General features: G+C 34.2%; 2 protein-coding genes across 2 annotated transcripts; one reads left to right on the forward strand and one right to left on the reverse strand.

Moving 5' to 3' along the window:
• Positions 1-23404: 23404 nt before the first annotated feature.
• Positions 23405-23857, forward strand: LOC139890267 (uncharacterized). The gene has a single exon (XM_071873160.1). It carries the CDS (start codon positions 23405-23407, stop codon positions 23855-23857), a length of 453 nt encoding a protein of 150 aa, XP_071729261.1.
• Positions 23858-41027: 17170 nt separating this feature from the next.
• Positions 41028-41597, reverse strand: LOC139890268 (uncharacterized). The gene has a single exon (XM_071873161.1). It carries the CDS (start codon positions 41595-41597, stop codon positions 41028-41030), a length of 570 nt encoding a protein of 189 aa, XP_071729262.1.
• Positions 41598-72089: the final 30492 nt, after the last annotated feature.

Raw genomic sequence — 72089 nt, forward strand, 5'->3', positions numbered from 1 at the left:
CCTATTCGCAAGAAGCTTAGCCAAAATTTTATACTGAATGCCGATGAGACTAATAGGATGATAATCTTGAACGTGAATGAGGTTATCTTTCTTCGGGATAAGAGAGAAAAATGACGAATTACAACCTCTTGGAATATAACATTTCGCTTCGATCTCATGAACCATACAGTTAATGTCATCTTTTACCATGTCCCAAAAATGTTTGACGAATCGAAAGGAAAACCCGTCTGGCCCTGGGGCTTTATCACATCCGCACGACCACATTTCCTCTTTGATCTCTGAATCAGAAAAAGTGGAACCCATAAAAGTAGCTTTAGACACATTTAACTGTTTCAAATGGCTACTAGGAGAGAAAACAGAAGCACTCTCCAAAATTTTGAACTTATTCGAGAAGAAATCAAAGAACATCTGCTTAACCCTCGAACGCGAAGTTTCCCAAATACCATTAGACATGATACCATTAACCTGCATTTTATTTCGTTTCCTATTGATTGAAGTATGGAAAAAGGAAGAGTTCTCGTCCCCAAGACTGATTGCGAGCTTGCAATTTTTCTGAGCCACATTTGAAGCTTCAATAGATTCTAACATAGCCAAATCTTTAAGGATCCGAGATCTAGAAGCTGCTAGAGTACTTGGTTCGGAGGCAACAAGTAACTGGTCATCTATATCTTTAAGACGATTTGAGAGGGAAGCACGATCTAACACAGCTTGAGATTGTTTATTTTTATTCCACTCTTTTAAGGCAGTCTTTACCCTTTTGAGTTTGTCCTTAAAACGAATTTGGGGATTGAAACTTATGTAAACATCAGTCTTGTTCCAGGAGGATAAAACCGTCTCTTCAAAACCTTTCAGATCAAACCAGCTTTTAAAAAGCTTAAAAGGAGTGGGTCCATAGTCGATCGTCTCGTTACGGATAATAATAGGGCAATGATCCGATCAAAGATTAGTGAGGATACGACCCACCAAGCTTGGAAACGAATTGATAAACCCATTAGAAGCAATGTATTGATCCAATTTAGCTCTCCGGGAAAAAGATTTATTAACACGCGTAAACGCCCTACCGCCAAGGGGGATGTCAACGAGATTTCCATGATCTATAAAGTTATTAAATGCCTCTGAGGATCTATGACAAAAGGCAGTACCAATTCGCTCGCTCGATGTTCTAACATAATTAAAATCACCGAAAATTAGGTATTCAGCTCTGTTCGTATCCATAAAAGAAAGAAAGAATGACCAAAGACGTTTCTTCAACACAAGCGACTGCGGAGCATACACGTTAACTAAGTAGACAATAGAAGAGCAGTTGTTGAATTTTCCTTGCACAAAGAGCACGTTATTAAAAGAGATAACACAGGAACTTGTAAAAATCCGAGGGTCCCAAATGGTTACAATTCCACCGAAACGACCATGAGAGCTAGAAGATGCAACCTTGAATTGAAAATTTCCCCAAAAAGCCTTAATAGCAAAGTGATCAAGTTTCGTCATCTTTGTTTCTTGAATACCAAGCACCGAAATTGAATATTCATTACATAACCTTCTGATCCAGTTTTAATGTTTATAGATAAACAATTCATAAAATCGTGTTAAATCCTCCCATACTTAAGATCACAGATTGATGCGCTTTATTTATGTTGCTCAAGTCAAAGCCAAGAACCTTTCCAATGTTTACATGTTTATTAATAACTTGTTCCTTTACAGCATCCGAAGAAAGTGAACTTGTGCTCAAGTTTTGAGAACTGTGTCTAACATTATTGGTGCTAGTAGTAGGCGAATGAAACCTCTCTCCAATGAACCCCGGCGGTTTAGAAATAGAAGAGGACTTATTAGAATCTTCATTAATGTCAGGCATCGGTTCATCAATCTTACGCGAAGAGTTTGACTTCTCTTCAATTAACACTTGTTCATGAAATTCCTTATCAAGTTGTTCCTCATGCTTACTAGTGCAGAACCATTTTCCTCCTTTTCAAGTTTCTCGTCTTTCTTATTCGGTACTTGAATATTTTCTTCTTTATCCAATTGTTTAGCATTCAAATTAGGAACAATGTTCAACGTATCGTCCACAAAACTACCCGAAGAAGAAACAAAAATATATTTTGCTCTGATCCAAATAATTCTGACTCATCAGAGGAATCATCATCGATATCTAAAATAGTTGGATTCCAATCCGTTGTCTCACGCACCAACATCTAAAATATTCTTTTTTTGACCTTGACACAAATGACATCATGAATGTAATCAAAACGATCCGTGATGATACATAATTTTCCTCGACCAGATTTATCATAGGCGTTTACAATGAAAGATTTATATCCAAAATTTAGAACCACCTTCTTAAAAATATCATGAATCCATGCACAAACAGGAAGCCCACCGATATCAATCCATACCGCACGTTCTTTTACCACAAAGAATTCATCAAATTCTTTCAATTCATCAATGTAGGACAAAATTTTATCATGCTTCTTAAAGTTTGAAAATGAGTTCTTGTTTGGGAAGACAACGTCAATCTAGGACCCTCCCAAGTGGCTAAGAACCAAGTCAAAAAAAAAAAAAAACCTTCAGCATCCCAAACTCGCTTAATAACAGGAATAAGTTCAGGGTCTTTTTACAAAGAGAAGCAAAGGTGCTTCTTCGGACTTAATGAGATCCACATCAGGAATTTCAATGGACTGCATAATCTTAACATGTTGATTAATATTCGATCCATGTAACACAGAAGCATACGAATTCCCATTCAAAGAAGGGAATTCTTCAAAATTAGGAATTCTAGTTGGATGATGACAAGCTTACCATCATGTTTCGGGCCGTTGGAGGATCGAGCAGCAATAACATCCCGATTAAACCTAGCAAGTTTTGCGTAAATGTGGAAACTTCCAATCCACGTTGCAGATAAGCTAGATTCCAGAGAACTAATTGATTCAACATTTAGAAAATGAGCGAAAGCAAATCTACAACCTACTTTCGACAATTTCCTCGCGATGTAAATGTCTAAAACAGTACCATGTTCCCTGCAAAGATTCTGAAGATCATTGATGCCGAACGTGCGAGGAAAATTGGAGACATAGATTGTTGTTGCCAATTTTTGTGTGTCGATGTGATCCTTGCGAGACATGTTGCTGAAGAGATCGATGACGACGATGATCTCCGGAGTTTGGTCCCGCCGGAGTGATTCACAGTGAAATAAAATTAAATACGTTAAAGAGAATTAAGAATCCTACGAATTATGTTTTTTGGCAAAAAAAAAAAAAAAAAAAAAAAAAAAAAAAAAAAAAAACCAAAGAGCTTGTATAACAAAAGAAGATTTATTAAAAAGATAAAACTTCCTAACGACTTACAACCCGAACTACCGACCAAACTAAAAAAAATGAACAACCAACTCAGAACTACCACCACTAAAACGAAACAATCCTAAAATACAACAAACGAGACCAATCTTCAAGCGTCTTTAATAAAAACGCCAAAGAACTCCATTTTCGCGGCTTAAACTAATTTTTTCTTTCTTCCCTTCGTCGTCTATTTTTGCTTTTCGGATTGCTCTGGTTGGAAGTTGAGGTACTCGAATTAACATCACAACCTTTTTGAGCACCTTCCATATTATCCATAACATCACAAAAAGCCGCAAGTGGATCACCAACGGCCGTTTCGCTTGATGTCGAAACAAAAGGCTTTTTTACATTAGATTTATTGACCTTGGACGCAACCAAATCAAATCCGATTGGGCCTGTAAAAGCCTGCAAACCTGGGCCAGGAGAGTCATTTAAACATGGATTCACCCCAAATGGGACGAGGCGGAATGTATAACAAAGTTTGACCCAGATGGATGAGACAACTTATCATCCAAATCACCACCCGATTGAAACTTATTATCCGTAGCCTCAGACGACGACGGAGCAGATTTGGGATTTAAATCAGTATCCAAATCGACAGATACTTCTACAAGTTCTTCAACTGAATCAAAAGCCGGAAGCATAAAGTTAATATAAGAAACCTTATAATGGTTAACGACGTTCGGTCCCGACAGTAAAGCAACCAGAGAGGAGATCAGAACACTTCCCACGAAGAATTCCTTGATCGGTGAGTTATTGACACACGTATTCGCAGTCGAATTGGTTGGAACAAAAACATTAACATCGGTAACACGATCACTCTATTTTCGAGATAAACATTCAAACACTATGTTATTCCTCCTACAAAACTTCTACGCAACGACACAATGTTATTGATACAGGGTCAAGAAGTGGAGACAACATTTGAATCTAAACCAATGGAAGGAGCATCATTCGTGATCACGAGATCAAGAACGACAGTCCCAGACACAACATCAGGAAGAATGCCAGGTAAATCCATATCCGAAGATGGAACCTTGACATGTAAAGGAGACACAACACTAGGAGTCATCTGCCTTTTCACCTTCGCAGCCACATCATCCAGATTAATGGGATAATCTGACCCGAATCTCCTATTATTCGACAACATGCCATGAATCCTAGGAATCAGATAACCGCTTCCTATGTATATTTATTTCTTATATACATAATTAAAGATGTATATGTATATATATGATTTAAAACTAAATAAGAGTTTCTCCATTCAATTTTTTTTTCTTTGTAAATTTCGTTACATTAGAAATATGTAGTATGGATGCCAATATAATTTGTACATATATTTAAGATAGTTTGAGTAACAACTTTATTTTTATATAAAATAATAAAATAAATAATAAAGATTAAGAGTAATAAATGAGTATAATTAAAATACTTAAATAATTTTTATTAGTTTTTAAATGCAGATAACTTTTCTGAAAGAAACGAAAATATTAGTGAAACAATGGGCAATAAAAATTAAAAAAAAAAGGAAGTACTTAAAAAACGTTTTTTTTTTTTTTACCGATATAAGTAGCTTCTAGTTTTTTCTTTTCTTTAACACTGCTCCCGTAACGCGATGTGCGGAAGGCACCCTTGCGTAGAATTCAAGGGTTAAGAGGTAACCTTGTGTGCAATGTTGCACCTCACGGGAGTTGAACTCCTGACCTCTCGCTGAGAGAGACATGTTAATACCACATGAGTTACAACACAATATTATAAATAGTCTCTAGTTGATTTGGATCTTAAGTTTATATGCTTCGTATATGTTAATTCGACGTTTTTGGAGCAAACCATTTTTAGCTTGGAATTAATAGATTAAGTTATATTTTAATTATTAAGTAAAGAAACAAATAGCTCATATTGCACAACAGAAGAAAAACAACAAGCACCTCCTATTGCAAAACACTTTTTTATGTGTATAGTACACACATATACCCACAGTTGTAAACGGCGTCCGTTGCAACCGTTGCAACGCCCGTTGCGGCGTTTTGGTGGCAAAACCGTTTCGACCCCGTCCCGTTTTCTTATAAGTTGGTCAGCGGTCAAAAGTCAGGTCAAATGCAGGAAAAATTGGGTCAACGCCGGTGAAAAGTTAGAAATTCTGTTAAAATCGGTCATAAGTCGGTCAAATCAATCAAAATTGACTTAGTTTAGTATTTCATTTTGTATTATATTAACGCTAATAGCAATTATAGATACAAACTTGTCAACGAAGGTTTTTTAGCTCTAAAATATGTGTAAATATATATTTATATATATAAAAGTCAACATTAGTCAACATCCGTTTCGACCCCGTCTCGGCCCCGTTTTTTCCGTTGCGACGTTTTGAGGTCGCTAACGTTTCGGCCCCGTCTCGCGTCTTTTTCAACCTTGCATATACCTAAATTGTTAAGTTGTATATTAATGTAATAATTGATGTGTATACATAAAAAAAAAAATACGTATGATTGAATTAGTTTAAGTTATTTTAGTTGCAAATAAAACTTAGAATCTAGCCGACTAAGTATGAAGAAAGATGGGGACAAAATCACCAAATCAAGAAGTGGTCAAAGTGGTTCCAAGTGGTCAAAGTGGTCCCAACTCATTTAGTTTGTTAAGGAGCAACTTTTTACATTTTATGTTTGTTGTGGAACAAGTTCTTATTTCCCAAGTGGTCAAAGTGGTCTCGCTTTTATTTTGTTTTGTCTAGGATATAGAAGAGTCTAGAACTTGCAATCCTTTATAAAAGAGTTGGTTGTAATGTTTTGAAGGGAGAATTGATGTATATGAAATTTTAATGGAGTATAAGCTTTATTTGCCCTAAATGATATACGGAGTATAATATAGGATGAACTACAATGAACCAAACCATCAACCGTTCCCATTTTTGCATTTTCGGCTTTCATGAACTGACTGACACTTTATCATTCGTTCTCATAAAAGACTTATCACTACTAGAATCATAGCATTGAACAAGCAAAGATATGTAAAACTATTAAAACTTATTACCGGCCACTAGAATCATATTCAACAAGCCAGTGACAATATAGGTAGTGGTAAATTAATATTTAACAACTTACAAACAAACATCTGTGTCGGATTGGTATCCGAAGCTGCCTTCATTCCCCGCCATCACAGCCGCCACTGTTGCCGAGGCCGCTGCTGAGCCGCCCCCGCTGACAATGGAAATTCTCGGAAGTTGAACTATCATCCTACGAATTTCTATCGTCGGCCGAAACGGTGGGAATGACCGTGAGCAGCGCCGGCGGGAGCAACAACGGCAACAACGACGATGATGGAAAACATTCCATGAATAGAAAACATACTGTGAAATTGATGTGGGTGATTCAAAAATGGTGATTTTAAAGACACAAACTCAGTTTGAAAAACCAAGTTGGTTAAAGTGAATGGGTAATAATCCAGTGTGTCGTACACACATTTACCATCCAAGACCTTTTAATCACAAATAACTTCTTTAGAGGACACCTCCGCTTCCTTATAACTAGAAATATTTTTACGAACCAAACCAAACAAATATTTTTTTTTATATTTTTTTGTTGCAAAGCTCGGCGTTGGAATTTCTGTTCTCCTGCAACTTGTCCACACCACCTTTACCGGCAACGGTCAAGTTAAACGTCGGCAAAAAACGAGAAGCGGACTAAGCAGCGGTGTGCCGGAGGACAGAACCTGGCAAGAAAGGAATGGTTGTGATCGTAAAAAGATAACGGTTTTAACGGAGAAGGTGGTGAGATCTAATATTGATATCATACATGGCAACATGGGTCGATCAGGCAGTTTGGTTAACGAGTCTAGTTGCAGTCGCTCTTTTTTTAAATAGTATAATCAAAGAGCCTACAAATAAAAACTTCAATTTCATACTATGCAGGAATCTGTTGGTCAAATAACATATACTATATTTAAATTTAAACTTAAATTCAAATTCAAATTTTAAATGAGAACGAAGGAAACACAGAAAAGATGCACTTACAAGTAGTATCCCTCATCTGGCCAAATGGTTACTTCAAAATGCACGAGGTCATCTTTTCCATTTGCAAACAATATTCTACATGTCTTGGGTAGGTTTAACTCACTAATATCTACACATAATACGATGTAAGTAACATAGTTAAACAAAAGTCATTGGCATGTAAAAAGTATGAATCTTCAGTAACATTAGTGAATATCACCAACAATTTGGGAACTTTTAAACACGGATACTGAATTTAATCGCAGTGTACCTTTGTTAAGACTCAACTCCCCCGCAATTTGCTTTTTACCTGGAGGCTTCCCATTGGAATTTTCAGAAAGCTCCCGATGCTTCTCCTTTACTATGAATAGTCTAATCATTTTGCCTATACAAATTAACTCTTCAATATTATTACAATCAAATACGGAGTAGTTTCTGTAAATTTCACAATTTTTTAAAAAAGAAGGAAAAAAGTACTTTCAAAAGAACAGAATATTATACATATATATATTCAAATAGAAAACACAAAAAGACAAAAAGACAAAAAATGACACTATTCATTTAATTTTTTTTTGCAATTTTGTCACCTTACACTTCCAGTTTTTACATTATGTTAAATTTCACCAATTTTGACTTTTTTGCAATTTTGTCACCTTACATCCCAGTTTTTACATTATGTTAAATTTCACCCCTTTTGACTACTTTTTTAACTTTAACCAACCCTCTAATTTTAAGGGATATATATCTTAAACAAACTATAAATATATTAGAATGAATATGTAGATTAGTTGGTAAAGATGTTTGTTGAAATTTGAAGAGACGCAGATTCGAAACTTGAAGTTGGCTTTTTTTTTTTTTTTTTTCAGGCTAGCGATCTTGGGCCCAGCGAAGCGGACCGACCCCAATACTTGTTATTATGAAAAGAAAATATCAACAGTTAGAGAACAAATAGTGTGTTTTCCATATTATCTGTATGTTAACATTGTAACATTTACTGGTGATTAGAGATGGGTTGGAAACAGCCAGGAAGTAATCCTGATGTGCGCGCACATCAGAGTATGAGGTCGAATTATTCGCCCTCCCTGGTAGCTTGAACAGAGAAAATCTTCAACCTTTATTTTCAACATAACTAAGCAGATCCGAATCAGCAAAAATTCATTCACATTAGTGATGGAAAACCGTGTGTACTTTTCAATGAGATTAACGCAGCGGATAGTTAAAATAAACTTATTTTACATTACAAAACATACACACGATTAACGGTTCCATTATATCCAGTTACACCACTAATAATTGTCAAAATATATAAATTCACAAAGTGAGTAAACGATATACCTTTCCTGAAAAACGGATTGTAGGAGAGAAACTTACGATCAATAGTATGACCGTCTCTTTGGATAGTCCACACTACACTTCAAACGACTGTCAATGGATGCTAGCCCAAAACCCAAGTAACAATTAATCAACTCTTGATTAATTGTCTAAAACTTTCAAAGACAATAATACTTCGTATGAATGAATGATATTGAAAAAGAATAAAAGGAAGTGATGCTTTTTTTTTCTTCTTGTGCCAAAATATCACCAGAGAGTTTTTTTGGGTCAAATTCCCTTTTGAATGAAGTATATTTATTTTTCTGTTTCGTTACCCTATGTGTTTTTCTCTGCACATATTTAAGGACATATGTATATAATATAGTATATAGAAAATAGATATAATAATAATAGTTAACCACTCCATGAACCAACTTCATAAAACCAATTCCATTTTAATCATGCACAACCACTACATCACTAGTTGGTATTTGTTGACTCTCTCTTTTTAATCATGTACAACCACTACATCACTAGTTGCCATAATAATGATTCATTTTACTTTATCCTTTTTTTTTTTTTTTTTTGCTTTCACTTTTCCTTATTTAAAAGAAGTATTTGTTCCGTTACTTGAGTAATATATATACATTATATATATTGTATTTGACGTCTAGGTGTATATGTGTGTGACCCCGAATGCTCAAATAGATTTAGCCATATAGTTATATGTTGTACCTTGCACATTAATCCTACAGACTCCCACTTGTGTATGGTACAACAACAAGTAACTATACAAACAATGGATACCGTCTAGCAACAGGTCATTGTCCCTAAATTCATGTGAGGGTAGTTTCTCAGAACTGCTTGTAGTAAGTGTTAAATGTCATTGGTCATTTTGTTTCAGATACCTTAGTTAAACTTGAAATATGGATCATCGGTCATTCTCATTTGTTTAACAATTTTATTTCTCGATCTTAGAATTGAATTAGATCACCAAATTAATTAAGTATCATCTTAATTACATCTGGGTGCGGCCACACAAATATCTTATTCATTCATCGAGGAGCTCAAAAGTATCTAACTCCAAATATTTTGGAGGAACAAATCCTATATTGTATACACGTGTCTCTCACGAGCTTTACATTATACCAATAATGGCCTTTATTACAGCCTTATTCAGGACAGCATTTAACCATATCAATGTACAATATTTCACACATCAAAACCGGCGTGCATCTCAAGTCTAAGGACATAAAAACATAATCACTAAAAGATTCACTACTGATAACCATCCATGTAGTGATATCTCGGTTGGGTCATTCCAATATTCATCATCAATGAATACATATGAATTTTGGTCTCTACAAGTTAACTATTTATCATCAATAAATATAAACCAAAACTTCATATTAATCTTAATTCATGTTATTCCCATAACATGATCGATTATGGAGATTTTGAATAATCAACAATTACTCATGGATTAAACATGCTAATATAGAACATAGTGATATAAATGAAAATGATCATACCATCAATATATCAATTCATTATGATAAAACTGTTTAATGTTCCAAAAATATCCAAATACTAAATTACAAATTAAAAAGATCAGCAGCATAACGAAGTCCAATACTACTGGCATGATCATCATGCTTGTTGTGTGTCATGAGCTTCGTGAACGGGTCAGCCACATTATCATCTGTATGAACCTTAAGAATACTAATATCATTCCTCTCAACGACTTCTTGAATGTAGTCAAACTTTCGAAGAATGTGTCTGCTACCTTTACGTACACGTGATTCTTTCGCAAGTATAATAGCACTTGAATTATCACAGTACATTTCCATAGGGGATTCAATGCTGGGAACTACTCCGAGTTCAGCAATAAACTTCCTAATCCAGACAGCTTCTTGAGCAGCTTCTGAGGCAGCAATGTATTCTGCTTCCGTTGTAGACTGTGCAACTGTAGTCTGCTTTGAGCTTCTCCAATCAACTGCCCCGCCATTCATGACAAAGACATACCCTGACTGGGATCGGGAATCATCTCGATCAGTTTGGAAGCTAGCATCTGTATAACATCTAATACTCAACTCTTCTTCCAAACCACCGTAAACCAAGAACATATCTTTAGTTCTCCGCAAATACTTAAGAATGCTCTTAACATCAATCCAATGTTCTTCACCTGGATTCTGTTGATAACGACTCGTCAAACTCAAAGCTAACGAGACATCAGGTCTAGTACATAACATAGCATACATAATGGATCCTATAGCCGAAGCATAAGGAACACATTTCATTCGTCTTATCTCATCAGGTGTGATAGGACTTTGAGACTTGCTCAAGGTTATGCCCTTTTGCATGGGCAATGCTCCGCGCTTGGAGTTTTGCATGTTAAATCTTCGTAAGATTTTGTCAATGTATGTACTTTGACTCAAACCAATAAGCCTTTTGGATCTATTTCTATAGATCCCGATTCCTAAAATATACTTAGCTTCTCCAAGATCTTTCATGGTAAAACATTTTCCAAGCCAAGATTTGACATCTTGCAAAGTTGGAATGTCATTTCCAATAAGTAGTATGTCATCAACATACAAGATCAAGAAGACAACTTTGCTCCCACTAGCTCTAATGTAAACACAGGGCTCATCTTGGTTTTGAGAAAAACCAAACTCTTTGATTTTCTGATCAAACTTAAGATTCCAGCTCCTGGATGCTTGCTTTAATCCATAAATGGATTTTAGAAGCTTGCATACTTTATTAGGATGCTTTGGATTTACAAACCCTTCCGGCTGAACCATATATACGTCCTCACTTAGGTCGCCATTTAGGAAAGCGGTTTTCACATCCATTTGCCATATTTCATAATTATGAAAAGCAGCTATGGCAATAAGTATCCTAATTGACTTAATGCTCGCGACTGGTGAATAAGTTTCCTCATAATCAATTCCTTGAGTTTGAGTATAACCTTTTGCCACCAATCGAGCCTTAAAAGTGTTTACATTACCGTCCATGTCAGCCTTCTTCTTGTAGACCCATTTACACCCAACTGGTTTACAATTGGGTGGAAGATCAATCAAGTCCCATACTTGATTTTCTTTCATGGACTGCATCTCTGTATTCATAGCATCTCCCCATTTTTTAGATTCTAAACCTGATATGGCCTCACGGTAGCTAGAGGGTTCATCATAATCCCCTAGATGAGATTCATCTGAATTAATCAGAAGATTTAACTTCTCAGGTCGATGAGGAGTTCTACTAGATCTACGAATTATAGGTGCAACACGTTCTGGCTCATCAACAATGTGCTCAGCATCAACGTGTGGATAACTAGTGCCTTCAAAAGGTATGTTACCTTGTGATTCTTGAATTTCTTCAAGATCTAATTTACTCCCACTGACTTCTTGTAAGAGAAGATCTCTTTCAAAGAATTCAGCAAACCGAGCAGTAAACACTTTGTTTTCAGCTTGGTAGTAAAAGTAGTAACCCATTGTTTCCTTTGGGTATCCCACAAAGTGACATTTGATACCTCTGGGTTCTAACTTGTGTGAAGTGTCACGTTTCACATACGCTTCACAACCCCAGACTTTCAAATAAGACAACTTAGGACTCTTTCCATGCCATAACTCATATGGTGTCTTATCTACCTTCTTGGTTGGAACCATATTGAGTATGCGTGCAGCAGACTCTAATGCATAACCCCAAAAAGACATCGGTAGAGTAGTTAGACTCATCATAGATCGAACCATATCAAGTAAAGTTCGATTCCTCCGCTCCGACACACCATTGTGCTGTGGTGTATAAGGTGGAGTGAATTGTGAGACAATCCCACAATTCTTCAGGTGGTCCAAAAACTCTTGACTCATATATTCCCCTCCCCGATCAGAACAAAGGGCTTTAATGGTCTTTCCAAGTTGATTCTCTACTTCATTTTGGAAGATTTTGAACGTTTCAAAAACTTCATGTTTATGTTTCAGCAAGTAAACATAACCATATCTACTATAATCATCAGTAAATGTAACGAAGTATGTTTCACCATTTCTAGACATAGTTCTAAAAGGGCCACATACATCAGTATGTATTAGTCCTAAAAGATCTTTAGCTCTTTCACCTAAACCGGAGAAAGGAGCCTTTGTCATCTTTCCACATAAACATGACTCGCATACATCAAATGACTCAGAGCCAGTTGATTCCAAAATCCCATCAGATTGGAGTTTTAAAATGCGTTGTTTGTTTATATGACCAAGACGACAATGCCATAGATAGGTATTATTCAAGTCTTTCTTGACTCGTTTGGCAGTACATGTATATACAGAATTATTATTTGAAATTACACCATGCATATCAATTTCAAAAATACCATCACGTGGAATAGCATTAAAATAAAATACATTATTCTTAGAAACTGAAATACCAAAGTGCGTAAATGTAAGTTCAAAACCAACATTTTTCAAAAGAGAAACTGAAATTACATTGCTCGTAATACTAGGAGCATAATGACATTGTTCCAAAAAAACAATAAGACCACTAGGTAGAGTAAGCTCATAGGTGCCAATAGCTTCGACTGCAGCTCGAGCCCCATTGCTCACTCTTAAGTCTAGTGTGTTGTTCTTCAGTCTCTTAATTCTTCTCATTCCCTGCATATTGTTACAGATGTGAGTACCACAACCAGTATCAAAAATCCAGGAATCACTAGAAAAAGTATATAACTGTATATGAAATATACCTGATTTGCTAGTCTGGCCAGCTTTGCCTTTTCTCAACTCAGATAGGTAGGAAGGACAGTTCCTCCTCCAGTGGCCAACTTTTCCACAGTGGAAACATTCGGCGTCTTTCGCTGGGTTTTCTTTCTTGGGAGGTGGTGGAATCTTTTTCTTAGCAATTGACTTGCCTTTTCCTTTTCCCCAAGTTTTTGGCTTATTCTTTCTCACTCTACCTTCCCTAATCATAAGGACACCTGGATTGGAAACCTTATATGGAATATCCTGTTCAGCAGTTTTGAGCATCAAGTGCACCTCTGCCAGAGATTTCTCCCAACCTTGCATATTGTAATTCATCACAAATTGGTGATACGATTTTGGTAGTGAAACCAAAACCGTGTTCACGGCCAAGTTAGGCGGCAAGGTAGTTCCAAGTTTTTCCAATCGGTCAATGTAGCTTTTCATTTTTAAGACATGAGAACTCACTGATTGACCCTCCTCCATTTTACATGTTTGAAGAAGCTTATAAGTTTCATATAACTCTTGACTAGCCTGTTTCTGAAACATATTTTTCAGCTCAGTCATCATATCATATGCTGTACGATCTTCCATTTCCTTTTGGAGGTCAGAAGTCATACTAGCAAGCATGATTAAAGCTATCTTCTCTTGCTCATCAAACAACTTCTGATAAGCATTCTTTTGAGCAGCAGTAGCTGTCTCAGGAGGAGCTTCGGGTAAGGGTTCTTCAATTTTGTTCAACTTCCCTTCAAATTTGAGAACAATTCTCAGGTTGCGGTGCCAATCGAGAAAGTTTGAACCATTAAGTTTCTCCTTCTCCAACAAAGAACGGAGGTTGATTTGGTTTACGTTTTGATTGTTTGACATCTACAAGAGAACAAGATTCAATTTTAGTATTTTCGATATTGTACTTTAATAAATTAATTACCCAAGTTTTAATATATTTAAAAACAATTAATTTACGAAAGCCTAAGATCCACATAGAGGTTCCATAACTACATCTGTTGATCAGCTAGCAGTTATAGAGTCTACTGGTAGGTAGCGAGTACCAATTGCATCACAGATGCAACTCTTAGATCTTTATGGGACCCTGAGATATGTGTAGTCTAACAAACCACTATTATCTTTTGGCATGTTTGTCCCATCCTTGCCTCGATCTCAGGTCTCACCGTGAATACGATTAAGTCGTCCAATTTGAAAACAGTGGAAATTCAGCCTAGTCTCACTCGTAACTGAAAATCCACCTCGTGGCTATAATTCGATTAGGTCTCACCGTAATCAAAAAATAATGAGGAGTGTTTGCAAGCTCATTGGATGGCATGACTTAAATTTGACGGGTATTTTAAAAATGTTTGTGTTAACGAATAATGCATGCACACAAGATTCGCTACAATTTGTTAAAAAAACATTTTAACCAATTTTATATATGTCGATCGTGTTTATGCGTCACGTTTGTTATTTTATTTTATATAAAAAAAATAACAAATACACACTGTGTATCATTTTAAAACATTTTTAAAAGATGTTGCTCATATATATTATTTGAGTTTCAAAAAAAAATATTTAACTTTAAACTCGTTAGAGTTTAACTTTTTAAAATCATCAATTTTAACCTTTGAAACTCGTTAGTAGTTTTATTTGATGTTTTCATCAAAAAACATTTAGCATATATTATAATCAACAATTAAATATAAATGCGTAAAAATAAAACACAACCATACCATGCATCACACACACATAGCCTAGCCCAAAAATCCTATGCTTGATCCCATGAGCCGACATGGGATCAAGAGGTCAAACTAAGGGTAATATCGTAGCTCCCACTTGATTCAAGAATCAAGTGAAAACTTGACAAACGTCATTGTTGTCAACTTGACCTGTTCGCCATCTTCTAAGCCAAAAGCATGTTGTATTTTATCTTCAATCTTCATCTTGTTACATTTATTTAAATTTGAAAATACAACTAAACTAGTACTTTTACAAATTGAAATAAACTTAAATACAATACTATGAAAATGGAAAATAAATATAATACAATTTTGGCTTCAAAATGGTCTTATAATATAAATAATTAACATGACACAATATTGCTGTAATCAACAATCACAACAATCATACATAGACCGGGACATTATGGGCTATGTGTGCAATCACAATTCTAATAACTACATTATTAAAAACTACATATGGCTTGTCCATGGTTACAATGCATGTGTACAACCATGGAATGAAATAAACAACAATTATTCAAGCCATAATAAATAAATTTAAAATTTATAACAGTGATATTTTTCAGATCTTATTTGTGCGTCATGAGATTTAATTTAAAACAAACATGTTGAAATTATAAAAAAAAGTTTTTACTTTTTACCATCTCACAAAACTAGATCTGAGAAAATCACGTGACAATTAAAATGGTGTAAAAGCGGCTCGGATACCACTGATGGAAAACCGTGTGTACTTTTCAATGAGATTAACGCAGCGGATAGTTAAAATAAACTTATTTTACATTACAAAACATACACACGATTAACGGTTCCATTAGATCCAGTTACACCACTAATAATTGTCAAAATATATAAATTCACAAAGTGAGTAAACGATATACCTTTCCTGAAAAACGGATTGTAGGAGAGAAACTTACGATCAATAGTATGATCGTCTCTTTGGATAGTCCACACTACACTTCAAACGACTGTCAATGGATGCTAGCCCAAAACCCAAGTAACAATTAATCAACTCTTGATTAATTGTCTAAAACTTTCAAAGACAATAATACTTCGTATGAATGAATGATATTGAAAAAGAATAAAAGGAAGTGATGCTTTTTTTTTCTTCTTGTGCCAAAATATCACCAGAGAGTTTTTTTGGGTCAAATTCCCTTTTGAATGAAGTATATTTATTTTTCTGTTTCGTTACCCTATGTGTTTTTCTCTGCACATATTTAAGGACATATGTATATAATATAGTATATAGAAAATAGATATAATAATAATAGTTAACCACTCCATGAACTAACTTCATAAAACCAATTCCATTTTAATCATGCACAACCACTACATCACTAGTTGGTATTTGTTGACTCTCTCTTTTTAATCATGTACAACCACTACATCACTAGTTGCCATAATAATGATTCATTTTACTTTATCCTTTTTTTTTTTTTTGCTTTCACTTTTCCTTATTTAAAAGAAGTATTTGTTCCGTTACTTGAGTAATATATATACATTATATATATTGTATTTGACGTCTAGGTGTATATGTGTGTGACCCCGAATGCTTAAATAGATTTAGCCATATAGTTATATGTTGTACCTTGCACATTAATCCTACAATTAGAGGGTTGACTTAGAACCTAAAAGTAGAGCTACATACTCCTATCAATGAATCAATGGTCAACAATAGAAGTTGAAGAAGGTTAAAACTTAAAAGAAATCCACACAGAATATTATAAAACATTGAAGCAGTAGAAAGTATGCTTAGTAAGAACTGAGAACATAACATAAAGTCATGCTAACATTTCCTTGAATAAATCATGTTTTATATAGCGATAAACTAACAATATTTACAACGGATAGTAAAACGTCTACAGATATCAATGTTTGCGTTATATTGGTTGATATTCGACTGTCACAGTCACAGTCCACATGTAACGTTGTAGATTGTTGCGGCCACAAATCAAGAGTTTGTCATAATAAAACATAAAAAGGTATTTTGATGTTGAAAGAATGTGATCATGTCTAAAGAGTTCAGACGAGCAACATATATGTTTGTTCTGCTTCATTTTCGCACATGAATATCTCTTAATCTTAGCAGCTAACAGAGTTTCTAGAGACAAACAGCATTATATGCTAATAAGTAATAACACACTGAATCGTAAAATCACTAAACCACCAAATCTAGGTGTATCAATATATTATCATCAACACGAGAAAAGAGTTAAAGTTTACAAGCAACAAGCCAACAATTAGAGCTGTTATAGTCATTTAATAACAAGCAAGCACATGCTATACTGATTCAATAAATAAACATAAAGGTAACGATCGAAAACAAATTTTGAAAAAATTCAAATATTCATGAGCAAAACCCTAAAAATGTTAACACAAAAAATATACATGCACATTATTCCAAATAAAATCACTTATACGGTCTAATTACCAAATATATGTTGAGAAATTACGGCCTCACTAATTCCCAACACCCAGTCCAATGAAAAACAGTAAAGAAATAAGAACAATACACAACACAAGATTTAACGTGGAAACTCCAAAACAGGAGAAAAACCACCGGCCCCAAAGAGAGAAATACACTATATCACAAATTGTTACAATGATATAGACGACTCTCTTAAGCCAACTACACTCTCCAAAATATTTAACTAATACAACTCTCAAACAAGGGTAAGAAAGAAAGAAATAATCAAATACTTAAAGTGTATTGATTGGTGCAATTTGGAAGTAATCTCATGGCCTCCTTTTATAGCCAAGGAGTTCACCTCCAACTTCACTCTTCTACCAATGTGGAACAAAACTCCATTTTTCCTTCTAACCAAAATATAACTAACAAATCTCTACCTTTTAAATAGAAGAAAATAATCATGCTTCCACATTGCAAGGATAACCGATGTGGACGCTTCCTCGACGACAACTTCAAGATCCTCATCTTCATGCCGTTGACATTATCTCACAAGAGACAAAACTTGCATCTTTACCGAACATTGTCTAAACCGACAATCATTGTCATCACAGACAATCATAACTCTTAACAAGACTCCACCATTAAGAGTATAGCACTTAGAATATCACATTTCAAACATTTCACCTCGGCACATGTTGTTGAACAACCAGCTGAAACTTTATGGTGCAACTTCTCTGTTTGGCTTTCCCGAAAGTCCCATCAGCTACAACATCAGTTTCCACCACACAACCTGCATCAATGCCAAACCAATGCTCATGTGTAATTGTGGAACCGCTAACGAACATCCCTTTCCACGGTGGCGCGGACACACCATGAGGATGGTGTGACTTCAGAGGAATTCGTCACTCTCCGTAACAACGGAGACATCCTTAGCGCCTTTAGAGCCATTTACCGAATTAGCTCCACCTGGACAATTAACCCTTACATGCCCAGTCTTCTCGCACCTCCAGCATACCAGATTCTTCCCAGAGTTTCTATTTCGCCTATCCGAACACAACACTATCGTATCTCCTGATGACGAGACCCCGTTACCTTCCAGTCTTTTCTCCTCGGATAGGAGCTTGCTAGTAACGTCTTCAAACTTCAGAGTTTTCTTCCCATACATCAAAATAGGTTTCATGTGTTCATAAGACGATGATAAAGATAATATCAACCTCAAAGCTTTATCTTCATCATCCGTTTTAACTCCAATAGCCTCCAGTTCTGAAACAATACCGTTAAGAATACTTAGATGATCTGAAATCTTTGAACCCCCATCCATACGCAGAGTATGAAATTGTTCTTTAAGACACAACCGATTTGAAATGCCCTTGACCTGGTACAACTGCTCTAGTTTAACCCAAAGCTCCTTTGCCGTTGATAATCCGTGCACATTTGCAAGCACGTTCTTTGCATCGCACTTGCCGCCCTCAAATCCATATCATCCCATTCTTCTTCATCGAACTTACTGCTAGAATCTCTGCCGGAAACAAAGGTGGGTTTACCTTTCAATGCCTTGTGTAACCCGGACTGAATAACGCATCCTTGACTTGAACCTGCCATAAGCCAAAATTGATCCTCCCATCAAATTTTTCTACATCAAACCTCATTGGACTGAACTTCGACATCGTATCCGTATCCTATAAACAACACTTTCTCTGATTTTGCTCACGTTTCGAATAGCCAAAAGATGTAGCAGGTAGCCAGGACCCTTTAAATAGGAAATCCACAACTCGCTACTAACAAATCCAACTATTACTACGAATCAGAAAAAATATTGTCTAACCAGATACCCTATACGATCAATAGAACTCGTTTCTGATGTGGACGATCCACTCCCGTGGCAACCACAGTGCATACTCCGACTCCTATAACCGAGACTCCCGTCAAACCTGACGCTCTGATACCAGTTGTTGAGAAATTACGGCCTCACTAATTCCCAACACCCAACCCAATGAAAAACAGTAAAGAAATAAGAACATTACACAACACAAGATTTAACGTGGAAACTCCAAAACAGGAGAAAAACCACCTGCCCCAAAGAGAGAAATACACTATATCACAAATTATTACAATGATATAGACGACTCTCTTAAGCCAACTACACTCTCCAAAATATTTAACTAATACAACTCTCTAACAAGGGTAAGAAAGAAAGAAATAATCAAATACTTAAAGTGTATTGATTGGTGCAATTTGGAAGTAATCCCATGGCCTCCTTTTATAGCCAAGGAGTTCACCTCCAACTTCACTCTTCTACTAATGTGGGACAAAACTCCATTTTTCCTTCTAACCAAAATATAACTAACAATATATTAACAGAATAACGTGTAATTATTCAAAGACTATATGAGATAACCTGTTCGACAGAAGTCCGCAAATAAATAAGATGAAAAAAAGAGGGTTGGTAGTATGCAAATCTAACAGCCCCTTTGTATGGATTTGATTTTCAAAAAGTAATAAGTATCATCGAATTAAAAACTGGCTCCTAAATTTAATTGTATTTATTCAGAAAGGCAGAACATGCGCCACATAATCTACATACCTTCCGCTGGACTTCTATTTATGCCTATTGAGGGGTTGGTTTCTGATTTGATAATTGAAAATTTAATTGCATTTTGGATTTTATTCGAGTGAAGTTTTTATGTGTCATTCTTTGAAATTTTGAATCCGACTTCAATTTGTTACTAAGTTGAGCGGGTTCTCCATCAAGAAAACTGTTGGAGTATGATACAAATTCAAAGCGAGCGGAAGCATTTTTAAAACTTTACAAAATCATACTCTTCCACGGATCATTGTACAAAACTTTAGTAAACAAAACAAATTAACGAAACTGAACAAGAGAAGATTAGAATACAACATTTGTAGCCCTTTTGAAGATCGAATTTGAAAACCCAAAGAAGAGTTCCTCTAAACGGTAGACACCCAAAGTTCCAACCTTGCTTCAATCTATACCTTCTACTTAACGGATCTTTTCTTTTTCCTTATTTCCACCAAAAACGAACCCAATTATAGATCTCAAGTATTTTGGTTACTTGAAAAAGAGAAAGAGAAATATCATTTTTTATGTGTGTTTTTGTATCTCAAGTTTCTATCTATTTTCAATACCAAGACTTGGTATTATATAGAATAAAATTGATACATATAATACAAATATAAAGATTTGGAAAGATTTTAAAAGATTTGTAAAATCAAATCTTTATATAAAATAAGATTTACAAATCAAATCAAATCTTATTTATATCAAATCAAATCTTATATATTATATAAAATATGATTATAGTACAAATCTTTATATAAAATAAGATTTACAAATCAAATCAAATCTTATTTATATCAAATCAAATCATATATATTTAGATTTGTAAGTATATGTACACACATAAAAAAAACTTACTTAATTTATTAAACCATTAACTAATGATTAATAAATTAATTTCCGATTAGAAGGTATATCAAACAATTTACGATTGGCCTTTGTGTGTGACCGAATAGGATAAATGAACTTTTATTATTTAATGTCATGGGCATATCTTCGGAATATATGTACCACGGTCAAACCACGATCGAACTGTAGCCAACCCGAGAACATATTCCTAACAGACTCCCACTTGCACTGACATTAATAATATTGGCCTGTCTTAAAAGACACACCGTGTGTAACAACTAGTCTGCTACGTTACACTCCTATATTTTGATTTATATCAGTCATCCTTTTGTTCAAGATATCTATATGAACGTGTGACATGGTTAAGTGTCAATCATCATCATTCAAGATTATGTTTCCCGATAGAGATTTGTGGTGATCAAATAGACTGCTATTGCATCAATTCAGTCGTAGCATGGCCATGCATTTAATGCAGCACAAATCAACGAGGGGCCCAGAGATATCGCTTCAACTTGCTATGAGAAGAAGGAACAAATTGCTTCAACTGTATAGACATCCACCAAATTGCTTCAAACTATATATATTATTACATTTGATTTGGTGTGATTTAATAACTTCAATTTGTCATTCACACTACGACTCCGTTGCGGCTCAACTTAATTGTTGCAAATAAAAGTTATCATTTCATTGTTATACAATTGTTTCTTAAGAGCCTCCATCCTTCACATCAACATATAGATGTGCAAGGTCATTGTTAAACAACCCATACTAGTAACTATGCAAAAAGGCATTCACAATTTATTGCAAACATTGGTATCAATATATCATCCCAATTTAACATGCACAAGATTAGTATCTTATTACGTAATCGATCTTGTTCAACTCTTTAAAAATGGATTCAGAAGAAATAAGAATAAACGTTGATTTCATCTATGAGTGTCATCTAATCTTTTTCTAGGTACTCGATAGCATATTCTGTACTTGGCCTTTAAAGGCAAAATAAAAAAAAACGCCGTTGCCGGGGAACGAACCCGGGTCACCCGCGTGACAGGCGGGAATACTTACCACTATACTACAACGACTTTACGATAAGGGTTACTGACTTGCATTATAAACTAAAGGCACGGAGAAATACGGAGTATAAGGTAATAAGGCTGGATAACTATTAAAGTTGGATGCCGATAACAAATTTAGTTACGACAATCATTGTTCATAGCGAGTGATCTATACAATAAAATACGTATTCTCACTATACAGATTAGATTTAGATCATGACTTAGTATTTTATGGCATATGTTACTCAACGTTTTTAATAAATTTAAAATATACTTCTAGTATCTAGTAATTATGGTAAACCCTAACCTTATTAAAGTTGAGAATTAATATACGAGTAATTAAGAATATCCAAAGCTTCACTTGTTGAAGTTTACCCTTTGCTTTTTTTTTTAACAACCAAAATTTTTAATATCAACTTTCTAGCAACTAACTATAAGGCATATTCAAACGGTTACAATGGCTTTACAAGTCAACTCATTCCAACTTGTGTCAAATTTTCCTCTACTTTTAAACCACAAATAAAAAAATTACAAATGTAATCAAATAAATAATATTTCTTCAATTTATGGTTGTGGAAGATTACACTGTTTCTAAACCTCCAAATATATCAGAGAAGAGCTGCAAATATCACCTACACTTTATTCTTCGAAACTTCATTTAGTCGTCAGTCCTCAAACTACGACGTCACTTCGAACTAATCAGCAAACATCGGTAGTGGCATATCTAACCAAAGTTGGACCTTTCACCATAACATGTGGTTGCGATCCACTACCATAGTTGCAAGACACACGTCCGATATCCTCAATTTTCAAGCCTTTCGGGATAAGTTTATCCGTGTTGGTAGCCTGTCTAAAGCCAATCTAAAAAAAACATCAATTTTACTCGGGATACAGTTCCTTAATCTAGTACCCAAAATTGACAGAAGGTAATAAGCATTCGTCAATATGAATCCGCGTGTTACATTCAGAAAATCCATTTATATCCGTGGGGTACACCTAGAATTAGCTCACTTAAAGCTAAAAACCTAGCATTTCTAGGTAAATGGTGGTGGCGTTATCTTAATGATAACAACTCATTTTGGGTGAAGGTCATTAAAAGTATTCAGGGGAGGGGGCTTGGCATCGAGGCTCCTGGCATTTTGTTTTCGCAGTCCTATATTAAAGAAATTGGCAACAGTACCGAGACAACATTATGGACGACCTGTGGTTATTTCATGGAAGGATGACAGATCGTTTAAGATGACTATACCTTCTGGAATCAACAAAGGATGCCTCGATTATTGACAGAATCGAGTGGGTAGGTGATTCATGGCAAGGCAAATGGTCGTGGTCAAGAAGTTTAATCGGACAAACCCAAAGTGAACTAGACGAACTTTGTAACATGATAAATTCCTTTGTTTTGTTCAACATATCAATCGATAAGTGGAAGTGGTGTTTGGCGTCCAATGGCGAGTCAAATACTTACAAAGCTGATTGATGCCAAATTGCTTACTGTTCCTGCGGCACATCAGGATTCATTGCGCAACAAGTTGCTTCCAAAGAAAATTGAAGTGTTTGTCTGGCGTGCAAGGAAACGAATACTTCCGACGCTCATAGAACTAAACAAAAGAGGTATTTATTTAAACTCGGTTCGGTGTGCAATTTGTGATGAAGACGTTGAATGTGTTGATCATTCACTGCTCAAATGTAAATTGGCAAAAGACATTTGGGAGCGTGTATTTAAATGGTGGAATTTCACATCTGATGACAACTTGGATATCGAGAATAGATTTGCTGGAAATCATATTTGTGCGGTAGTCTGCATCATCAGTAGCTACTTCATTTGGAGAAACAGGAACCTAAAGTTTTTTAAAAATAAATGTTGGAATGGTTCAGTGGCTCTAACGAAATACAAATAAGGACCTTTGAGTGGATCGCGTGTCGGTTAAAAAAGGAAAACTAGAGTGGCATACTTGGCTATCGACCCCAAGCCTGTACAGGTCCCTGTAAATTCGTTGATTTTTTGTTGCACTCTCTGCACATGGTATTCTTAGGCCTGTGCAGTGTGGGTCTCCTCTCGTGTATTCATTCTGAGAGACGATGTAAAAATGCCCATGTGTGTTTTTGTGTATTTGTACCGTTTGTTCGTGTATTATTTTCAATTACAACAACAACAACAACAACAACAAAACCTTATACCACATGAGTAGTGTATGGGAGAGGTGAGATGTAGACAATACTTCCCCTACTGTGACGATCGCTCCAAATCCATATGGACGAACACGTCATTCATTGATTTCATTGCGAGGTATTTGACCTCTATGTGATACATTTTGTAACATGGCATTCATTTGAAAAGGTATTTCATAAATGAATATATAAATTCTAGGTTTTTAACATCTGATGATTCCTACGTATAGACAATCACCATTTAAATGGTTTACAATAATACATCTGTTGACAATACAGTCAAAATAAGATACATGGTAATGGTTTGGTGAATGCAAGTTTCTTGTATATAGCATGTATGACTCCAAGCACATAACTTGTATCACGTATGAGCAAACAGCGGAAGACTTCTAGAAACCTGAGAATAAACATGCTTCAAGTGTCAACACAAAGGTTGGTGAGTTCATAGTTTTAATATTACACATAATCCGTATATCAATGTGGATTACAAAAGTTCAGTTGTTTCATTCAAAACGTTTATCATTATGTTTTAAATAAAAGGTGGACCACAAGATTTCAGTTGTTTCATCCGAAACGTTTATCAATCGGTTCTACAAAGTTGAGAACCCTGGTAACTAAACTTTAACGTTTATAATAAGTACCCCTCGTTTAACATGCAACCAACATGTACAATACACGCAATCCAACGTGTACTAACTTCAAATAGCATACGTCTGTTTTATAGTTCAGGCTAGAGTTTCTTTCTATACCTGGAACAGACGGGGATGTCAAGCCCTATGGATCCATATACCACTACTCGCGCCCACCAGTTCTTATAACCGGCAGTTACCAGTTACCAAAGCTAAGGGATTTTCGGTTCAAACTCAGTATAGAATTTAGTATGTACTTGTGTCCATTGTTTAAAATAAAGTGCATGTATTGTCAGCCCAAAAATATATATTGCAAAAGCATTTAAAAAGAGAGCAAATGAAACTCACGCATATATATATATTGTAAATCAGTTAATAAAGGATTTGCATGTATTCTCAGCCCAAAAATGTAGAGAGTAAAAGGGATCATATGAAACTCACTGTTTAATATTGATATACAATATTGCAGGAAAGCACGTAGACGCATCGGAGATGATAAACACGAGGTTTGATTCACAAAAATACCCCCGAACATTACCCATAACCTCCTTGGCAATAACCCATAATTTCCTTAGCTCTAGCTTGCTCGAAAACTCATTTTGAAAATTACTTGGACAGCACTCCGTCGTAATATTTGATGTACATTATTATTTTTGTATCGCAAAAATAATAACACTAATAATAAAAAATAATAAGATTAATAATAATAATAATAATAATAATAATAATAATAATAATAATAATAATAATAATAATAATAATAATAATAAATACGGAGTAATATGTATGTGTGTGATTATCTCGAGCCAAAAACTGCAATTTATAGCAATCATACCTGAAAAAGCACCCCATGCGATCGCATGGGATTTGTGCTTCAAGGCCATGCGATCGCATGGCACCCTGGGACAGCTCACAAATTTTTAACATTTTGCTTGTCGACATATTAAATAAATATAAATATAATATATATAATATATATAATTAATTATATATTATATTAAATTCAAGTGCATAGTTGACTTGTAATTTTTGTTCCGATAAGTCGTACGTCATCACTCGACTTATGTCCCGGTTCCGGTTTCTCGAACGCATTTTCGTACGCTTAGAAAACTTGCATTTTACATTTCGTGACACGTACCTTTGTCAAAATATAGCCTTAAATTATCCCTTAATTATATCACTCAAAGTGTATCTTAAACTTTCGAGCGCTATTTGTTAAAATACATTTTTATAATAGTGTTTTACTGTAGCAAAGTTACTGTAGCAAAGTCAAATTTTACTGTAGCAGTCAAATTTTACTGTAGCAATTCACTGTAGCAAAGTCAATTTCACTGTAGCAAATAGTGATTTTCGAAAACACTGTAGCATTTTGAGTAATGTGGCAATTTGAAAACACTGTAACAAATTAGTGTTTAACTGGTTCATCTTAAACGCTTTAGTTAACTTATCTAAATATCAATTGAATCAATAAACGAATGTTACTATCGTTTATTATATATATGTATATATCTTTTTAATATACATAAATCAGTTTTTAAATACACATTGGAAGTTATTTATAAATAAATTTTAATAATAAATATTTCAACTTATCATATACATTCAAATAGATATTTAAACCAATAAGTTTAATGTACGGTATCAAACAATTAATACATTGTTACCTTTTCATGTTATAGTATATATGTATCTATTTACATATAATTGTTCGCGAATCGTCGAAAATAACTGAAGGGTATTTAAATATATAAAAGTTATTCAAAAATTTTGAGATTCAGTTTTACAGACTTTGCTTATCGTGTCGGAAATGTTAATCATACAAAGATTAAGTTTAAATTTAGTCGAAATTTCTGGGTCATCACAGTACCTACCCGTTAAAGAAATTTCGTCCCGAAATTTGAGTGAGGTCGTCATGGCTAACAATAAAAATGTTTTCATGACGAATATGAGTTGATAAATAGAATTTTATTACCGTTGAGTAATATGGATAAAACAATCCAATTACTCGGAGCGTATAAGAGAAGTTATCGTAATAGAGTGAAATAGAGAATAGAGATTCGTCTTATCTCTTGACGTAGTAACGTTTGATTTCCGGAATTCAAGGAAATGAAAAGAAAATCTTTGAAATATATACAGGATTTGATTCACCGGGATTTAAGGAAATTAGGATCCACTTTAATTAAATGTGGTAACCTGCCCTGGCTACTTTGTCCGGTATTTCCATTATAAATTGACTTCTTCCGTTTCATAATATTCACCACCCTTAAAACTTTCTTCCCCAATTAATACATTAAAAAAAAATTGTGAAAATGCTCAATCCAGTTCTGGTTCTTGACCTAATATTGACGTTTGCCACAATCATCCTTCTTTTCCAGCTCCCACCAGAAGAATCTGTTTATTTCTATTATGCTCTAGGGATTGTTGTATTTATCATTCTCCCGTGTCTTTATATTGCTATACGCATTGATATACACGGTTTGTAATTTCAGGTTTGTTATCGGGCTTTATATCTCCCCTTATATTTTAATGTCCCTACTCATGTCTTCTATAATCATTGTCATTCACAGTTAATACTCCCTCCTATTTGCTGCGATTTATACTCCAATTTCTATTTCGGAGCTTTGTCCCTTCGTTTCTTCTTCTTGCGATTAGGCATCTCTTGTAATGGTCCAGAATTCGTAGGTATAGAGTTTTGGATGAACATAGTTATTGTTCTGAGAAGGTAATCGTAATGGCACGATCTTGATTTGTCAAATTACCAAATTATTCGGAAAAGACCAAATCATCAAGAAAATATTTTCTTGATATGTTTAGAGGTTAAATAGAATAAAAGAGTTATGTAACATGGTTCATTATGAGGGTGGGATCTGTGAACCTTTATCACGTTCCATTAGAAACTCAGCATGACTTACTGTAATATAATCACGTTGATCAAGTGTCATTATATTATACTAACTCATGCTTCAGTTCCCAACACTACTTCAAAAACATCCATTTTTCAAAATTTTCAGAAATTAGAAACTAAAATAGTTTCTTTTATGATGTAACACAGATAGCGTGAAGAGATAAATAATTTCGGATGATAATAGTTATGAAGATATCTTCAGAAATATCGAAGATATTTATAATGAAAGATATGATAATATCTTAGAATTTCTAATATCGAAGGATGATGAAGAATATTGTCCGTAGGGGTTTAGTATCAGGAGCAAGATATTCGTTAATGACTTCAGCAGATACTGAATCATTTGTATTCTTTGAAGGCAGGTTTAGTCTTTGTGATTTATCCACAGCCCTCCTTCATACTTTGCTCAATCCGTTTTCCAGTTTCAAACCTTCTCTTTTTCTCAGCTTTACCACCATATTATTCTTTATCATCAAACTTTTGACTGTTAAGGTCGTTTACAGTTTTTGCTGCTTCATCAGCATTGTTCCAATTTCAGAGAACTAGTTTCATAGTTTGGGGTGTTTTTCAAAAACTTCACATTCGAAGTATGTAATTCGAGGAGGTAGACGTTATATGTACACATATAACTGTTGGCGTAGACGTGCTGCAAGATTTCAAAATACTGATTGCAAATTCCCGATAGTTGGAATGGCAACTATTGTTACAAGATTTGGATGAGTACATGATAGGGTTTCAATGTATATATAGTGATTTTCAGAGAGTTTCAAATAGCAGAGTGATGGAGTCGCTGGTACATTTACTGCTAATATGATGGGATATAAAAGGTTCCCCGGTAACAACAATAGAAAGGGTAATCCTATATGTCAAGGTTTAATTAAGGCTTATCCAAATGAAGTTGACTTGCTGAAGTTGTGACAAAACTGGATACTTGAAAAGGAATTGTAAGATTATTTTCAGTAATAATAATGCCGAAGGATTTATCACAGATACGTGTTAAAGTTTTACTTAGGTTTCGAGAGCTTTCCAGATGTATGATTATAAGTACAAATCTTTCTTCTCGTAGATATCGTGTAGTTGGTTTGTCTTCTCGTTTGTTCATTGGTTGAAGTGTTTCCAATAATTTCGATGGGTTTGAACGCAAAATGTAATCATATGATGTTCTAGTACTGTTCTGAATTCAAAGCATGGTTTTCGAAGCATGGTTTTGAAAGATGTAGGAATCTAAGAGTGATGTTTTTCGTTTAATCTTGACTTGGATTCTGATCTATCGAAATCAGAATATGAAATTGAATGAAAATGGTTATTCTGCGATGAACAGATACGTATATCTATAGGTTTGAGCAGTATAGTTAATGAAACTCACGCATATATATATTGTAAATCAGTTAATAAAGGATTTGCATGTATTCTCAGCCCAAAAATGTAGAGAGTAAAAGGGATCATATGAAACTCACTGTTTAATATTGATATACAATATTGCAGGAAAGCACGTAGACGCATCGGAGATGATAAACACGAGGTTTGATTCACAAAAATACCCCCGAACATTACCCATAACCTCCTTGGCAATAACCCTTAATTTCCTTAGCTCTAGCTTGCTCGAAAACTCATTTTGAAAATTACTTGGACAGCACTCCGTCGTAATATTTGATGTACATTATTATTTTTGTATCGCAAAAATAATAACACTAATAATAAAAAATAATAAGATTAATAATAATAATAATAATAATAATAATAATAATAATAATAATAATAATAATAATAATAATAAATACGGAGTAATATGTATGTGTGTGATTATCTCGAGCCAAAAACTGCAATTTATAGCAATCATACCTGAAAAAGCACCCCATGCGATCGCATGGGATTTGTGCTTCAAGGCCATGCGATCGCATGGCACCCTGGGACAGCTCACAAATTTTTAACATTTTGCTTGTCGACATATTAAATAAATATAAATATAATATATATAATATATATAATTAATTATATATTATATTAAATTCAAGTGCATAGTTGACTTGTAATTTTTGTTCCGATAAGTCGTACGTCATCACTCGACTTATGTCCCGGTTCCGGTTTCTCGAACGCATTTTCGTACGCTTAGAAAACTTGCATTTTACATTTCGTGACACGTACCTTTGTCAAAATATAGCCTTAAATTATCCCTTAATTATATCACTCAAAGTGTATCTTAAACTTTCGAGCGCTATTTGTTAAAATACATTTTTATAATAGTGTTTTACTGTAGCAAAGTTACTGTAGCAAAGTCAAATTTTACTGTAGCAGTCAAATTTTACTGTAGCAAAGTCAATTTCACTGTAGTAAATAGTGATTTTCGAAAACACTGTAGCATTTTGAGTAATGTGGCAATTTGAAAACACTGTAACAAATTAGTGTTTAACTGGTTCATCTTAAACGCTTTAGTTAACTTATCTAAATATCAATTGAATCAATAAACGAATGTTACTATCGTTTATTATATATATGTATATATCTTTTTAATATACATAAATCAGTTTTTAAATACACATTGGAAGTTATTTATAAATAAATTTTAATAATAAATATTTCAACTTATCATATACATTCAAATAGATATTTAAACCAATAAGTTTAATGTACGGTATCAAACAATTAATACATTGTTACCTTTTCATGTTATAGTATATATGTATCTATTTACATATAATTGTTCGCGAATCGTCGAAAATAACTGAAGGGTATTTAAATATATAAAAGTTATTCAAAAATTTTGAGATTCAGTTTTACAGACTTTGCTTATCGTGTCGGAAATGTTAATCATACAAAGATTAAGTTTAAATTTAGTCGAAATTTCTGGGTCATCACACCTACCGAGAATAAAAACAAGTCATTTCTCTACCCAGAGTGAAACACTCTTAAAAGTAGAGAAAATCATCCCTCTCTCTATTCGATGGATAAAGAGATTGCTTCCGAATAGACCTCCGGCCAATAAGTAGAAATTTTTTTTAAAAAAATAGTAAAATAAAATTGAGATGTCATGAAAATGGTAGAATCAAATTTTCATGAGTTTTAAATCCTACCTAGAATTCAATTTAGGTTCTAAACGGCTGTCAAAACGTCAATAAATTGACACTTGCTGTTGATTCAAAAATAGAGCCAAAATGTATTATTTTCAATTGATAAATAATATTTGTAATGTTTGTTCCTCCATAATTTTAACATTTACCTTAGTCTCATAGAATAATATAATAGATATTGAGAGTAGTGATTATTGTAAGATAACTTAGTCACGTATCACATTTCTTTTGCATGTACACGACAATATTATATATATAGTAGAGGGATCAAATGAGAACCTTTTTTGTGTGAGAACCCTGAGAACTCAAAAATACACTGAAATTCGAGCAAAAAAGGGAAATTCAAGCAAAAAAGGTGAAATTCGAGCAAAAATGGGACACGGGCAAACAAAAAATGAGCTATTCGAACAAAAAACGTGATATTCGAACACAAAAAAAAGGCGGGTGAATAATTTGTGTTCTACATTTTTGATAGTCGAACAAAAAATTGTAGAACATGTTGATATTCGAACAAAAAATGTGATATTCGAACAATTTGTGTTCTACATTTTCGTATTAGAACAAAAATAAATAAATTTTTTTTGCTCGACTATGATTTTTTTGTTCGTCCGTGTTTTTAATTTTTGCTCGAATTCCCTTTTTTTTGCTCGAATTCCCCCTTTTTGCTCGAATTCCCCCTTTTTTGCTCGAATTTTAGTGTATTTGAGTGTATTTTGGAATTCCTAGAGTTCTCACACTAAAAAAGTTCTCACTGGATCCTCTCCCAATATATATATATATATATATATATATATATATATATATATATATATATATATATATATATATATATTGAACGGCGATTTTTTGGCATCAGTAGATCATTTCTTTCAACGACCCTCATCATTTGCACGTAACACACACGTTCGGGAGAAATTCCGAACCCGATCGACGGTACCCGGAAACACATCCATTCGGGCAGTGTACCGGGTAGAGGTCCGTGAATGAATCTGGTAAAACCTCTGTAACATCCAGCATTTTTCCGTTAAATTATTTTAACGCCCGTCTTTTTATTTTAATAATATCCTCAGTATCTCGATTCGTATCCTCCATTAGCTAACATTCTTAAAATATTTTCGTTATTAGATTATAACATCTCTCGTACTCTCGTGTGTTTCAAAATAATTCGTTTGGTTAATTCACGCACCCGCACCCGAACTAGAGGGACTAAACTTGCAAAGAGGCCAAAGATTTGACTAGGTCAACTAGTCAAACCTTCAACCTCCTCCTCTCATTTTCTCTCTTTCTCTCTTTTCATACTTCTATTTTCCTCTCAAGAACTCAAACAAGATTCATCATCTAATTTCGGATTTGGAGGCTAACATCAAAACAAATTACATATTTGGAATCCTCTCTTCATCCTCTTCGACTTGATACCAATTTCATCTCATTTGGGTAACTTTCTAAAATCACTAGATTTTGTGTTCTTGATGTTTTTGAATTATAAAAGTGTTAATTAGTGTCTATGGCTCGTGTATAACATGAATATATGTTTTGTTTGTTCGATTTGTTGTTTTGAGTAACTAGTTTGAACACTTGAAAATGGGTTTGCTTAATCTTTGATTTTGGAAGATTAAATGTTGTTAAATTGTTAAAGTTCATGTTTTAATTGTGTTACTAGTATCACTAGCTTCATTTTGATGTGTAGGTTGATTTGTAAAACTTCAAAAACATGATTAATGATTTTGTGATTCTTGATTAGGGTTTGATCGTTCTTGAGATGAACTTTTTGATGCTTGAATGCCATGAAATGTTAATTGTTAGTGTTTAGTTGTAATGCATGTTTCATTACCTTCAAAACGGCATATCATATGTGTGAATTGGATTCCCGAAACTTAAAATGCATTTTGTGAACTTGAAACTTGAAAATGGACTTTGAATGATCACATGACGAGAAATCGGTTATTGGAAATGATGTTTTTGTTTGATGAAACATGTTTAGTTATGTTCCTTGTCAAAAGAGCTTTTCAACGAGATAAGGTGCGAGTTCTAAATGTTTACGGTTTGCATTTTGTGCTAAAATGAATTTTGGATCAAGACTTGAACATTTGAAACTGGCCAGGTACCAGCTCCCGTGTATTGTCGCGGCGCGACAATTGTGGGCCGCGGCGCGGCAAAAGCCGTGTCCAGGCTCTGACCTCCTTGGTCAAAATAAGAAAAATGTTTGGCACGCTATGGACCTCCGATTCACATGAGACTTGTTCTAACATGCTTATATATGAATAAAAACCTCAGAAAAATAGTTCGAGACCCGACCCGAACATGTTGACTTTTTCGTTGACTTTGACCAGACTAAAGTTTGACTTTTGTCAAATTTAACCAAATGATTATGCAATCTTTCTAACATGATTCTATACTTGTATCTTGCATGAAACTTGACAAATTGTTTCACATGCTACATAATCGAGTCGTAACGAGCCATAGGACTAATTGAACATCTTTGACCTATCGTGTTTACCGTTATTGATACAAGCTATATGTTTAGGTCAAGGCTAGCTTTATCTTTGCACGCGTTTACTTGTTGAAGTACTTTATTACTCTTGCACTCAAGGTGAGATCATAGTCCCACTTTTTACTCTTTGAACTTACTTTTGGGATGAGAAAACATAAACGCTTCTTTTAACTAAGTGAACACAAGTACATGAAAACAAACATTCTACATACGAGTTTAGAACAAAATCCTCAATTCGATTATCATTAGTTACTCTTGCAGTGTGTAAGTGTAGGCGTGAACTTATGTTGTATGGCCATATGGGTTTGACAAACCCTCATCTCGGACGGTTCGCTACCGTCCACAGATGAAATATATTTTCGAGAAACAGTGTTGTTCTAGCACTATTAATGGGGTTCAACGGACGGAATGTTAAGCCTTGATAATTGGGTGCTCGTGAATATTAACTTTTAGAATGTACTACTATTTTATCAATGTTGCAAATCTTGTGGTTCGACTTACTTTTACTCACTTACTTACTTAAACCTATGATTTCACCAACGTTTTCGTTGATAGATTTCTATGTTTTTCTCAGGTCTTTGAACGCTATGTGAAACATGCTTCCGCTCAGTATTTGATACTTGCATTGGATGTCGAGTATACATGCATTTCATGGAACGTCTTTTGACTTTCTTTAAAACTGTGTCGCATAGGTTTCACATGTAACTAAAACTTTGTAACGTAACTTTTGGATGAACAATTCTTGTGAACTTTGAAACAATCCTTATTTTTGAAAGGAATGCTACATATCTTTGGTCAAACATCACGTTAAAGACCTATGACCTCGCAATGGGACCTAAGTAGTCGACGCCGTCAATTGACGATTTGTCGGGGTCGCTATAAGTGGTATCAGAGCATTGGTTGTAGGGATTTAGAGTTCATTGGTGTCAACCCCGAGTCATAGGGTACATTAGTGAATCTAGACTACAACCGGCATATAGACTCGAAGTAGGAATTACTTGACTATTTGTGCATTTATACTCGAACGTTTCTACTGATAACTAACTCTCGCTTCATCTAAATCTTTCGTTGTTTAATTTGATTGATGCGCCACCTTGACTTTATAGAATAATGTCGAATGCACATATGAATCAGGGTAATATAATTGCCGGGATTATATTACGGTGACTCATATGAACGTTCCGACATTACGACATAAAGAATTTAAGGCGAGTCAAGGAAAATTTTCTATTCATCATTATTCCATATCACGATTAGTATTGTTAAGAATACTAATCAACGATATTCTTGTGTCATGAAGGAACAATGGCTCACCAAGGTCAACACAATACTCCTCTCGAAACTCTAGAACAAGCTCTTCAACGAATGATAACCACCGCCATGGGTGCGGCCGTGGCCGATCACTTTTTCAACAACAACAATCGTGGGGCCGGTAATTCAAACGAAGGTTGCTCCTACAAAAACTTCATGAAGTACAATCCTCCCACTTTCGATGGAACCGGGGGACCGGTTGCTCTCACCCGATGGTTTGATCAAACGGAATCCGTTTTTAGCATAAGCGGTTGTCGAGACCGAGATAAGGTCAAATTCTCGACCCTCACTTTCACCGGTGTTGCTCTCTCATGGTGGAACACGCATGTACAATCGGTGGGTATCGATGAAGCCCACACACTCTCTTGGACCGAATTAAGAGAAAGAATGGTCACCGAATACTTTCCGCACGACAAAACTCAAAGGCTCGAACAGGGGCTAAGGAATTTAAAAACGGCCGGGAATGACCTCGGAGCTTATAATCAACGGTTTGTCGAACTAGCCTTAAGTTGCCCGAACCTCATGACTCCTGAATCCCTAAGAGTTGAACTTTACATGGAAGGCCTCCCAAAGAGCATTCACCACGAGGTAGTATCATCCAAACCCGTCAACCTACAAGAGGCTTTAACGATGGCCCGCCAATCTATAAAAACGGTGAATGAAATTGAAGCGCCGACACCAACGGCCGAGGACCAACTGGGTAACAACAAAAGAAAATGGGAAGCCTCTCCATCGAGCAACTACAACAACAACTTCACCAAGAAGTCCTTCACCTCCGACGGCAAGAAAGGGTATGCCGGAAACCTGCCCTACTGTAACGAATGTCGCAAACATCATTTGGGTGAAGGTGGCAAACCATTTTGCATCAGGTGTCAAAGAAGTGGCCATGTGGCTCATAATTGTAAAAGTACCGTTACCATCGCTCAAAAGACGCCCAATTCGCCAAGGGCGGTTATTTGTTTCGAATGTGGCCAACCGGGTCATTATAGGAATGCGTGCCCAAAGAAGAAAGCCAACCCCAACGCACGCCGTTGAACTTTTGACATCGACACCTAGGATGCCCAGACGACGATGGACTAGTCACGGGTACGTTTCTTCACAACAACCCGCATATTTCATACTTATTCGATTCGGTTACCGTTAGACGTTTTATAACCAAGGCTTTGACTCGTACTCTTTGCACTCCACCTTTTTCCTTTTAAATACTACTTAGGCAATTTAAGTGACCAACGGAAAAATATTGTGTACCTATAAATTTTATCGGTGGATATACGTTAAACTTATTGGGTGGATCATTTGAATTGTGACTTGACACCTATAGAACTAAGGAGCTCAAAACCTATTCGTTAAGGAGAAATGTTTCCCTGCAATTATGTATAGATTATTGCGAACTAAGAAATTTCCGGTTAAGAACCGATATCCTTTTCCCCGTATCAACAACCTCTTGAACCGTTACAAGGATCTCGCGTATATTCCAAAATCGACCTTCATTCTGGTTATCATCAATTGAGGGTTAAGGGAGACGATGTCTCACAAATCACTTTTCGAACTCGCTACGATAGTTATAAATTTCTTTTAGTGCCGTTCAGTTTATTTGAGGCTCCGTCTGTATTCATAGACCTCCGGCACCGCGTATGCAAACTTATCTAGACAAAAAAAAAATCGTTACCGTACTTATAATTGATGTTCTAAACCTATTCAAGTAAAGAAGAAAACGAACAACGTCTCCGTCTTACGCTCGAACTCTTGAGAAAAGAGCAACTCTATACCGAATTCTCCAAGTGAGAATTTTGGTTAAACGAAGTCAAATTTCTAGACCATGTTGTTAGTGGTCAAGGCATTACAACACATCTCGCAATCGGAACCACACGTAATCGGGAAACCCTCACGACTCTGACTTGTATTCGTAAAATCTTAGATCTCGCCGATTATTACCGCAGATTCATTTTCGACTTTTTCTCGTGTTACTCGTCCTTTAACCCCGTTAACTCCCCCAGGAAAGGACTAAACCTCTCCGTGTCCGAACTTTTAACGCGATTATTCACACCAACCTTACTAGCTAAATTCATGTAACACAATGGAATTCAAATATGGAAATATTTCTACTTGAACGCCCGAAAGGCATACTCTCTCCACTCGAAATCAAGGAAACTGAAATTCGTTATTTTTGCACGAATGATTGGAATACTTAATTATTGATCCGATCAATCTTCTCATCACCACGTACCACGTTACATAACACTGTTATTTCACTATGACCGTCTGATATTACTGGGACCCAAGATAACACACAATCCAAGGATACTTCCTTTCTCTTTGACTTATCGTCCTCATGTTCCTGATACGGACAACTACTACTCGACCCCGAACTATACAACTACGTGTTCTATCTCATTTTCCCACCAGGTCTCAACATTTGACCACTAGATGCGCGATATGGCTACCTCAGGATGTGAGCTCATCCTATTCTAAGTTCTCATTCCACTCCTGTCCTTTCGCTTGTACTTTTGTATAAGGAAACCTTTTATATACTTTCTCAATGGAGAGAGAGACTCATCATGTATTACTAGTATTCACCACGAGGGTGAATAGCCCTGGAAAATGTTCTCTGTAGCCGATAAGGAACTTGTTCTAACGAACGTTTTCGAACCCTAACTAACTTGTTCAAACATATCTTAAGGAATTCTTTTCCAACACGGTGTACCATTGTCAACTACCTCGGATCAAAATACTCGTTTCACTTCTAGTGTTACAAGAAGCCTTAGGGACACGTTTAAACATAGGTACCACATACCATCCACAAGCTGACGGAACAAGCAAACGTACGACTCAAATCTTGGAAAGACATGTTACAAACTGGTATTGTTACCTTTAGTAGTTCCTCTTACAACGACAATTACCATTCGTGTATTAATGCCGCACTTCCGAAACCCTATATGAACGCAAATGTCATACCCCTATTTCGTTGGACCAAAGCATGTGGCAAACAAATTACCGAATCTGAACTCATTCAAGAAATAACAGTTGAGATCGTTCAAGTCTGAGAAGGACTCAAGACGACCCGTAGTCACCAAAAGGGCTATACCGACATTCGACGTAAACCTCTCGAATCCCAAGTCAGTAACCGTGTAATATTGAGAACCCGCACCTTGGGAAGGTGTAATCCGTTTCGAAAAATCGAGGAAAGTTATATCCGCAATATTGATCCTTTTGAAAACCTTGGGGCGTATTGGAACCGCTCCTACCGTTTAGAACTTCTGACTCAATTAAGTTTCTGTTTACCCTACGTTCCATGCAACAAACTTAGAGACGTGTCCTACGGAACAGGAACGTGCTACTCTCCTAGATAAACTTACTATTGATGGCAAACTCCCCTTCATGGGAAACTGGTTGAAATTTTGGATCGTAAAACCAAGTCTTAATACAAACTGAAATCTCGATTGTCAAAATTTGTGGGAATGCCCAAGGACGTATCTTCACTTATTCATAGCATTGACAACGTAAGGTCTCGAGTAAGAAGCAACGACTATTGCTTCCAACTAAATTTCGGGACGAAATTTCTTTTAAGGTGTGGGTAATGTAACATCCCGCATTTTTCCGTTAAATTATTTTAACGCCCGTCTTTTTATTTTAATAATATCCTCAGTATCTCGATTTGTATCCTCCATTAGCTAACATTATTAAAATATTTTCGTTATTGGATTATAACATCTCTCGTACTCTCGTGTATTTCAAAATAATTCATTTGGTTAATTCACGCACCCGCACCCGAACTAGATGGACTAAACTTGCAAAGAGGCCAAAGATTTGACTAGGTCAACTAGTCAAACCTTCAACCTCCTCCTCTCATTTTCTCTCTTTCTCTCTTTTCATACTTCCATTTTCCTCTCAAGAACTCAAACAAGATTCATCATCTAATTTCGGATTTGGAGGCTAACATCAAAACAAATTACATATTTGAAATCCTCTCTTCATCCTCTTCGACTTGATACCAATTTCATCTCATTTGGGTAACTTTCTAAAATCACTAGATTTTGTGTTCTTGATGATTTTGAATTATAAAAGTGTTAATTAGTGTCTATGGCTCGTGTATAACATGAATATATGTTTTGTTTGTTCGATTAGTTGTTTTGAGTAACTAGTTTGAACACTTGAAAATGGGTTTGCTTAATCTTTGATTTTGGAAGATTAAATATTGTTAAATTGTTAAAGTTCATGTTTTAATTGTGTTACTAGTATCACTAGCTTCATTTTGATGTGTAGGTTGATTTGTAAAACTTCAAAAACATGATTAATGATTTTGTGATTCTTGATTAGGGTTTGATCATTCTTGAGATGAACTTTTTGATGCTTGAATGCCATGAAATGTTAATTGTTAGTATTTAGTTGTAATGCATGTTTCATTACCTTCAAAACGGCATATCATATGTGTGAATTGGATTCCCGAAACTTAAAACGCATTTTGTGAACTTGAAACTTGAAAATGGACTTTAAATGATCACATGACGAGAAATCAGTTATTGGAAATGATGTTTTTGTTTGATGAAACATGTTTAGTTATGTTCCTTGTCAAAAGAGCTTTTCAACGAGATAAGGTGCGAGTTCTAAATGTTTACGGTTTGCATTTTGTGCTAAAACGAATTTTGGATCAAGACTTGAACATTTGAAACTGGCCAGGTACCAGCTCCCGTGTATTGTCGCCGCGCGACAATTGTGGGCCGCGGCGCGGCATAAGCCGTGTCCAGGCTCTGACCTCCTTGGTCAAAATAAGAAAAATGTTTGGCACGCTATGGACATCCGATTCACATGAGACTTGTTCTAACATGCTTATATATGAATAAAAACCTCAGAAAAATAGTTCGAGACCCGACCCGAATGCTTTGACTTTTTCGTTGACTTTGACCCGACCAAAGTTTGACTTTTGTCAAACTTAACCAATGATTATGTAATCTTTCTAACATGATTCTATACTTGTATCTTGCATGAAACTTGACAAATTGTTTCACATGCTACATAATCGAGTCGTAACGAGCCATAGGACTAATTGAACATCTTTGACCTATCGTGTTTACCGTTATTGATACAACCTATATGTTTAGGTCAAGGCTAGCTTTATCTTTGCACGCGTTTACTTGTTGAAGTACTTTATTACTCTTGCACTCAAGGTGAGATCATAGTCCCACTTTTTACTCTTTGAACTTACTTTTGGGATGAGAAAACATAAACGCTTCTTTTAACTAAGTGAACACAAGTACATGAAAACAAACATTCTACATACGAGTTTAGAACAAAATCCTCAATTCGATTATCATTAGTTACTCTTGCAGTGTGTAAGTGTAGGCGTGAACTTATGTTGTATGGCCATATGGGTTTGACAAACCCTCATCTCGGACGGTTCGCTACCGTCCACAGATGAAATATATTTTCGAGAAACAGTGTTGTTCTAGCACTATTAATGGGGTTCAACGGACGGAATGTTAAGCCTTGATAATTGGGTGCTCGTGAATATTAACTTTTAGAATGTACTACTATTTTATCAATGTTGCAAATCTTGTGGTTCGACTTACTTTTACTCACTTACTTACTTAAACCTATGATTTCACCAACGTTTTCGTTGACAGATTTCTATGTTTTTCTCAGGTCTTTGAACGCTATGTGAAACATGCTTCCGCTCAGTATTTGATACTTGCATTGGATGTCGAGTATACATGCATTTCATGGAACGTCTTTTGACTTTCTTTAAAACTGTGTCGCATAGGTTTCACATGTAACTAAAACTTTGTAACGTAACTTTTGGATGAACAATTCTTGTGAACTTTGAAACAATCCTTATTTTTGAAAAGAATGCGACATATCTTTGGTCAAACGTCACGTTAAAGACCTATGACCACGCAACGGGACCTAAGTAGTCGACGCCGTCAATTGATGATTTGTCGGGGTCGCTACAACCTCCCTATAGGGTCAATATATACCACCATTATTGGTGTTCAATTGGTTTAAAGAAAATCATGTCATCCCTAAGGATCGAACTCATGACCTCCCCCTATCCCATGATACAAAGTACATGGGGTTGAACCGTTGGGCTATGCCCGAAAGTTCAACATGACTATATTATATGGGAATGGTAATAGTTACCGACCTTTGAATTACTTTAATGGTTGCATTAGACCATGAATAACCCTGTCTGTGACGTTAGAGGCAGATTTATTCACTTTTTGGCCAAAAAGTGCAAGCTGCCTTTGACGTGGCACATGTCAGTTTCTGACACAAAATAACCCTGACGTCCCTTTTCTGTGTCATCCAATTGTGAGTCCTACCAGTTTTATTTTTTTCTTTTTTATTTAATATTAAATATGAATACAAAGTTATTTTATAAAATAAAATGCATATTAATATAAAAAATATCTATTTCATAAAATTCAACCATTACATAAATTAATATAATTCAACAATACTTTAAATCTAACCATTACATAAATTAAATTGTAAAATAAATTAGTTCGTAATGCGAAATGTGGGCGGAAGGTTCCAAATATGCTCAACAAGATCATTGGTTAGTTGGTCGTGCACCGTCCTATCTCTAATCTCTCGGATGATAACGTCTTGATCTCGTCCCCTATTCGGTATACGCTCTGGACGATTCTCCATCGGTTCAGTAATGAAATCTTCCTCCCAGTCACTTAACGCAAATCCTTGATCTTCTAAAATCATATTATGTAATATGATACAACAATCCATAACTCTTCGCATTTTGTTCACCGACATAGTGCGTGCCGCTAACCTTAAAATATGAAATCGACCTTGAAGAACCCCAAATGCCCTCTCAACATCCTTTCGGGCACTAGCTTGAAACCGCGTAAACTTAATCCTTGGGTCATCTGTCGGCGCCGCATAACCTTTGACTAGGGTAGCCCAGTCAGGATATATACCATCAGCGAGGTAATAGCCTTTTGTGTAATGATTACCATTTACCTCAAACGGTGCGGGTGGAGTCGTTCCGTTCTTTAGTTTATCAAAAATCGGTGATTGATTCAAAACATTAATATCATTGTTGGAACCCGCCATCCCAAAAAATGCATGCCAAATTCACAAGTCATACGAAGCAACTGCTTCTAGCATAATGGTGGGTTTCTTGTGATCACCCCGAGTGTATTGTCCCTTTAAAGCAACTGGACAATTCTTCCATTCCTAATGCATACAATCAATACTCCCGAGCATACCCTTAAAACCATGATTCCCCTCATGTTTACTATATAATCGTTCAACATCATATGCATTTGGAGATCTCATGTAACGTTCTTTGTATAAATGAATAATACATTTACAATAGTTGTCTAAACAAATTATTGAGGTTTGCTCACTCATTTTTAAGTATTCATCAAACATATCGGCGACGGCTCCATACGCCAACTGGCGTAGAGACGAAGTCATTTTTTGCAATATTGTAAAAGTCGGCCAACCTATAGCATCAAAACGTCCCTAAAATATGTAAAATAATCGGGAATATTATGACTATCGAAATCAGAAATACCTCGAGATATTCGAAGAAATAACTGAATATGCATACCAAAACGCCTTTTTATGTTGCGGAAACACGGGCGTGTCACTAAAATAATCCTTCCATAAGTTTTCTGCGGCTTTCTCTCGATCTCTAGGAATACAAATTCGGGATCTAGTAACACACTCGGATGATTCGACTTCGGCATCTTCACCTTCTAATTCTTGAATTAGTGCAACAATACGCTCGTCTTCCGAATCAAAATCCAAATTAAGTAAATAAGATGTCATCTAGAGATATAAAAAAATTGAATAAAAGTGTTAAAATGAGAGAAAATGGAGAGTTTGATATGTTAAAAATGATGGGGTTTGATGTGTTTATATAGATTTAAATGTAAGTAAATTTTTTTTTTTAAAAGCAAAAAATCGAAAATATCCGTTACCCAACGGCTACAAAAATCGCCCAATCAAAAACTGACACGTCGCCTGATGCCTTTTTTTCCGTGAAAATTCCGACTGACGCCCCATGGGCGTTACGCCTGACGACGCGTCAGCGAGCCTGACGGGACCCCTCTAATATCTCTATTAAGTCACGTGGTGGCATTCTCATAATAATTTTCAAATATCATTTGCTAGAACGATAGTATTCGCTAAGACGACTTGTTTGCATGCTTACTTGGCAAAAAGCAATGCCCCCAACCAAGTATCAAGGCATTGTACAGGGCAAAAATGGTGGTGTGCATTGGTTGGTAACGGGATAAACAAGGGGAGGGGTGTTGTTTGGTTATTTTATTTTTTATTATTTTAAAAACCTTACTTTTATTCTCTTTTAATATTTAATTCAATTATATTTTAACACATTATCACAATACTTCACAAAACAACTCACACGTCTTATTCATCAAAAAAGTACAAAAAGCAACCAACGCCCGTAACCCACGCCCGCAACCACTACAAGTAGTCTAAGAGTTATATTGCCGAATTTTGAGTTGGCATTTATTTTATGATGTTTATAACCCATAAAAAAAATTATCGATAAATATCAACATTCAAACTATCGATTTTAATCAATATTTTTTATACATAACTTTTTCTTATGATAATTATATTAGTATTAAATTAAAATCTTGATTGATATTGATGATTAAGTTGATAAGTTAACATTCACCATGAATATTAATACCTCTCATACTCAAAATAAATATATAGTTATGTATCATTCACAATATATAATTGTAGTTTTAAGATTAAGTTATGCAGCTAACAATATATCACAACATTGTACTTTATTATTAGTAAAATGTCTTTGAAATTTCTTTTTTTAGAAAGGCCAATATTATTAACGCTACCACCTCGCAATCAAGAAGCTAAGGAGGGGCGTCAAAATCAAAAGATTACAATAGCTTAATTAGCCAATTGGTCCCACTAATATTACATTTCCTTTATTCGTAATCCTATTAAAAAGAAACAATCTAATGGAATCAAACAACTCATGTTTCTTCAATTTCATCAGGTCAAACATATAAACATTCCGGTATCGCTAAAGTGTCCAAATTGTAGCTGCAACAATCGAGTAGAGTCTCAACTTAATTGCATTCGCATAATGAAGCCCTTGAAACCAATTATACCATTCATTCCAACTTTCGAACTCATGTACCGAAAAGTTTACCCATATTCTCACTTTACTCCATACTTCCATAGCCACCTCATATTTGAACAATGATGTGAAACCGATTCCACGAATGCCGGACAAAAAGGACACACGATGCAATTAATTTCCAACCCACAGGACGACAAATTAACACGCGCATGCAACCTATCACATGCCTCTCCAAATAAAAACATTAACCTTACGTGGAAGATAATTATACCGTAAAGTCCGGGTTGAAACTGATGGTAAAGCACGCTGATCAATGAAGAATCTGGTTGCGCTGACTTGGAACTCGCCATCGTTGGTGATGGACCATGACAGAGAATTAGAACCATTCGAAAGAGAGTCTGCCCCTCGACATCCCCTAATAAATCATTAAGTTGAGAAGCAGTACGTGTACCTTCCATGTGTAATGACCCGGAAATTTCCGACCAAATTTAAACCTTAATCTTTATATGTTTCCGACACGATAAGCAAAATCTGTAATATTGAGTCTTGGAAGTTTGAAATCTATATTCAGGTAATTAATTACCCTTCGACCATTCCCGACGATTCACGAACATTTGTGTGTAAATATATATATATATATATATATATATATATATATATATATATATATATATATATATATATATAACTACAAATTATAACATAATTGACATGTAATTATTATTATGTATATTAATATTAGCATTTTTAGTAATTGTTATTTGATATATATAATCTAAAATTTTGAAATTTTTAGGAACACTTTAATACATTAACTGTTTAGCAATGGGCACGATATAACACTTCATGGGAAAAGCGTCGGTAATATGAATCCAAATTATATGACTACTAAACTATTCCTAATTGATTGATTCTTTTGATTTATGTATATTGTTACTGTGCTTTATTCCCTTTTCCAAAAGCTAGCATATACTAACAAGATATATATAATCATATCTTTACACGTGCCTATTAGAACATGGACCAATTTACCATCTTCCTTTCTAATATATATTTCCATTCACACAAGCATATAAACACACACAAATATACATAAGATTTCATTACAATCATCACCTTCTTACTTCTAACTACTCGCTATATCTATTGCTAATAGACAATCTTTTGAACCAACTCCACCAAAGAATCACCACCACGAGACCAACACCCTCGACACCTTGCAACTACTCTCCTCCTGATTAACACATAAACTCAACCCAAAAACAACAAACTATTAACGCTACTTTTCTTTTCTATTACCTTCAAACTCATAGGCCACCCACCATCACCGGCAACCATCATCACCCTACCTCTTCACCACCACCGTATCGCCACCATAACAAGCAACCGGAGCATCACCATTTTTTTTCTTGTCTTCTTCGATCAAAGATCACCTCATCACATCATAAACAATCACCTTGATATTCATCACCAATCCACCACCTTCGATCACCTCCACCTTTCTCTCATCATCTCTCTCTCTCTTTATTTTCTTCTTTGTTGTTTCTAACCGATAATACCCACCACCAAATCACTACCATATCTACTACTATTTTGGTTATGATCCCGATCAACTATCTATTACTAACACTTCTATCTTAAGACTCGACGAATCCAAACTCCATCAACAACCTGCCGCTATATACCTTTTCTGTTTTAAACCCGTCAACCTTCAAACCCAACCACGACCACCTAAAACCTAATTGCTTTCATCTGTTTCTGTCGGTTGTCCGAACACAAACCCAACGCCATCACTCATTATTACTGCAGCTGCAATATTAGCGTGTTTCTACTGCTGCAGTCATGGTTAAAACATCACCCATTCAATTAACAACTCGAAACCCAACTCTGACTTCGCTACCTGCTTCTGTTTCAATTCAATAACCATCGCCACCACAACCATAGCCGTAAATCACCATAACCAATAACACAAGCTACCATGCTGTCTTGTTTACTGTTCTGTCGCCGAGACCCAAACCACCCCAAAACACCGTTTGTTCTTCCTGTTTTACTTCGTGTTCCATTGCAACTGTTGTGTTCCTGTTTTTGTTTCTATATAACGGAGAAGAGATGATCTGGATAATGATGATAAAGAGGTTAACCGAATGATGAAGAATGATGGTGTGTGTGTGTCGGTTACTTAAGTGGTAGGGTTGCTTATCATCGAATTATACAGGTGGGGTACCCAAATACACCCGTGATTTTCCAGCTCACCCTAATTTTCTTTGAATCGCTTATTCAATAACATAAAATACGGATCCTTTTATTATTTTACAAATTGGACTTAGTTAATCAACTTGGACTGAGTTCCTGTTTACCTATTGGGTCGTGTCCCTACTTGTATTTTTGGGTCGAGGCATAAATGATTACCGATTGAATTAAAATTGATGATCGTGGTATATGATTATGAGTATGATGAGGGTAGTTTGATATTGACAATGATAGAGACGATTATGTGGTAATATTAATCGTAAATGATAAAGTTAAAATAACTAAAAGTGGGGATTAATTCAAAAAGAATCGGGTAGAGTAATGGTTTGATACGTTTGAGTAAACCGAGAAGTCTCGGGTTCGTGCATGGTTTGGAGCTTTTCTTTTTAGAAACCCTTTTAAAGGTAGACGTTATTTTTAAAACTCATTATTATCACTACTACTATTATTATTAGTATCACTATTGAAATTATTATTAGTATCACTATTGAAATTATTATTAATACCCTTTATATTAAAGATTAACATTATCATTTTCATTATTAGTATTATTATTATTATTAAAGTTATTATTATATTATTAGTAAAATTATTAATTTTGTAGTTATTATTATTAGTATTCACTATTATTAAAATTAACATTTCCATTAAAGAGTATTATTTTTATTAAAGTTATCATTTTATCATTTATGTTAAAAGTATTATTTTTAACTCTATTATCATTATTATTATTATTTTAATTACTAATATTATTTTAGCAAAACAAACGATATGTATATATACAAAATATATATTTAATACATATAACATAACAAAATTTATATTTTTATTTATTTTAAATATATAAAATGAATATATGAAACATAGGTTATTAATATAAAAACGATATAACTAATAGGTCTATATATATATATATATAATTTGTTCGATTCCGATTATATGTGTTAATATATATGAATAATATAGGTTCGTGAATCCAAGGCCAACCTTATACTTGATCAATGATGTTATATGTATTTTTACTACAAAATACATTAGGTGAGTATATAGTCCCTTTTTAAACTCTAAATATTTTGGGATGAGAATACATGCATTTTATGATTTACGTTATGGACACAAGTGATCAAAAATAAATCCTATGTTGAGTTGTACCATGGCATATCTCTTTATACTTGGTAACTACTATTTACGCGAGGAGTGTAAACGCGAATCCTGTTAATATATCTATGGGGCCTGACAACCCCAACCGGGCTGGACGACCAGCATTCAACGGTTGTACAGTACTTCGTTTCTGTATGCTACATTTGGTACGGTGTAGTGATTATTTAAGAATATGTTGCGATTGCTTTTAGTTAAGTATGGTTACCAAGTGCTCAACTACTTTTCCATACACTTGCGAGTGTATTATGTATAAATATGAAATCTTGTGGTCCATAGTTATAACGCTGCTAGCATCAAACCTATATATCTCACCAACTTTATGTTGACATTTTAAAGCATGTTATTCTCAGGACTTGAAAGAAATCTTCCGCTGTGCATTAGCTCATACTAAGGATATTACTTGGGAGTCATTCATGACATATATCAAAAGACGTTGCATTCGAGTCATTGAAGTTCATAGAGATTATTATTAAGTAAATGGCAGATTAGGTCATTTGGATATTATGAAATGTTAGGCGAACATGTCAACTCTTGATGTAATGATAGATTGCCTTTTAAGTATAAATGCAACGTTTGTAAAATGTATCATATAGAGGTCAAGTACCTCGCGATGTTATCAACTATTGTAATTCATTTGTAATCGATATGGATTTCGTCCGGATGGATTAGTTCGGGTTATCACAGTTGGTATCAGAGCGGTGGTCTTAGCGAACCAGGTCTTGCATTAGTGTGTCTGACTAGTAGTTGTTAGAATACATTAATGAGTCTGGACTTTGACCGTGTCTACATGTCAAAAGTTTTGCTTATCATATCTAGTCGGAAATCATCTACCCATCATCCTTAGGAAATTGCCTGCTTAACATTCATAAGTCTAGACACGTCTTACTGCATTTAGTGCATCGATAGTGTATAGACAAAATTCATATCTTAGCGCATCTGTAGAGTTGCCTTACATATGCCGTGAATTCCTCTGTAGTCTACGAAATCTTTAGTAATATATATATAGATATTCTATATAGTTAGAATATCATCCGATATCCGAAAATCATTTCACATCGAAGATCCATTCAATCCACCAAATTGCCCTCTTGGCAATGAACCTGAAGCACTTACCGGTGAACCTGTTCGAGAAACCATTTTCTCTCTCATTTCCAGAGTGTCTCGTCATGATTATATACTATCCCATATTTCGAATCTTGTTCATACGCTCGCTCTGACCGCCAATCATCCCGGTGTACTAGCAGAAGTTAACGAACTTCGCGCTCGCGTGACGGCTTTGGAGAACATGGTGCGAAGGTTGCAAACACCAGCAGCAGCACCATCAGCATAATCAGCACCACCATCGTCAACGCCAACAGTACCCTTATTACCCTCAACCACAACTGTGTCATAAACCTCAACATCACAAACTGTACCTCGGATATCAACCTCACACGCCTCAATAACCCCATCTGTACCTCGAGTATGATCTTCGTTCTACATATCGTTCTACATATCGTTCTACATCGATTATCTTCGCTTTACGTATCATTCTATCTCATTTATCTTTGTTCGACATGACGATTATGTAGTCTCTAATGTTTTAGAGATCATGTAATCAAGTACTAACGATAAATCAAATGAGTTTAATATCTTATTGACTCATTAAATTCATAATTACATCCGAAGAAAATATATATGCAAGTATATTTTCATAAAGATTGTAATTAAAAATTCTTTTGTACAAACTGTTAATGGTGAAAATATTTTAACGGGTAGGTAGCACCCGAGGAATATTTAGATTTCACATTAATAAGTTACACTGTACATTCTTCGAACCCGATTCAAAGATTATTTACTACCCTACTTACAACCACCGATATACGTATCCGTTCACCACAGAATAACCATTTCCATTCAAATTTCATATTTGGATTTTGACCTATCAGAATCCAACAAGTGTCATAATGAAGAAAACATTGGATATAATAAAATTTGTTAGAAACAAACGGATTAACTAATTGAAATATTGTTAAGATTCCACGCTAACTGTTCCTAGCTAACTGTTCCCAGCTAACTGATTACATTTTATCGCAATTTACATTATCGCAATTTACATTCTCGCAATTTTATTTATCGTCATTTAATTTCTGTTATTTACTTTTACGCACTTTAATCGGGACACATGTACACAATACGTCGGATTAATTCTGAGACAATACGTTGTACACGGGTCATGATATATATTTATTTATTTTACGCACTTTAAATAACGGGGCACGTATACAAGGTTTCGATCTATCATATCGACCCATCTATATATATATTTCAGAACAACCGTAGACACTCTATATGTGAATGTTGGAGTTGGCTATACAGGGTTGGAGTTGATTTCAAAATATATATATGGTTTGAGTTGTGATCAATACTGAGACCGGTACACGGGTCACGATAAGTATTAATTAATTATATATTAAATTATATATGAATATATTGTATTATTGGACAATTGGACTGCTAACTTTGGACAATTAAAATGAATTAAAATATTGATTATAACATATGAAACTAAACAATTCTTCAAGTTTGCCACTTGATTTCATCTTAACCCTCATTTGTACCTCGACAATTACAATCTGTGTTCAAATCTTTCATGATTTTTGAAAACACCTCAACCGAGAAGTTGAACCAGCCGCACTTCATCTACGGAAGAAAAGATTTATGCACCTGAAAAACTCTCGAACCCAAAGTCATAGCTTAACACGTACCCGTGTTGAATCCTTTATCATTTATTAGCAAAAACAACCTTACAATTCCTTTCCAAAGTAACCAATTTTGTCACAGCTTCAGCAAGTTAACTTCGACTTCTCAGTAAGACTAGTCTTATTATAACCTCGATATATATACGTTATCATTTCACCGTCGTTACCGGAGAACCATTTATATTCCACGACATCATCAGCAGATGTACCAGCAGCTCGTCGTTTCTTTGGCGGAACCCGCAATCAGTATTTTGAAAATCTTGCACAACTTCTCCAGTTATACCTATAACGTCTACCCCTAAGAATTTCATACTCCGAATGTGAAGTTTCTGTAAAACACCCTGAACTGCGAACTAGTTCTTGAAATGTTGAGGAAGCAGCAAAAATTGTAAACAACTTTAACAGTCAAAAGTTGACGATAAAGTATAGTGTGTTGGTAAAGCTCAGAAAAAGAGAAGGTTTGGAACTGGAAAACGGATTGAGCAAAGTATGAAAGAGGCTGTAGATAAATCACAAGGACTGAAACTGTTTCCGACAAATTCAAATGATTCAGTGCCTGTTGAAACCATTAGTAAGAACCCTACCCTTTATTCTAAACCCTTCCAGATGATATTCTTCATCATCATCTTATCTTAAATATTATAAGATATCTTCGTATCTTCCGTTATACATATTCTCCATATTTCTGGAGATATTTTCACAACTTATCTGAAATCATTTATCACTCCGTAATATCTGCATTACAACATAAAAGAAACCGTGTTAGTTTCTAAATTCTGAAACCTCCAAGTTTAAAATATGAATGTTTTGAAGTAGTGTTGGAAACTGAAGCATGAATTAGTATAATATAATGACACTTGATCAACGTCATTATATTACCGTAAGTCATGTTGAGTTTCTAATGAAGCATGATGATTCTCAGTACCGTCATCATGTGCCATGTTACACGGCTCTTACATTTTATCCAATTCCCAAACATATTAGGAACATATCATCTTGATAGTTCTATTTTTCCAGGATATTCTGGTAATTTGACAAATCAAAATCGTGCCATTACCATTTCTTTCTAAGAGCATTAGCTATGTTCATTCCAAATTTCATACCTACGAATTCTGGACCATTACTCGCTTGACTCGAGGTCGGGAAGAGGAAACGAAAGAATGAAGCTCCAAAAATAGAAATTTCCAGTATAAATCGCAGCAAATAGGAGAGAGCATTAACTGTGGATGACAACGATTATAGAAAACAGAAGTAGGGACATCAAATTATAAGGGAAGATATAAACCCAATAATAACCCAGAAATTACAAACCGTGTATATCAATACGTATTGCAACGTAAAGACACGGGAGAATTAAAAACATTATAATTTCAAGGAAATAATAGAAGTGAATAGATTCTTCTGGCGACAGATGAAAGAGAAGAATGAAAGATATGAAAGTTAGAAGTATAACAAGAATCAGAATTAGATGGAGCATATTTACGAATGTCTTGAAGGAGGAATTAAGGAGAAAGAGTAGAAGATGTGAGTTGTGGAAAATAAGGAAACGAGGGAGGTGGACTTATAGTGAAATATCCGACGAAGAAATCGGAACAGATTGCCGCATTAAATCAAAGAAGATCCTGATCGCCGAAGAACCAAATCTTATTACGTAAGATTTTCTCAAAATCCCTTAATTCTCGGAAGTCAATAGTAACTACATCATCGGTTGAAATGAATATATTTATTTACTCATTTCACTCTTTTGTGATAGCTTCACTCGTGCGCTTGATTTGATCGAATCATTTTATCTATATCTCTCAATAATGATAAAACTCCATCATTACCTCATATTCGTCATGAAAACATTCCTATTGTTATTTATGACAACCTCTATTAAATTTCGGGGAAGAAATTTCTTTAACGGGTAGGTACTGTAATGACCCGAAAATTTCTGACCAAATTTAAACCTTAATCTTTATATGTTTCCGACACGATAAGCAAAATCTGTAATATTGAGTCTTGGAAGTTTGAAATCTATATTCAGGTAATTAATTACCCTTCGACCATTCCCGACGATTCACGAACATTTGTGTGTATATATATATATATATATATATATATATATATATATATATATAACTACAAATTATAACATAATTGACATGTAATTATTATTACACTCATCATTATTATTATGTATATTAATATTAGCATTTTTAGTAATTGTTATTTGATATATATAATCTAAAATTTTGAAATTTTTAGGAACACTTTAATACATTAACTGTTTAGCAATGGGCACGATATAACTCTTCATGGGAAAAGCGTCGGTAATATGAATCCAAATTATATGACTACTAAACTATTCCTAATTGATTGATTCTTTTGATTTATGTATATTGTTACTGTGCTTTATTCCCTTTTCCAAAAGCTAGCATATACTAACAAGATATATATAATCATATCTTTACACGTGCCTATTAGAACATGGACCAATTTACCATCTTCCTTTCTAATATATATTTCCATTCACACAAGCATATAAACACACACAAATATACATAAGATTTCATTACAATCATCACCTTCTTACTTCTAACTGCTCGCTATATCTATTGCTAATAGACAATCTTTTGAACCAACTCCACCAAAGAATCACCACCACGAGACCAACACCCTCGACACCTTGCAACTACTCTCCTCCTGATTAACACATAAACTCAACCCAAAAATAACAAACTATTAACGCTACTTTTCTTTTCTATTACCTTCAAACTCACAGGCCACCCACCATCACCGGCAACCATCATCACCCTACCTCTTCACCACCACCGTATCGCCACCATAACAAGCAACCGGAGCATCACCATTTTTTTTTCTTGTCTTCTTCGATCAAAGATCACCTCATCACATCATAAACAATCACCTTGATATTCATCACCAATCCACCACCTTCGATCACCTCCACCTTTCTCTCATCATCTCTCTCTCTCTTTATTTTCTTCTTTGTTGTTTCTAACCGATAATACCCACCACCAAATCACTACCATATCTACTACTATTTCGGTTATGATCCCGATCAACTATCTATTACTAACACTTCTATCTTAAGACTCGACGAATCCAAACTCCATCAACAACCTGCCGCTATATACCTTTTCTGTTTTAAACCCGTCAACCTTCAAACCCAACCACGACCACCTAAAACCTAATTGCTTTCATCTGTTTCTGTCGGTTGTCCGAATACAAACCCAACGCCATCACTCATGATTACTGCAGCTGCAATATTAGCGTGTTTCTACTGCTGCAGTCATGGTTAAAACATCACCCATTCAATTAACAACTCGAAACCCAACTTTGACTTCGCTACCTACTTCTGTTTCAATTCAATAACCATCGCCACCACAACCATAGCCGTAAATCACCATAACCAATAACATAAGCTACCATGCTGTCTTGTTTACTGTTCTGTCGCCGAGACCCAAACCACCCCAAAACACCGTTTGTTCTTCCTGTTTTACTTCGTGTTCCATTGCAACTGTTGAGTTCCTGTTTTTGTTTCTATATAACGGAGAAGAGATGATCTGGATAATGATGATAAAGAGGTTAATCGAATGATGAAGAATGATGGTGTGTGTGTGTCGGTTACTTAAGTGGTAGGGTTGCTTATCATCAAATTATACAGGTGGGGTACCCAATTACACCCGTGATTTTCCAGCTCACCCTAATTTTCTTTGAATCTCTTATTCAATAACATAAAATACGGATCCTTTTATTATTTTACAAATTGGACTTAGTTAATCAACTTGGACTGAGTTCCTGTTTACCTATTGGGCCGTGTCCCTACTTGTATTTTTGGGCCGAGACATAAATGATTACCGATTGAATTAAAATTGATGATCGTGGTATATGATTATGAGTATGATGAGGGTAGTTTGATATTGACAATGATAGAGACGATTATGTGGTAATATTAATCGTAAATGATAAAGTTAAAATAACTAAAAGTGGGGATTAATTCAAAAAGAATCGGGTAGAGTAATGGTTTGATACGTTTGAGTAAACTGAGAAGTCTCGGGTTCGTGAATGGTTTGGAGCTTTTCTTTTTAGAAACCCTTTTAAAGGTAGACGTTATTTTTAAAACTCATTATTATCACTACTACTATTATTATTAGTATCACTATTGAAATTATTATTAGTATCACTATTGAAATTATTATTAATACCCTTTATATTAAAGATTAACATTATCATTTTCATTATTAGTATTATTATTATTATTAAAGTTATTATTATATTATTAGTAAAATTATTAATTTTGTAGTTATTATTATTAGTATTCACTATTATTAAAATTAACATTTCCATTAAAGAGTATTATTTTTATTAAAGTTATCATTTTATCATTTATATTAAAAGTATTATTTTTAACTCTATCATCATTATTATTATTATTTTAATTACTAATATTATTTTAGCAAAACAAACGATATGTATATATACAAAATATATATTTAATACATATAACATAACAAAATTTATATTTTTATTTATTTTAAATATATAAAATGAATATATGAAACATAGGTTATTAATATAAAAACGATATAACTAATAGGTCTATATATATATAATTTGTTCGATTCCGATTATATGTGTTAATATATATGAATAATATAGGTTCGTGAATCCAAGGCCAACTTATACTTGATCATTGATGTTATATGTATTTTTACTACAAAATACATTAGGTGAGTATATAGTCCCTTTTTAAACTCTAAATATTTTGGGATGAGAATACATGCATTTTATGATTTACGTTATGGACACAAGTGATCAAAAATAAATTCTATGTTGAGTTGTACCATGGCATATCTCTTTATACTTGGTAACTACTATTTACGCGAGGAGTGTAAACGCGAATCCTGTTGATAGATCTATCGGGCCTGACAACCCCAACCGGGCTGGACGACCAGCATTCAACGGTTGTACAGTACTTCGTTTCTGTATGCTACATTTGGTACGGTGTAGTGATTATTTAAGAATATGCTGCGATTGCTTTTAGTTAAGTATGGTTACCAAGTGCTCAACTACTTTTCCATACACTTGCGAGTGTATTATATATAAATATGAAATCTTGTGGTCCATAGTTATAACGCTGCTAGCATCAAACCTATATATCTCACCAACTTTATGTTGATATTTTAAAGCTTGTTATTCTCAGGACTTGAAAGAAATCTTCCGCTGTGCATTAGCTCATATTAAGGATATTACTTGGGAGTCATTCATGACATATATCAAAAGACGTTGCATTCGAGTCATTGAAGTTCATAGAGATTATTATTAAGTAAATGGCAGATTAGGTCATTTGGATATTATGAAATGTTAGGCGAACATGTCAACTCTTGATGTAATGATAGATTGCCTTTTAAGTATAAATGCAACGTTTGTAAAATGTATCATATAGAGGTCAAGTACCTCGCGATGTTATCAACTATTGTAATTCGTTTGTAATCGATATGGACTTCGTCCGGATGGATTAGTTCGGGTTATCACACCATGCTTCTCGACCACCTCCACACCCAATTACCATTCACAAATTGATCGGCTAACTTACAATCTTTATCGATTTCGAGATGGAAGAGTCTAGGATATTTATCTTTCAAGATAATACCATCTTTCCATCTATCTTTTCAAAAGCTAATATTTCTCTCGCCCACTTTCACACGAAAAGAATCAGGTGGCAACATGCCTTTATCAATCTCTGAATTAAAAGCAATGACAATATTATTCCACATACCTGCCCCAGTGGAGCTGACCTTTAACTCGAACGCCTATTAACCATGTATAGCTATTATAATACTCGACCAGAGAGAAGGCTGACCTTGTGAAGACGCCAAAGCCACTTACATAACAGATCTTGATTGAAAGCCCTTAAGCTACCAATGTTTAATACTCTATTTTTGAGAGAGGCCATGAATTAATCCCATAGTACCCAATGCAACTTTTGATTCGAATCCGTGGTACCCAAAAAAATGAAGCTCTAACCCCTTCAATCTCCTTTACAATAGTTTTCGGGCATTTAAAAACCTAGAGATAGTAGATGCCAAGGCTACCTCGAACCGTATTCACCAACCTTAGCCTACCACCTATAGAAATTATATTGGCTTTCCACCCATTCAATCGCTCTTTGAACTTGTTAAATAACGGTTTCATGCAGCTATACAGTTCATGTTAATACCGATAGGCAAACCCAAGTAGGTGAACGGAAAAGCACCTCGAGAACATCCTGAAATGGCTAAGAATTCCTAAAAATCATTATTATGAATGCCAACTCCACATTGGTTTAACTTAGAAACGTTAATCTTGAGCCCGAAAAACCATAAAAATCGTTAAACAAATCAATGATGCAAGCAAGACTATCCATATCTCGTATCATTAAGTGTAAACCCTCTATGATGATAAGGAATAAAAAAGGCTCATTGGATCGCCTTGACGTAACCCTTTTTGAACATAAAACTCTCGAGTTGGGCTCCCATTGATGAGAATCGAGGCCTGATTGTTATGGAGGCACATCCTTACCCGTTTACGCCACTCAGGGCTGAAACCCAAAGTAGAAAGCATGTGATCCAGAAACCGCCAACACACTGAATCATATGCATTTTCAAAGTCTACTTTAAATGGAGTATTTTCTTCTTCAACCGCTATAAATAACTGATGGTTTCTGCAAGAATTAATAAGGGGCCATCAAGAATCTGTCGGCCTGCTATGAAAGCAGATTGTTCGTTTCCTATAACCGAATCAATCACCTTCGCAATACGATATGCCAAAATTTTTGTGATAAACTTATATTGAGCTCCAACTAAGGAAATAGGCCGAAAGTCTTGTATGCGAGCAGGGTTCGGTATATTTGGAATCAACGAGAAAAAAGCCGATCCACTACCCCTAGGCGTTCTAAATCAACAAATGCCGAGGTAATAGAAGACACTAGATCCACCCGAAGTTCTTCCCAATAAAGTTTGATGAAGTCAAATGAAAACCCGTCCAGGCCCGAGGCTTTATTGCTACCGCAATCCAAAACCGACGCCCACACTCCATCCTCGGTGACATCTCTTTCAAGAGCATTGTGATCTATTGACGATAACACACCATCAGGCTATAAAATAGGGAATACCAAACCACCATCAGTTGTCGTGGAATACCAAATCACCATCAGTTATCTTTAAAAATTAAAGTAACTTGTGTAAAGAATACTAAAAAAATACTTCTTCAATCATCCGATCCTATGAATGAATGGTACTCATACATGTGATAAAAATGCACTTTAACTTTTCCACTTTCTTTGGATGTGATGACCCGGAAATTTCTGACCAAATTTAAACTTTATCTTTAAATGATTTAATGTTTTCGACACGATAAGCAAAGTCTGTTAAACTGAATCTCAAAATTTTGAACTATTCAAATATCTTTCGATTGTTCTCGACGATTCGCGAACAATTATATGTAAATAGATACATATACTATAACTTGAAAACGTAACAAAGTGTTAAGTAAACGATACTGTGCATTAAACTTATTGGTTTGATTATCTGATTGATATATTTTACTACGAAGTTAAAATGTTATGTTAAACGATTGAATTAAAAGATATTTACTGAGTCCTTTAAGGATTATGATATTATTACGAGTCTCTGTTGTGAGGTCCACATTGATTTAAGAAATTATTCCTTTTTAACGGTATTCGAAATATATGGTAAAGTGTTTGTTCAAATAACGTAATTTGGACACATACAATAATAAGAAATATTAACTGTTAGAATTAAAGCTATGAATAACTTGCGATGTGTAATTTAAAACGTGTTTATTAATATTAAAAATATATATTAAAATGATTAAATATAATATTTAACTAGATATAAAACGTTTTGAATTTGGATATACTTGATTAAATAACGAGACATTGATTTATAAAAGTAAATGACCAAAACACTCAAATGTATAAATTATATTTCGAGTGATATAGTTTAGGGATAATTTAAGGCTATATTTTGACAAAGGTACGTATCCCAAAACGTAAAATGCAAGTATTCTCAGTATACGAAAGGACGTTCGAAAAACCGAAACCGGGACAGAAGTCGAGTGACAACGTACAACTTATAGGGACGAAAATTACAAGTCAACTATGCACATGAATTTAATATAATATATAATTAATTATATAAATTATTTATTATATTTATATTATAATATTATGTCGACAAGCTAGTGTACAAAAGAGATGTGAGCTGTCCAGGCAGGCCATGCGATCGCATGGCATTTGCACTAGAAGTCCATGCGATCGCATGGGCATCAGATTCAGAAAACATTATAAAAGCTCGCGAGTTCAGTTGTTTGTCACATACACATATTTATTTATATTACTTCCTCCGTATTTAAATTATTATTATTATTATTATTATTATTATTATTATTATTATTATTATTATTATTATTATTATTATTATTATTATTAAGATTAATATTATTATTAATCTTATTAATTATTACGTAGTAGTATTATTAATTATTAATTAGTAATATACATAAAATACTACGACGAGGTTATGAGCGTGTCACTTTTAAAAATGGGGTTTTGAGCGGGATAAAGTTAAGGAAATTATGGGTTATAGCTATGGAGGTTATGGGTAATGTTCATGGGTATTATTTACAAGTCAAACCTAGTGTTTATCATATTCATTGCATCTACGTAAGCATTCATATCTTATCTTTTATATATTAATTGTGTATCCATGTCTAGTGCTCGAGTATATATGTTTAGGCATGCCAATATGCTAAATTTCGTCGTTAAACAGTTTATATTGAATCACGAATTAAATACATATATTACTAGTAAAAGGTATATGATATACATGTTTTTGGAAAGCTAAAGAAAAATCAATAACTTTTCATTTAGATATCGAATAAGTTCGATGAACGGATTAAAAGATATGATCAACTGAATCATGATTGACGTTAATTGAAATTGCTTTTGAATCTGCAATTAAGATTTAAACAACTTGTTTACAAGATTGATAAAATGAATTTTTAAATATCATCAGCCGAGTAAATTAATCCTTATATAAGGTGCGTCTCGTTTGTTGAACTATTGTCAAAATTGACTTTTTGAAACGACTTTGGATAACTTCTGTATGTCGATCTTGAGCATTAGGATTGTGATACACTATGACCAGACCTAGCTTGATAGACATTTATTGACCAACATATGTTCTCTAGGTTGAGATCTACGATTATTTGATATTTCGAGTTTCAGTCACATTACGATGAACAACTTTATGTGCTGCTAAGGTGAGTTTCATACGATCCCTTTTTAATTGCTTTTGCAATATATATTTTTGGGCTGAGAATACATGCACTTTATTTTAAAAACAATGGACACAAGTATATACTAAATTCTATACTGAGTTTGAACCGAAAATCCCTTAGCTTTGGTAACTAGTAACTGCCGGTTATAAGAACTGGTGGGCGCGAGTAGTAGTATATGGATCCATAGGGCTTGATATCCCCGTTCCGAGCTAGAGCACTAGCCTTTTAACGGAAGTATGCTATTTGAGAAGCATACACGTTGGTTTGCGTGTATTATTAAGATGATTATACAAAGGGTAAAAAAATATATATACGTTAAGTTTAGTTACCAGGGTGCTCAATTTTGTAGAATATTTTGATAAACATTTCGGGATGAAACAACTGAAATCTTGTGATCCACCTTTATGTACAGATTATGCGAAACACTAAAATTATGAACTCACCAACCTTTGTGTTGACACTTGTTAGCATGTTTATTCTCAGGTTTCCTAGAAGTCTTCCGCTGTTTGCTTGTATGTTAGACAAGCTATGTGCATGGAGTCGTACATGACATATTTTTCAAAGAAACGTTGCATTCACCAAATCATCACCATGTATCTTATTTTGACTGCATTGTCAACGGAATTACTATTGTAAACTATTATTTACGGTGATTGTCTATATGTAAAAATCATCAGATGTCGAATACCTTTGATTTAAATATTCATTTATGGTGTGCCTTTTCAAAAGAATGCAATGTTTACAAAACGTATCATATATAGGTCAAATACCTCGCAATGAAATCGATGAATGACGTGTTCGTCCATATGGATTTGGAGCGATCGTCACAGTTGGTATCAGAGCGTTGGTCCTAGTGAACCAGGTCTTGCATGAGTGTGTCTAACTGATAGTTGTTAAGATACAATAGTAAGTCTGGACTTCGACTGTGTCTGCATGTCAAAAGTTTTGCTTATCATTTCTTATCAGAAATTACCTGTCTATCATCTTAAGTCTAAACGCGTCTTATTGCATTGATTGCATAGATAGTGTATAGACCAAATTTCATATCTTAGCATATCTGTTACTGTCAACTTTACCTGACAGCTTTCGAAAATTTCTCCGTAATTTGCGGGATCCCTTGTACTATATATTGGTATTCTATGTAATTAGAATATCATCCGATACCCAAAAATCATTTCATACCAAAAATCCTTTATCTAATCGTGTAAGATGAATCCCGTATCTAGTTCAAATTCCTTAAACTCCGACAGCTATTCCGATATGGATATTCACCTGAATTCCGAAGATAGTGTAACCGAAATGGATCAACCAATTAGCCATCATCTATTCTGGATGAATTGGGGATGGGTTCGTAGTCTACTTAATTATTGGAGACAAGAAGAAGGTGATCCATTCCATCCACCACATTGCCCTCTTGGCAAAGAACCTGAAGCACTTACCGGCGAACCTGTTCGTAATACCATTTTCTTTCTCATCTCCAGAATATCTCGTCATGATCATATACTCTCTCAAATTCTGGATCTTATTCATCCGCTCGTCCGAACCGCCAATCATCCCGGTGTAGTAGAAGAAGTCAACGAGCTTCGCGCTCGGGTAGTGGCTTTAGAGAATACGGTGCAAAGGTTACAAGCACCAGCAGCATCACCGGCATCAACAGTACCACTGACAACAACACCAACAGTACCATTACCACCACCAACAACATCCGCACCGCAAGCCTCAACATCACAATATGTACCTTGAACATCAACGTCATACGCATCGTAGTTACCAAGAAATACCAGCAACAATAACCGATGAAGTATTAACTCATTTCCCCTGAAGAAATTTTATGTATATTTAATATATATGAATTTTGAAATCAAAATAAATCTTTTCGTGCTAAGCTATTACGTGTGAATCTTAACTGGTAGGTACTACTCGGTTATTCATATTACTAATATGCAATGATGTACATTCTTCGTTAACAACTTAACCTTCGTTAACTACAATCTCTGTTTCAACTCAACGAATTCCATTTCATAATAAACCAAGTGTATTATTCAATTACATAATTGATTTTACATTTTCATTCTCGATGTACTCGAAACTTTCTAGAAAACATCATTTTCACCTTGCGAAGTTTACAAGAATTCCACAAGCATCAACACCAAGGAATATCAATAAGAATAAATAATGAAGTATTGATTTCATTAGTGAAATATTCCACGAAAATTATATGATCTTTAAATGTTTTAGAGAATATTCATTTCTAAGTCAAGCCTAAAATCAAATGGGTTTAATATGATATTAACTCATTAAATCTGTATTGCGTCTGAAGAAAATATACATACATATATTTTCATAAAGACCGTAATGAAAATTCTTTTGTACAAAATATTAATTGTGAAATTTTTAACGGGTAGGTAATACTCGGGAAATATATAAGTTCACAATTAATACATTATACATTCTTCAACTTTGATTCACAAATCTATTAATTATGCTCACAACGATATACAATCGTTTTCATACAAATTCAATTACATATTCTGATATTGACGGATCAGAATCCAAGTCATAACTCTGAACCGGTGACATCATTCTTAGATCTCTACATCTTTCAAAGCTACACTTTAACTTTAAATCTGTGCAAGATCCATTAGCATTGTTTTTACCAAAAATAACCTTGCAATTCCTTTTCAAAAGTATCCAGTATTATCAACCGTTCAACCAGTCAACGACGACCTTTCAGACTTGTAACTTTGGCATATACGTTTTTGTTACTGGGGAACCTTTCATGTTCCACCACATTAACAGTAAATGTACCAGCAAATTCATCAATCTGTGACTTAAAGTCTCTCCGAAAAACCATTATAATTGTTTATTGAAACCCTATCATGTACTCATCCACATCTTGTAACGGTAATTGTCATACCAACTACCGGGAATTAGCAATCAGTATTTCAAATTTCGCAGCAATTCTACGCCAACAGTTATATATATACATATAATGTCAATCTCCTAGACTTACTTACTTCGAATGTGAAGTTTCTGATAAACACCTCGAACTGCGAAACTAGTCCTCCAAATTTTGGAAAAAAAATGCTGATAAAGCAGCAAAAACTGTAAACGACTTTAATAATCGAAAGTTTGATGATAAAGAATAGTATGGTGGTAAAGCTGAGAAAAATAGAAGGTTTGGAACTGGAAAACGGATTGAGCAGACCATGAAGGAGGCTGTGGACAAATCACAAAGACGAAATCTACCTTCAAAGAATACAAATGATTCAGTGTCTACTGAAACCATTAGTAAGAACCTTACTTCTTATTCTAAACCTTCACAGACAGATTTTCCGCATCATCCTGTGATATTAGAAATTCTAAGATATCATCGTATCTTCCATTATAAATATCCTCCATATTTCTGAAGATATTTTCATAACTATTCTTATCTGAAATCATTTATCTCTTCACGCTATCGGTGTTACATCATAAAAGAAACTATTTTAGTTTCTAATTTCTGAAAATTTCGAAAAATGGATGTTTTTGAAGTAGTGTTGGGAATTGAAGCATGAGTTAGTATAATATAATGACACTTGATCAACGTGATTATATTACAGTAAGTCATGCTGAGTTTCTAATGGAACGTGATAAAGGTTCACAGATCATACCCTCATCATGAACCATGTTACATAACTCTTTCATTCTATTTAACCTCTAAACTATCAAGAAAATATTTTCTTAATGATTCGGTCTTTTTTTCGAGGTATTCTGGTAATTTGACAAATCAGATTGTGCTATTACCGTTTCTTTCTTAGAACATTAATTATGTTCATTCCGAAATTCATACTTACGAATTCTGGACCATTATTCGCTCGATTTAAAATCGGAAGATAAAACAAAAGCATGAAGCTTCAAAATATCAATGGGAGTATATATAAATCATAGTAAATTGGAAAGAGTATTAACTGTGGATGTCAATGGAAAGACAGAAGCAGAGACATCGAAATATAAGGGAAGATATAAAACCTAACAACCACCCAAAAATTACAAACCATGTATATCAATGCGTATAGCAATATAAAGACACGGGAGAATGAAAAATACTATAACCTCAAGGTAATAGTAGAAGAAAATAATTTTCTCTGGTGGTAGATGAAAAAGAAGAGTGAAGGATACGATAGCCAAGAAAATATCAAGAATCAGAACTGGATTAAGCATTTCACAATCTTTTGGAAGTATGAAATAAGGAAGAAGATGTAGGAGTGGTGAAAATAATAAAACAGAAGTGGTTAATTTATAGCAAAATATCAGACATAATAATCGAGGCAGATTACGCATTTAAAGGAAATCTTAATTTCCTTAAATTTCGAAGAATCAAATCTTATTTAGATTATGAAGATTTTCTATTCCTTAAATTCCGGAAATCAATCGTAACTACGTCAAAAGTTAAGACGAATCTCTATTCTTTCATTTTTCTCTTTTACGATAACTTCTCTCATACGCTTTGAGAAATCGGATTGTTTTATCCATATTATTCAACGATGATAAAATTCTATTTATCAACTCATATTCGTCATGAAAACATTTTTATTGTTAGCCATGACGACGTCACTCAAATTTCGGGACAAAATTTCTTTAACGGGTAGGTACTGTGATGACCCGGAAATTTCTGACCAAATTTAAACTTTATCTTTAAATGATTTAATATTTTCGACACGATAAGCAAAGTCTGTTAAACTGAATCTTAAAATTTTGAACTATTCAAATATCTTTCGGTTGTTCTCGACGATTCGCGAACAATTATATGTAAATAGATACATATACTATAACTTGAAAACATAACAAAGTGTTAAGTAAACGATACTGTGCATTAAACTTATTGGTTTGATTATCTAATTGATATATTTTACTACGAAGTTAAAATGTTATGTTAAACGATTGAATTAAAAGATATTTACTGAGTCCTTTAAGGATTATGATATTATTACGAGTCTCTGTTGTGAGGTCCACATTGATTTAAGAAATTATTCCTTTTTAACGGTATTCGAAATATATGGTAAAGTGTTTGTTTAAATAACGTAATTTGGACACATACAATAATAAGAAATATTAACTGTTAGAATTAAAGCTATGAATAACTTGCGATGTGTAATTTAAAACGTGTTTATTAATATTAAAAATATATATTAAAATGATTAAATATAATATTTAACTAGATATAAAACGTTTTGAATTTGGATATACTTGATTAAATAACGAGACATTGATTTATAAAAGTAAATGACCAAAACACTCAAATGTATAAATTATATTTCGAGTGATATAGTTTAGGGATAATTTAAGGCTATATTTTGACAAAGGTACGTATCCCAAAACGTAAAATGCAAGTTTTCTCAGTATACGAAAGGACGTTCGAAAAACCGGAACTGGGATAGAAGTCGAGTGACAACGTACGACTTATCGGGATGAAAATTACAAGTCAACTATGCACATGAATTTAATATAATATATAATTAATTATATAAATTATTTATTATATTTATATTATAATATTATGTCGACAAGCTAGTATACAAAAGAGATGTGAGCTGTCCAGGCAGGCCATGCGATCGCATGGCATTTGCACTAGAAGTCCATGCGATCGCATGGGCATCAGATTTAGAAAACATTATAAAAGCTCGCGAGTTCAGTTGTTTGTCACACACACATATTTATTTATATTACTTCCTCCGTATTTAAATTATTATTATTATTATTATTATTATTATTATTATTATTATTATTATTATTATTATTATTATTATTATTATTAAGATTAATATTATTATTAATTATTAATCTTATTAATTATTAGTATTATTAATTATTAATTAGTAATATACATAAAATACTACGACGAGGTTATGAGCGTGTCACTTTTAAAAATGGGTTTTTGAGCGGGATAAAGTTAAGGAAATTATGAGTTATAGCTATGGAGGTTATGGGTAATGTTCATGGGTATTATTTACAAGTCAAACCTAGTGTGTATCATATTCATTGCGTCTACGTACTTTCCTGCAATATGAAATCACAATATTGATACTTAAGCATTCATATCTTATCTTTTATATATTAATTGTGTATCCATGTCTAGTGCTCGAGTATATATGTTTAGGCATGCCAGTATGCTAAATTTCGTCGTTAAACAGTTTATATTGAATCACGAATTAAATACATATATTACTAGTAAAAGGTATATGATATACATGTTTTTGAAAAGCTAACGAAAAATCAATAACTTTTCATTTAGATATCGAATAAGTTCGATGAACGGATTAAAAGATATGATCAACTGAATTATGATTGACGTTAATTGAAATTGCTTTTGAATCTGCAATTAAGATTTAAACAACCTGTTTACAAGATTGATAAAATGGATTTTTAAATATCACCAGCCGAGTAAATGAATCCTTATATAAGGTACGTCTCGTTTGTTGAACTATTTCAAAATTGACTTTTTGAAACGACTTTGGATAACTTTTGTATGTCGATCTCGAGCATTAGGATTGTGATACACTATGACCAGACCTAGCTTGATAGACATTTATTGACCAACATATGTTCTCTAGGTTGAGATCTACGATTATTTGATATTCCGAGTTTCGGTCACATTACGATGAACAACTTTATGTGCTCCTAAGATGAGTTTCATACGATCCCTTTTTAATTGCTTTTGCAATATATATTTTTGGGCTGAGAATACATGCACTTTATTTTAAAAACAATGGACACAAGTACATACTAAATTCTATACTGAGTTTGAACCGAAAATCCCTTAGCTTTGGTAACTAGTAACTGCCAGTTATAAGAACTGGTGGGCGCGAGTAGTAGTATATGGATCCATAGGGCTTGATATCCCCGTCCGAGCTAGAGCACTAGCCTTTTAGCGGACGTATGCTATTTGAGAAGCGTACACGTTGGTTTGCGTGTATTATTAAGATGATTATACAAAGGGTAAAAAAATATATATACGTTAAGTTTAGTTACCAGGGTGCTCAATTTTGTAGAATATTTTGATAAACGTTTCGGGATGAAACAACTGAAATCTTGTGATCCACCTTTATGTACAGGTTATGCGAAACACTAAAATTATGAACTCACCAACTTTTGTGTTGACACTTGTTAGCATGTTTATTCTCAGGTTTCCTAGAAGTCTTCCGCTGTTTGCTTATATGTTAGACAAGCTATGAGCATGGAGTCGTACATGGCATATTTTTCAAGGAAACGTTGCATTCACCAAATCATCACCATGTATCTTATTTTGACTGCATTGTCAACGGAATTACGATTGTAAACTATTATTTACGGTGATTGTCTATATGTAGAAATCATCAGATGTCGAAAACCTTTGATTTAAATATTCATTTATGGTGTGCCTTTTCAAAAGAATGCAATGTTTACAAAACGTATCATATAGAGGTCAAATACCTCGCAATGAAATCGATGAATGACGTGTTCGTCCATATAGATTTGGAGCGATCGTCACATTGGAGGAGCATGATTAATTTTGGTTTGTTGATTTTATTGGAGTCACTACTAAAAAAAATATAGGCAAAGAAACCGCTTTTGATGGTTTTAGGGGCCTTTGAAATCACACTCGACGACTCTAAAGTATCAAACCGGTTCCCAAACAAAGAAATCGGTTTTAACAATAAAAGAGGTTCCTATACTAAGAAAAGAGACCAGCTGTGGCTAAAAACAGAAAATAGGTTCCTTTTCGTCAAAAGAGAAACATGTTTTTCTCTTAAAACCGGTTTCCATGTGATTTTTTTCTGAAACTTTTTTTCTGTAATTTAATACCTCATTTCTAATTGTAACAGACCAACACAAGAGAATAACCAAACCAAATATTGTTATTAACAAAATCAAAACGTTATAATCTAATTGGTATTGTTACAACAAATACCAATGAAAATTTCCAATAAATACATGCACACCTAAACGAAGTTAATATAATTAATATGACTATTTATGTAAAGTATACAATTAACAAAAACTAGGACATAACTAAACAAAACACTAATTTTAGACAATTTAAAGCAATGGAAACGTAACACACGGAGTTATAGCAGATTAGCAGCTACTCTTGTTAATGGAACTTAACCTTTTTAAATTTTTTATCTCCCGACTCAGGAAAAATTAAAATTTTAAAATCGCTTGAAGAAGGGTTTTGCTTAAAAAGAGGTTTTTAATGGTGGAGACTGTTTTGTTTGTTTTTTATTTTTTTTTATTTATAAAAAATAATTTTATATTGTTTGGTTTAGATACCTGTTTTTTTACCATCATCTAAAAAATAATTCTTTTTCACTATAGAAACATGTTTATTATTATTATTATTATTATTATTATTATTATTATTATTATTATTATTATTATTATTATTATTATTATTATTATTATTATTATTATTATTATTATTATTATTATTATCTTATGAAAGGAGGTTTTCTCTAGGTTTTTGTTTATTATTATCTTCTAAAAGAAGGTTTTCTGTAGGGGTTTTTATACCATCACTAGATAGCATAGTGGTTAGGGTCCCGAGTTTTTTGCAAGAGGTCTCAGGTTCGAATTCTATATAGGGCGAATATTTAGTGGTGGCCAGAGATAAGTTGAAAACATCCAGTGATTAATTGTTGGTGATTTTAGCATGATCTAACGTCATTTTAGTTGATTGAATTGCTAAAGTTAAAAGTGATCAAACCATTGAAACACTACACAAATATGGTGAGTGTGGAGTACACGTTGTAAAGTGTAAAATAGTTTGAGGTTATGTTAGTGAGCTTGGAAATAATGTTTGGAACATTAGAAATGCGAAACGCGACTTGAAAGGCTAAAATGCGCTTGAAAATAAGCTTAAAAAAGTTTTTAGTGTGCAATAGCTTTAAGCCGCGGTGCAGCTCTTGGGCCCGGGCGTGGCTTAATGAAATGTCCCGTTCATATTGATTATAAACGTTCCATATTAATTGATTTCGTCGCGAGGTTTTGACCTCTATATGAGACGTTTTTCAAAGACTGCATTCATTTTTTAAAACAACCATAACCTTTATTTTATCGATAAAGGTTTAAAAAGCATTACATAGATTATCAAATAATGATAATCTAAAATATACCGTTTACACACGACCATTACATAATGGTTTACAATAAGAATATATTACATCAAAAATAAGTTTCTTGAATGCAGTTTTTACATAATATCATACAAGCATGGACTCCAAATCTTGTCCTTATTTTAGTATGCAACAGCGAAAGCTCTTAATAATCACCTGAGAATAAACATGCTTAAAACGTCAACAAAAATGTTGGTGAGTTATAGGTTTAACCTATATATTATTAAACCATAATAATAGACCACAAAATTTCATATTTCAATACATCCCATACATAGAGATAAAAATCAATCATACGGTGAACACCTGGTAACCGACATTAACAAGATGCATATAGAATATCCCCATCATTCCGGGACACCCATCGGACATGATAAAATCGAAGTACTAAAGCATTCCAAATTCCAGAATGGGGCTTGTTGGGCCCGATAGATCTATCTTTAGGATTCGCGTCAATTTGGGGGTCTGTTCCCAAATTCTTAGGCTACCAAGCTAAAAAGGGGCATATTCGGCTTCGATCATTCACCCATATAAAGTAGTTTCATTTACTTGTGTCTATTTCGTAAAATATTTATAAAACTGCATGTATTCTCATCCCAAAATATTAGATTTTAAAAGTGGGACTATAACTCACTTTCACAGATTTTTACTTCGTCGGGAAGTAAGACTTGGCCACTGGTCGATTCACGAACCTATAAAAAATATGTACATATATATCAAAGTATGTTCAAAATATATTTACAACATTTTTAATACGTTTTACTCTTTTAAGTGTATTAAGTCAGCTGTCCTCGTTAGTAACCTACATCTAGTTGTCCATAGTTAGATGTACAGAAATAAATCGATATATATTATCTTGAATCAATCCACGACCCAGTGTATATACGTCTCAAGCTAGATCACAACTCAAAGTATATATATTTTTGGAATCAACCTCAACCCTGTATAGCTAACTCCAACATTACTGCATATAGAGTGTCTATGGTTGTTCCAAATAACATATATACATGGGTCGATATGATATATCAAAATATTTGCATACGTGTCTATGGTATCCCAAGATTACATAATATATTAGAATACATGTATAGTACAATATGAGTTAGCTAGGATATGATTAATATAGATTTGTTACCAATATTTACGTAGCTACAACAAGCAAAAATATCCAATCTTGTTTTACCCATAACTTCTTCGTTTTAAATCCGTTTTGAGTAAATACAATTGCTATGGTTTCATATTGAACTTAAGTTTATGAATCTATACATAAAAAGTATAAGTTTATAGTCAGAAATACAGGTTACAAGTCATTTTTGTAAAGGTAGTCATTTCAGTCGAAAGAACGACGTCTAGATGACCATTTTGGAAAATATACTTCCACTTTGAGTTTAACCATGATTTTTGGATATAGTTTCATGTTCATAAGAAAAATCATTTTCCCAGAAGAACAACTTTTAAATAAAAGTTTAACATAGTTTTTAATTAACTAACCCAAAACAGCCCATGGTGTTACTACGACGGCGTATATCCAGTTTTACGGTGTTTTTCGTGTTTTCAGGTTTTAAATCATTAAGTTAGCATATCATATAGATATAGAACACGTGTTTAGTTGATTTTAAAAGTCAAGTTAGAATGATTAACTTTTGTTTGTGAACAAGTTTAGAATTAACTAAACTATGTTCTAGTGATTACGAGTTAAAACCTTCGAATAAGATAGTTTTATATATATGAATCGAATGATGTTATGAACATCATTACTACCTCAAGTTTAGTAGGTAAACCTACTGAAAGTGACAAGAAATGATCTAGCTTCAAAGGATCTTGGATGGTTTGAAAGTTCTTGAAGTAGGATCATGGCACAAAACAAGTTCAAGTAAGATTTCTACTCGAATTAATATAGTTTATAGTTATAGAAATTGAATCAAAGTTTGAATATGAATATTACCTTGAATAAGAAAGATAACCTACTGTAAATAACAAAGGTTTCTTGATCTTAGATGATTACTTGGAATGGATTAGAAAGCTTGGAAGTAAACTAGTAAACTTGAAAGGATTTTTGAAGTGTTCTTGAAGTGTTCTTCCTAAGATGATTATAGCTTGATTCTTGAAGTAATTTTTGATGAAGATGATGATTAGCTACTGGAAAAATTCGTTCATAAGAGAGAGAGAGAGAGAGAGAGTGTGTGTGTGTGTGTGTGTGTGTGTTGAGAGAGAATTAGAAAGAGAATTAGAAGTGAAATGGAGTGAATGATGAGTGGTAAGTGGTGAGTGGTGAGTGGGGTTAAAAGGAGTTCTAGTTAGTTGACTAGTTCATGGTAGAAGTTAAAATTGATTAGTCATCATGACATAATCAAGAGTGGAATCACATGCTAGTTCCTATTGGTATATACCCATAGTAAGTACGTCTAGAAGCTGTGTATAATACGGGTATGAATACAACTAGAATTCTTGATGAAAAAAGAATAGGAATGTAACTGTAACCATTTTCGTTAAGTATGAGTGTTTTGATATATGTCTTGAAGTCTTCCAAAATTATATTAATACATCTAAATACACTACATGTATATACATTTTAACAGAGTCGTTAAGTGATCGTTAGTCGTTACATGTAAGTGTTGTTTTGAAACCTTTAAGTTAACGATCTCATTTAATGTTGTTAACCCATTGTTTATTATATCTAATGAGATGTTAAATTATTATATTATCATGATATTATGATATATTAATATATCTAAATATGATATATATACATTTAAATGTCGTTACAACGATAATCGTTAAATATATGCCTTGTTTCGAAATCCTTAAGTTAGTAGTCTTGTTTTTACATATGTAGTTCATTGTTAATATACTTAATGATATGTTTACTTATCATAATACCATGTTAACTATATATATATATATATATATATATATATATCCATATATATGACATCATATAGTTTTTACAAGTTTTAACGTTTGTGAATCGCCGGTCAACTTGGGTAGTCAATTGTCTATATAAAACCTATTTCAATTAATCAAGTCTTAACAAGTTTGATTGCTTAACATGTTGGAAACACTTAATTATATAAATATCAATTCATTTAATATATATAAACATGGAAAAGTTCGGGTCATTACAGTACCTACCCGTTAAATAAATTTCGTCTCGAAATTTTAAGCAGTTGGAGGTGTTGTCGTATCTTCTGGAAATAAGTGCGGGTATTTCTTCTTCATCTAATCTTCTCGTTCCCAGGTGAACTTGGGTCCTCTATGAGCATTCCATTGAACCTTAACAATTGGTATTTTGTTTTACTTAAGTCTTTTAACCTCACGATCCATTATTTCGACGGGTTCTTCGATGAATTGAAGTTTTTCATTGATTTGGATTTCGTCTAACGGAATAGTGAGATCTTCTTTAGCAAAACATTTCTTCAAATTCGAGACGTGGAAAGTGTTATGTACAGCCGCGAGTTGTTGAGGTAACTCAAGTCGGTAAGCTACTGGTCTGACACGATCAATAATCTTGAATGGTCCAATATACCTTGGATTTAATTTCCCTCGTTTACCAAATCGAACAACACCTTTCCAAGGTGCAACTTTAAGCATGACCATCTCTCCAATTTCAAATTCTATATCTTTTCTTTTAATGTCAGCGTAGCTCTTTTGTCTACTTTGGGCGGTTTTCAACCGTTGTTGAATTTGGATGATCTTCTCGGTAGTTTCTTGTATTATCTCTGGACCCGTAATCTGTCTATCCCCCACTTCACTGCAACAAATCGGAGACCTGCACTTTCTACCATAAAGTGCTTCAAACGGGTCCATCTCAATGCTTGAATGGTAGCTG

The sequence above is a fragment of the Rutidosis leptorrhynchoides genome, chromosome 2 (genome assembly GCF_046630445.1).
Source record: "Rutidosis leptorrhynchoides isolate AG116_Rl617_1_P2 chromosome 2, CSIRO_AGI_Rlap_v1, whole genome shotgun sequence".
NCBI classification, from domain to species: Eukaryota; Viridiplantae; Streptophyta; class Magnoliopsida; order Asterales; family Asteraceae; genus Rutidosis; species Rutidosis leptorrhynchoides.

Coding starts and splice junctions, on each gene's coding strand:
- LOC139890267 (XM_071873160.1), top strand. CDS start 23,405: ATGGCGAGTCAAATACTTACAAAGCTGATTGATGCCAAATTGCTTACT.
- LOC139890268 (XM_071873161.1), bottom strand. CDS start 41,597: ATGGCGGGTTCCAACAATGATATTAATGTTTTGAATCAATCACCGATT.